This window comes from Phragmites australis, chromosome 15 (assembly GCF_958298935.1).
Source record: "Phragmites australis chromosome 15, lpPhrAust1.1, whole genome shotgun sequence".
Taxonomy (NCBI): Eukaryota; Viridiplantae; Streptophyta; class Magnoliopsida; order Poales; family Poaceae; genus Phragmites; species Phragmites australis.
This window is the reverse complement of record NC_084935.1, coordinates 24,193,753-24,265,227: the sequence shown is the minus strand read 5'-3', so window position 1 is coordinate 24,265,227 and position 71,475 is coordinate 24,193,753. Positions and strand designations below refer to the sequence as shown.

The following is a 71,475-nucleotide window of genomic DNA, read 5'->3' as shown; positions in this document are numbered from 1 at the left end:
TAGAGAGAGTGAGAGAGAGGAAAGGGGAAAGGTGGTTGGACGGAGCGAGAGGAAGGTGGTGTCGTGCTCAGTGCATGGGTTGAACACAAGTGAGACGTGTGAAATGGCAATGGGTACCCTACTAGATTGACAACACTGTCGTACCCCAATAGTGTGTCTTGGAGGGGGAAAAAAACCAAGGATATGTAGAGGTACCATGACACCATGCAATTAGGTTCTGAAAAAAGCCATCGTCAAATTGCAGTGTTACATTTTTCGTAACCGATATAACGATATGCTAAATTTTATAGAGTGGTTCTTGACATCAATCGTTAGACATTAGAATTTTTTACATACTGTTAACCTATATTGTGAAAAACTATATTCTATATAGTGGTTTGCGGTACTATTAATAGACACAAAAAGTTTTTAATTTTTTCTTAATCGTGTGGCGGACTAATTTTCATATTAATCCTCAACAACTATTTAGGTAGCAAATGTTTCGCCTTTTTTTAACCAATATAGCGTTGACTTAATTTTATTTGGTTGTTTGTAACACATTTAATCATAGTTGTTATAGCGGTGTGACGATCCACTAGCTTCATAACTTTACAATGTCTATAGCGCGCGACATGGCAATATTATACACACATCGCCATATCAAATGCACACATTTCAATACTTTTTTCTAATACACACATTATCTCTCAAAGTATATATAAAAGGAAAGAAAAAGAAAAGAAAAGAAGAATACACAAATAAAATGGGTTACCAACCTAGCCCAGCCCACTAATTCAACCCATGTAATAGCACATGCCCCATCTACTTACCCTAACCATCACTCTACTCCCTCCGTCCTCTCCACGCTTCCTTGCTCCATTCGCATCTGCCTCCTTCTGTCGCCTTCCACCCACCGGATATGCACCGAGCATGGGTGGCAGACGGGGGTGGTTCGCTCGGGAGATCCAAGCGAGAGAGGTCTAGGCAAACGCCGAATAGGGATCCAAACAAGAGAGGCCGAGGCAGACGAAGATCCAGACGGGGGTAGGTGGAGGGTGACTGTCCTGGCGACAACGACTCGGGCTATGGTTCCTTGCGCTTGCGTAAGGTATCTTGTCTTATAGCCTTTGTAGTGAAAATAATCATATTACATCATGATTATGATTTTGATGATTAATGATAATATAGTCGTTGTGATTAATATATTTGTCAAATATATACGTTATTAGGTCTCATGGATGCAATACATGAAAAAGCTACCGTAGCCAAGATAATGTTTGATTGAATTAGAGAAGTCCTAAGAAAAATGTACTCATCGGATGGTCCGGTGCTCAGGAATGTTCACGCCAGAGCAATTTTGACAGGAGATGAGGAATGCCTTCATCAGATGATCTGGTGTTCAATGGGCAGTTTACACCAAAGTATATTGCTTTTAGGCAGAAGAATGAAGATCAATGCACGAGAAGGTTCGGCAATCAATGAGGATGCACGTAGACTATTTCTTGCAGAGAAAAATCCAAACACAAAAGAACGATAATCAACACACCGGAAGGTCCGGTACTTGTGTTGTACATACCGGATGCTTCATATTGGAGTATTTCTTGCAAAAGCATTTCCAAGAGTTGAAGATCGAAGAATATCTCATCGGATGGTCAATGATAAGTGTTGTGTATATCGGAGGTTTACACTGAAACAATTTACATAGAGAGGCTGCAGAGGCTCGGATAACTCAAGTGTACTCACCTGATAGTCTGATAATGGAGATGAAGTATACACCGAAGTGTTCAGTGTTCACAGAGGTTTTGAGTGGGGGTTCCAATGTCTAGGTTCTGAGGTTGTACTCACGAATGATCCGGTATTAGTAATACTGTTCTCACCGAATCATTCGGTGTTAATAGCTTTTCTGAGCCATTGGAAAAACGACTAGTTTGCGAGTTTGAGGCTATAAATACTCCTTAACTCAGTTATTTGAATGGGGTGGAGTCTAGAGAAATACAGAGACACTTGAGAAGACATCCAAACCATCAAAGTGCTTAATGTGATCATCCAAGGCAATTAAGTACATGTTTAGTGAGTGATTAATGTTTATAAGCGTAGAGAGGGTGTTGCTAGGTGATTGTTGTCTAAAGAGTGGATCAATGAGTGATCCTAGCTTGTACCCGGTGGTACACTGATGTCTTGGAGTCTTGGTGACTCGCTAGTATCTTGAGTCGGAGTTGCTTAAGCTTATTGACCCTTCGACTTGGTGTGGAGCGGTGGCAAGACACGTGTACGGAGACGTGAAGACGCTTATCTTGGTAGCTTAAACTCCAAAGTGAAGATAGTGATAAATAACCAAAAGAGAGGCTAGTGGTGAGACCTTGCCTTTGTGGCTTATTTGGGTTGAGGCTATGTGTTTTGTGACTTAGTGACTCAAGAGCTGTGATCGAAAGAGTCTTGGCGAACGAGAGTATATCCTTGGTGGAGCTCTAATATGGATTAGGGGTGATATTCATGCCATCGATGCCACGAGATAAAAACTATTTTGTCGAGTTTGTTTTCTATATCGTCTTTATGTTTTCGTATTTATATTCTTGCAATATATCTTTGTGTATTTACTTTTCTAAGTAGTTTATTAGGATTGGCTATAGGTCATAAATTTTTTAAATGTATAATAGGTATAATAGATAAACCTATAATACATTTAGATAGAAATTGATATAAATTTATCTTGTGAAATTTTTAAAACCAATAAATTAGTTTTTAAATGTCCAAATTCACTCCCTCTTAAGACGTCACCAATCCTTTCAGTCTTGCAGGTTACAGTCAGGAGTCAGCCTCAATTATACAGGTATCCCTCCCCCTCTTCCTCTATTGTGCCCACCACAACACACAAAGTCGTGGCTTCTCCGTGGTGAGGCGCTGTTTTCCACCACACTGATATATTAGCGTTATAGCAACGAGATATCGACGCTATGAAAACTATGCATTTAACTATAATATTTTACATTTTAATAACTGATATAGAGAAGACTAAAATATACACGGTGGTTAGCAACACCATTAATTACACACCAAAATTTTTACATTTTCTTAACCAGTATAGCGATTTGCTAAGTTAATTTCTTACTGTGATTCTTGGAATCAATAATTAGACAGTAAACATTTTCACCTTTCCTTAATCAACGTAGCGACGACTAAATTTCATATGTCTTGCAAGTTGTAGCACGTGTGTCGCCAAGGACGTAAGAGGCATGATAACTTGGCCCCATCCTTTCCTTCTTCCAGCTTTACCATGGCTATCTGTTCAGTGTTCTAAATTCATAGTGACACCTAAACAAGAGGATTACACTTATTACGAGACTTAACACTTTACGGCATCAGCTGATGACACCCATGCACAACTTATGTCTGCATCCCGAGAGTACCCCTCTCTTTCAAGAGGATTAGTAGCATGTCAAGCCCTATTAAAATTCTTCACTTTGCATCTAATTGCTCGTGGGACTCTGAGCGATACCCTCTGAAACTCTCCTTTCGTGATCCTTTGCTTTACATCACCTGCCCTCTCGTTGTAGTCAAGGGAAGGAGAAGATTGGTGTGATAAGCCAGGCAAGACGTTGATATGAAATACCATAAGTAAAGAGGGTTTTAGGGTTTTCACAACACCATTAATTAAGCACCAAAAACTTTTACATTTTCTTAACCGATATAGGAACCTACTAAGTTTCATATCGTGACTCCTGGAGCCATTAATGAGACAGTGAAAGTTTCTACCTTTTCTTAACTGACTTAGCGACCCCTAAATTTCATACAGTTTTTTGCAGAACCACTAATTAAAATATTATTTACAAGCTAAAATTTTTAAATGGTTCACAGTGCCACTCATTAGACATTGAAAATTATTTTCAGCTACCTTTTCTTAGCTGACATAGGCTCCATTTAGATATGACGTGGGTTTAAAGTTTCTGGTTGGCTAAGAAAGTGAATACGGATATTAAATTTTGATTGTTAGTTTTTACAATAAATTTTTAGCTTCTCAGTATATCAAAAACCAAAAAAACTCATCTCAGTCTGTTTTTCAGCTTCTAGTTTATTTTAGCCATAGCCGTTTCCTTAGCAAGCCAAAGTGCATAAAAAATCGGTTTTCGGTTAAATTCAAATTCAAAAGAATTAAAAATTTGACGAAATCCGACCGATTTTTACCGAATTACTGTCGAAAACCACGAATATCGAAGAAATCGTCGGGACTCGGTATTCGGTCTTGAATCGAATTTTGAAACCTTGCTCACGACATTATATTGGAAATCGCATCCTCTCTTCCTCTCTCTCTGTGTGGTTCAGACACACTCGAGCAAACACACACGTGACGATTGGAAGAACCATTTCCCCTCTCTTTCTCGCTGTGTTCTTTGTGCTTCACACACGATCAAACGGAAACATGAACACATACGTGTGAGAAGGAGAAGAACCAAGAAGAAGAACAATGATGAATCTAGCATTTTAATAATAGATATACATAGTTAACAAATTAAATCACTAGAAATTAATTAGGCTTTAAGATGGTGTAGTGTGGTAGTGTGATTAGTGAGAAAAGGCTTAAGAGAAGATGAATTGTCTGTTGATTGAAATAAATACGTCATTTAATTATAAAATTTAACAACTCCTGCATATACAACTATTACCTATGATATGTAGTCAATTTTTTTATAAAAAAATAGATGTACATATATAAACTCTTGTACTAATGTAGGCCCGCCACTGAGAAGATCACAAGTACCAGCAACACATATGCATGGTCTTTGTTGCTCGGCCAACACTTGCCAAAGCCTTTTTCTTGTTTTTATAAACTTGAACGCAATTTGGACATGCATATATATTACACACCGTGATCGCTTGAGACATGCCATTGTCTCATTGGTGCCGCCTAGCCATTTGCCGTTGGAGACATGGTGAATTCCTAGGTCCTCGAGCCGAGTCAATCTTTGTGCTCTGTTCCTTTCCCAACTCTGATTCCATCCAAATAAAATAAAGTAGAGTAAAATTATCTTCAACAGCTATTTTAAAATTTTATCTAAAAATATTATTATAACATTCCTTATCACTATTACAGCATCTATTATTTTTTTATCTCCAATAATTATCTTATTTCTACCTTCCTCCGATTCCGCTGTCAGCCTCGATAAACAGTACATGTACAGTGTTGCTATAGTATTGATACAGTAACAGACGGTGTTTCCTTTCTCAGGCCAGTCTCTGTAAACAGTGTTACTACAAAACTGCTACAGCGTCACGGGTGCTACAGTAACTCCGCAGATTTGAGGTCCATTTTCTCTCTCTGCAGTGCTGTAGTAAAACTGTAGCGCACTGCTGGATACCGATTCTGCTAGAGATACTACAGTACATGAACAGTGATCCGTAAAACACTGTATCACCGAATCTGCGAATTTACTTCCTCTGCTCGAAATGGCCTAATAAACTACTCTAATCATCACTTACGGCTTGTCTTAATGGAGGGCCCTTTAATTTGCCATCAAATGGAAAGGGCTTCCCTTGTTAATTGCTAGCATGACGCTAAAAATGCGTGCCTTCTCTTCCTGCGGTTCTGTGATTAGCTCGGCTCCCTTTTCTAGACCAACCGAATCTATTCTGTTTGTGAGGAATTATATCATCCTGTAAAATGGCATCCCACTGACTATCATTGCTTACAATGATCTTCGCCGAGACAATCGGCCTTGGAGGATAAACATACGATTTGCCTCTTTTTATCTTGGCAAAAGGGAAGAGATTTTCTGCTTCTTCTGTAGAAGTTTGTGGCATTCATAATTAGAAACCGAAGGTTTTCATGGGTAATCGAGCGATATTGCACAAGCTAAAATTCATTCGGTACATGTGACACTAATAGTTAGACAAAAAAAATTTACTTGGCTCTTAAAGATATAGCACTGACGATACTACATACAAACGTTATGGTATCTGTCTAAACTTGGTATGGTATCTATTTAGCATCGTAATGCTTTGTTTCAAAGTAAGTATAAATAGTTCATATTAAAGAAAATAAATCACAACATTTTAGAGAGAATAAAATAATTAAATGACTCTTATTTTGAATTTTGTTTCTTTTGTATATAATGCGCACAACAAAGATCTAAAGTATATGGAAACCTTGCTTTGCCTCCTTGTTGCTACAACCGTGTTAACATGGGGTTGCTTGTTATTGTGGTAGATCGTTGTTTCACTAACAAATCCAATCAAGCATTTAGGCTTGTCCTGTTGCTTGTAAAGACTCAAACCTCATCCTCGCCCGCTTACTGCTGCAACTACGAGCTGTGCAGCCAAGACTAGCTCGCATGTTCTACTCTGTTGATCCACAGTGTTGTCATGTCATATGTTGATACCACATATCGTCATTCCGCCATCTTCATCGTTACGGGTTCCGTGTTGCCTCGTATCTATTTGACGTCGCGATAGTGAGTTGTGCGGCCCAACACTAGCATGACGGCAACCGTGTACTCTATGCACTGTAGTTGGTCATTTTTCCTAATGAATTCGATCGAGCATAATTGCTTAGGTTTTCAGTTGGTTGTATAGTGATTCAAGCCTTGCCCTTGCACGTCTGCCGCCGAGATTGCATGGTGCGTGGCCCAAACATGGCTCACTAGTCTTGCCCTGCTCATCCATGACTTTGCCGATGTCGCTTGTGGCTACCATAGGTAATTAGTCATGTCTATGACGAATTTACTCAAACATAGCCACATACATGTGATTTATTAGTCGTACAAAGACTCGAATTTAGCCCTCACAAGGAGCTTAATGGATCCGAGGAAAACATAACTCATGAATAAGAATGTGTGTCATAATCAACATCGGTTTTGGACTGGGTTTGACTTTCAACAGCTTGCTTCACAGCCTTGGCTTCCAATCGGTTTTAAGGTTGGAGATTACTTTCTGTTGCCGCACCTTCAAATATGACAATATTGATTTTATCTTCTTAAGAGCGAATGATATGGCTCCTTCTAATTTTGTTATACTAAGATAATAGATATATTATTATACAAAAAATCACCAGTACCACGAGCCAAATTTCATACAGTTGTTTGTCGCACACAGGGATCTGACGGGTCCATGCAGAACACAAGGTGAGTCTTGCCAAGACCAGGGAGGGTCAAGATCAAGATGGATCACCCTTATTTCAAGGAGAATTGCTTGGAAAGGCTGGGTGTAGTCCTGCTCTCTTCTGGTCAGGTACAGAGGAGGCGAAGTTACTTGAATGCAGAGAAGGGTTACACCTTGCTGTTAAATGGCTTTCCCAGCCGATATCGCAAGAGACTAATGTCTCATGGGCGCTCAACTCAACAGCAGAGAAGCGCGCTCCCGCATGGCACTGTTTGGTGAAGAAAGTGAAACTGCTCACCACCATGAGCTACAAGAGGTTAAGATTATCCATGGTCCTGGGGAATCAAAATATGATTGCTCACTTGTTAGCTAATAATGCTTGTAAGGAGACGTCATCGGCCGTTTGGCTCCAACGGGCTCCAGACTGATCTATTAAAGTCTTAACTTTTTTGGGAAAAATAATAATTAGACAGTGAAATTGTTTACATGTTCTTAACCATATGGCGACAAGCTAAATTTCATACAGTTTTGTGGCATTAATAACTAGGCACAAAACTGTATGAAATTTAGCTAATAATGCTTGTAAGGTTTTCACTAGTTTCTAATTAGAAATTGTTTACACGTTCTTAACCATATGGCGACAAGCTGAAATAGTTCACATGTTCTTAACCATATGGCGACAAGCTAAAACTGTATAAAGTTTAGCTAATAATGCTTGTAAGGTTTTCACTAGTTTCTAACCGATATAGAGACGAAGCTAAATTTCATATGGGTGATTGCGGCACTAATAGGTAGACAACAAAAGTTTTTACATATTCTTAACCGATATAGCGAAAGGCTATATTCATATGGCAATTTGTGGCACTGATATTAGACACCGGAAGTTTTCATCGGTACTTAACCGATATATGGACAAACTAACTTTCATATGCTTATTTGTGGCACTAATAATTAGACACTGTAAGTTTTACATGTTCGAAACTAATATAGAGATAGGCTAAATTTCATATGGTCATTCGCGACATTCATAATTAGTTACAGAAAGTTTTCACCGGTACTTAGGCGATATAGCGACATGCTAAATTTTATTCAGCAGCTTGTGGCAATAATAATTAGACACCGAAAAAATATACATGTTCTTAACCAATCTAGCAATTGGCTAAACTTCATAAGATCATTTGTGGCACTAACAATTAGACACCAAAAGGTTTTTCATGTTCTTAACCATATAGCAATAGGCTAAACTTCATACGATCCTTTGTGGCATTAATGGCGTTAATAATTTTGATATAATGGTAAGATAAATTTCATATGGTCGTTTGTGGCATTAGTACGTAGACACCCAAATTTTTACATGTCCTTAACCGATATAGCGATATGCTAAATTTCATGCTATGATATGCAACACCACTAATTAGGCACTGAGAGTTTTTACCTTTTCTTAATTGATATAACGATAGGATAAATTTCGTATGGTTGTTCAAAGCACCACATATTAGGTACCGAAAGTTTTTTACTTTTGCCAACAATGACAAACTAAATTCCTTGACATTGGTATTATACCACTCATACAGAGGAGTTTAAGGGTGCGTTTGGTTGGAAGGCGATGTGGGATGGGATGTAACTATCTCTGTTTTTAGGGATAGGATGATTTAATTTTCTGTTTGGTTGGATGGATGGAATGAACCAGTTTTCTGTTTGGTTCGTGGGATTAGAGTGGATAGAATGAACCAATTTTCTGTTTGGTTGGATGAATTGGATGAGCTGAGTTGGTTAGAAATATTTTTATAAATGTATATAAATAAAGTATTACAAATGAACTCACATTTTCACCAAATAATCTATGATTAAAAATATTTTTATAAATTAATACATCAAATGAGAAGAATATTAATGAATTTTTACTGATTTTTGGAATTTATTTGAGGCATTAAAAATTACTAAAATTTATAAAAGTATGCTTCTTTAGAGAATTTTAATTAAATATTAGCTCATAATTTTTGGATCAAACTAATTAAAATGGATTATTAGTGAGCTCTAGTTTGCTCATAAAAATATTTAGATTATTTAAACTATTTTTGTACTTCTAGATAAAATCTAGAGTTAAATAAAAATATGAACTCACGACGAGAGTAAATGTACGAGAAGGGATCGCTTGGTCCGGCTTTTTTTCAAGGATCACTACGTCCAGCATCCAAACTGAATATTCGTGCATGGTGGTCATCCCATCCACCTGATGGAGTGAACCAAACACCGAGAAAAAATGATGACCATCTCCCGGATGGCCATATCCATCGAACCAAACACACGGTAAAACAACAGAGTTATGTAGACTAGGATGTTGGAAACCATTTCCTCTTCATTTCTCTCTTAATGTGCTTCACACATGTGCAAGCAAACACACATATGAGAAGGCGAAGAATCAATATCTCTATCTTGTTATGCTTCACACATACTTAAGCAAACACTCATGCTACTTACACTAAATAAACCAACACGCCAACATAGACGAATACTCTTAAACCCTAACTAACACTACACACGAAATAGCACTTTTGACAAGATAAATCCCAACACCACAAGACAATACAAACATCATCTATATTTTCCCCAAAACCATCCTAAGACACTACACATCACCTTTTTAACCTCATTGCCTAGTGGACCTAGCTATTCCAATTTCCACCCCAAAAATCAAAGCCCCCATGGTGCGCCTAGCAATTCAGGGTTGGACATGGTGAATTCCTCGGCCCTTGAGCCAGCTGAATTCTTTGTGCTCTGTTCCTTTCCACGCTTCGTTTCGATCCGCACAAGTGCTTCGAATTAACAATTCCAATCAGGACGTACGGCTCGCCCCAGCCTCACTGACATAAGGGGCCCATTTGCAGCGCTAAAAGGCTTCCCTTGTTAATTTCTAGCGTGATGATGATGATGCTGATGCGATGATCATGCTCAGTTCCTTTCACTTTTCTGCGGCTTCTGTGATTGGCATCTGCGTCCTCGATCATAAGCCATAATTCGATTACCCCCTCTTTCGGCTCCCTTTTTCTAGATCATTGACTTCAACTGATTCTATTCTGTTTCTGAATAATTTGGCATCCACTTTGAGCATGCGATGATTCTCTCTTTTGATTTCAGAAAATGGCAAACAATTGCGTGCTTCTTTTTTAAAGTTAACCCACCCCCAATATAAAACTTGGCACGTTGACATGAAAATTTTATAAATAAATTCTAATGTGCTTTTAAATCACCCAAACTATGTATTCAAGTTAAAATGTGTTAAAAGAAAATTAAAAAAGGTATATTTTGAATAATAAATCTAAAAATACAAGGAAACAAGACACGTGTCATTGTTCAAGGAAAACGTACCCTTTTCATTGTTTTCTTAATACTTTTTATACTATATCATTTTTTAAACTTTTGCCTCACTTAATGCCATAAATAAAAAGCTGCCAAATCTGGCCATCGGACAGTGCAAAATATTGGCATATTCTCCAAGAAACTTTAAAAAATTGACTTAGCAGGGGACATTCCAAAACTGTGGCATATGTATGCAGGCCACATATGCCATCTCAAACTCGATATTTGCGTGTACACCACTTAAATTTTTGTATATGTCTCTCCGCAGTGGCACACACAGGCCAATGGGAGGCCAATTGAACACACATAAATTTCAATAGTATACACATAAATAGCAAGTTTAAGATGGCACACGAACAAATCGGCGGACTACCAATCGCATACGCACAAAATTTCCTTGTAATACTATCTTATCAATATGGAGACAGAATGCGAGCAAAATGTATGGCTTGCATTTGGCACAAAATTGCTAAAACTAAAAGAACAAATTGTAACATCCTGTGTTTTGACATTTTATAAAATTCACTAAAAATTTGAGCTTTTCCAGGTTTACAACAAATTCAAAACATGTGTGTTTCAACACGGGCAAAGTAACCAAAATCCACCTCTAATTTAAATTTCAAAACTGGAAACATGCACAAACAATATCCATGCTGTCATTTGGGATTTATTTGATTTTACTAATATTTTTTTGGTTGCTAATTAAATATGAATTCACTCTGCAATCAGAACTTTTTTCCTTTACATAAATCCTTCTCGGGACATTTCCTTTTTCGTTTGTCAATTAAAACCCAATAGCAACCCAAGTCCTTGTCTTTTTCCTCTCTATCCTTGCAGCCCAACTAGCCCGTTTAGCCCAGCAGCAGACAAGCACTTAGGGCTGTTAAAAAAGCTGTTGCTCGTGAGTTACTCGACTCGTTATAGGTTTGATTTGAACTCGGCTCGAGACACTAACAAGTTAAGCTCATGCCCAGCTATAAGCTCACGAGCCTATTGAGCTCGAATAGCTCGTCAAAAGCTCGGCTAACTCCAATTGTTGTCCGTCGAGGCAAAACTGATGTTTATTCACTTTAGCTAAGTTTATTTTTTAACCTCATCATCCAATTCAAAATCCAATTGTCCAACCTCAAGGTTACGTGACTATATACATATGTGACTCATAGATAGAACTATAAAAAAAGCTCGAGACTTGTGATCTATTCGAACTTGACTCGCTCTAGGTTCGATTTGAGTTCAGCTTGCGACCATAACAAGCCAAGATTAAGCCTGGTTGTAGGCTCGACCACATCTTTACCTTGGATCTAGCTCAGCTCAAGTTTCTATCAAACTCAAGCTTAAGATGACAGGCTCGCTCAAGCTCGGCTCGTTGATAGCCTTACAAGCACGCTAGCCCACAGTGCAACGTCTCCTCCCTCATTCCTTTCTGCTCATCGTCTTCCTCGCGTCGTCATCTCCCTATCCTATTCGCTATGTCCGGTTCTGAGATTTTGGTGGCCCATAGTAAAATTAAAAATAAGGCCTTATTAAATTAAAACATCAAAAAATAATTAATATATAAATTTTAAAGATAATATTTGATGTATTAAAAATTATTATGATAAACACTTAATACAACACTCACTCCAAACACTTTTTAGAGATTATCTTAAACAATATCAATCTCATCCGGTAATTTCTTCTCAATGCATAAAGCTATCAAACAATTTAATCTTTCTTGAGACATTATGGACCTCAAATAGCAATAATCTCAACTTTGAAAAACTTCTTTCAGCAGACACCACTGTCATATGCATAATAAATATGCCACAATCATATGCATAATAAGAAATTTTGTATGAAATGATGCCCCAGATCGTCGTAAATTTGCACATGAGTGATGATCCCCTACACAGCTAGTTGCACATTGCATCCCATCATTAGAAACCTAGTGCAAGACAGTAACCAACTGAGCTGACAGTTGACATCCCATAATCAGTCAGGTCGCTCCACCCCTTTCCTAGCAGCCTGTTAATCCACAGTTGACAGTTCTCAAGGAAAGCAAAAGGTGGACAAAGGTGGCAATTCAGTTATAAGCTTTCATCCCTCTCACTTGTGTCCATCACATCATATACTTTGCCCAAAATAGTAGTGTAATTTTGGTCTCATTGTTCACAAGAAAAGGCAAAATCAGTTATACTCCATTGCCATTCAACACTGAGACTGGGGTTTTGATTTTTTCTTTTAGTGAATGGTCTTTTGTTGTGGCCTAATAATACAGACATGTTAGCTTACGCCTTTTTCATAGAGAGATAGCTGGTGCTTTCAAATCTATTACCTACATTTTTTTTTCTAGACCTAGTTTAGCTAGGTTCTTAATCAGCTGTGTTCTATGGTTTTTACTCGGCTTTCTTTTAATTAACGAGCATGTTAGCCTGTCGAGCTTTTCATCTTATTAATATAATTGATAACTCTCCTATCAGTTCATTTAAAAAACATTTTTTTTGTTACTCAAAAAAATTGCAACACACATCATTGAGAAAAAAAGCCAAACCCTAAAGGACCATCCTCTGCTTTTTTTTATACCTTCGCACCACATAGTAGGCCCATACCTTTTTTTAAAAAAAATCAGGCCCATCCTCCGCTAGGGCCCAACTGACTCCACATCTCACTTCAGGCCCACAGCCCAGCCCAATCCCAGGTGGCCCACCTAGATTCATGCCCCAGCCCAGCCCAATCCCCCCTCAGCGAAAACCCTAATCCCCTCCACCAGTGCGCTATATAAATTGCCGCCGCCTCCCTTTCCATCTCCTCTATCCAAACCCTCGCCGCCGCCGCCGCAACTCCACTCTCTCGCCACCCCGGCGTAACCCTAGCCCCAATCCCCATCCACCATGGCAGAGCGCGGAGGCGAGCGCGGTGGGTTCGGCCGCGGCGGCGACCGCGGCGGGTTCGGCCGCGGCTTCGGTCGTGGCGGGCGAGGCGACCGCGGCGGGCGCCGTGGGGGCCGGCGCGGTGGGCGCCAGCAGGAGGAGGAGAAGTGGGTGCCCGTCACCAAGCTCGGGCGCCTCGTGAAGGAGGGCAAGTTCCGCAAGATCGAGGAGATTTACCTCCACTCGCTTCCCGTCAAGGAGCACCAGATCGTGGAGACCCTCGTGCCGGGGCTCAAGGACGAGGTGATGAAGATCACCCCCGTCCAGAAGCAGACCCGCGCCGGGCAGCGCACGCGGTTCAAGGCTTTCGTCGTCGTCGGCGACAACGACGGCCACGTCGGGCTCGGGGTCAAGTGCGCCAAGGAGGTTGCCACGGCCATCCGTGGCGCCATCATCCTCGCCAAGCTCTCGGTCGTGCCCGTCAGGAGGGGCTACTGGGGGAACAAGATCGGCCAGCCGCACACCGTGCCCTGCAAGGTCACGGGCAAGTGCGGGTCCGTCACCGTGCGCATGGTGCCGGCGCCCAGGGGGTCCGGGATCGTCGCTGCGCGCGTGCCCAAGAAGGTGCTCCAGTTCGCTGGCATCGAGGACGTGTTCACCTCGTCACGCGGCTCCACCAAGACCCTTGGCAACTTCGTCAAGGTATTGCAAATCTCGCTCTGCTACTACTGATAATTCTACGCTGATATCTAACATAACCATGAAATGCTCGTGGATATCGTGTGTTTATGATAGATTGGTTCAAAATTCGCTCGCATCACTGAGTCTGTATGGGGTCTTGGAATTCCACATGGCATTAGTTTAGGCTTCAGTTCTTACTGTAAAATGTGTGAATTGTTGCATGTGATTGTCCATTTCTGTAGTGGGTGGGTCACTGAATGCAGTCTTCCCTCCTTTTTTGGGGATTGCGTTGTTCCTGCTAGGTAGTTCCGTTTGCTATATTTCTGCATTGTATGGTTAACGCTTGAATAAAAAGGTGTCAGTTATTTTGTGTGTTTGGTTTGCTTTTGCTCAATATTTCCTACCACTGGATTAGTTATGGCCAATGTACCATGAGACCTGTCATTAACTGTGGCTGTTTCCAAATGCATGTGCTCATTGTGTCCTAATGTTATGTATGAGCTTGTATCCTCTCATTTGATTTGTCATTGCCTTTATGTTATTGAGTTATGAATTGTCACTTTCCAAGTAATTTGTACATAATGCACTTGTTCACTGATTCATATTCTAAGAACTCCCATCTTAGATTTTGGTCGTGTTTATTGTGTTGATTTTTCTTGTTACCATTTTTATTTGCTTGTACAGACCTGCATTCGCAGTTCTATCTGTGACGATCTGTGCAGTTAATTATTGTCTTTCTGTATGAGTTGAAAGTTGATTTTAAACTTCACGATAATTTGCATAGCACGTTTGCAGTAAACTAATTGTTGGTATAAGCCAATGAACTTTCAAGGTTTAGTTGTCTTTGTTCACTTGTGTTCATTTTCCATTGCCCATGGTTTCTTTATTTTTCATCATAGAGTTGGAAATAGGTAATAACATACCTTGTTTCAATATAACATTGTCAGTTGTACCTATGTAGACTGGTTTTGCATGTTTGCATCATAAAGGTACCCAGTTAGGCTCTCTAGGATATGGAAGATGGATATGATTAAACTTTAGAAATTAAGTCAGAATGGGAAATTGTTTACAATTTTACTCATCAATTTCGTAATGCCAAGAATACTAGATCAACTTGTATATGATCCTGAGTTTTATCTTTATTTGTCATTCCGCAGGCAACCTTTGATTGTCTTATGAAGACCTATGGCTTCCTTACTCCTGAGTTCTGGGCTGAGACCAGGTTTGTGAAGACCCCGTACCAGGAGTACACGGACTTGTTGGCTAAGCAGACTAAGGGGCTTATGATCGAGGCACCTACCGAGACGGTAGAAGCTTAAAACCTGTTGGAGTTCAGTGTTCCGAAAGAAGTTTGCATGCAGTAGAAAACTTGGTTTCTTATCTTCTTTGTGCAACTTATTTGTTAATGTGTCGCCTATCTCATTTTCGAATTATAGAACCTTAAGGTATGCTCCTAAGGATATTTGGATGTTCTGTTCTTGTGTTTTTGCCGCTTGAGTATAGCTTTTGAGCTTGCCTGCTATTGAGATCTCTCTCCGGTTGGTGTGTTATCCTTCATTAAAGTTTAGTCACTAGTAATGGATCATAGTTCTAACCCGGTACTAATCAGATTTGTCACTAAAGTTCAGTCACTAGTGACAAGTTATGGTTCTGATCTGTCACTGATCAGTCATAGGTGTTGTCACTGATCAGTTATAGGTGATAAGTTACGGTTATGAATCATCACCGATGATTTTTAACACAGAAAGTTAAAAGGATAAAATCTACAATGTTTATCAGAACTATGTGAGGTGTAAGTGAACTACGCATTTGAGGGGAGGTCGAGGGTTCAACGTCCACAGAACGCAAACTAAAGAATAGTTTGAAAAATAATGTGGCTTGTAGGTATATATGGTAGGCTCCTGAGTTGACATGGCTCGAGAGAATAAAAATATTTTTTGATTTTTTTCATGTTAAAAAATATGAAAACGTTTATCAGTCATAATTAACTAATCACTGTTATAATTCGTCACTTATATTCAGTTATTAGTGACGACTCATTGATACAACCCGTCACATGATCTCATAAGTGCTAGATTTTAACCCGTCACTAATAACGATTTATCAGTGATGCATTCGAGATAATAGGTGCAAAACCCATCACTAATACTGGTTATCACCTATCATTAAAGTCATTTTTTATATAGTGGTGATAGCCCTTTTTTATATAGTGGTTGCTGCCTTGCCGGACAGAATCCTGATTAGCACTCGCACGTTGCTCGACCTGACAGGCCTCATTTTTCATTTTTAGATTTTTTTTCAAAAACTTTTTCTAAAAACATTTTCTGAGTAAACTTTCTCGTTAACTTTTGCTCAAAACTTTTCCTTCAAATTTCTCGTGAACTTTTTCCGATAGCTTTTCTCGATAACGTTTTTGAGAAACTTTTAAAAAAGAAAAGTTGCGGAGATTTTTTTTAAAAAAAATAAAAGTTACCACCTTACCGGATGCCCCGGATCACTGATTGCTGTCTTACAGGATGCTCCAGATCACCAGTTCACCACCTCGCTAGGTCCTGCAGCACCTACGACTGCTTGTTTGGCTACGGCGACGGTGAGTACAGCCGCACGCAGCACCTCATTTAGCACCCACCACAATCTTGTTTAGCCTGCTGAGTGCTCCCTCGTCCAGGGTCTGTCACAGCTGGTTTTGTTTTCTCTCGGACGATGTGATCGGATCTCATCTCCTGGCGAGCAGCAGCGACAGTGGGTTCTACCACCAGCGGCGCCGCCGTCCCCCGTGTCGTTGCTGGTGGGCCTCCTCTATGATCTCCAGCGGAAAAGAGGCTGTGAGAATGTGAAATGGAGGAAATCGGGGACCATTGTTCTACTTCCACGGCCATGTGCTCTGAGAAATTGATAAAATAGAAGATGCGTACATATATAAAAAACAGAATTTTTTCGATAGATAAACAGAAAGGGATGTTTAGTTGTATATATAGAGATGAACAGAAAGAGAGATGCATCACACATTATTTAGAGAGGGAGGAAAGCAAATGTGAAATTGATTTAAGTAAGCAATGAGGTGTATTTATAATTTGTTGTAAGATGGACTGATCTAAATTCTTTACATGGAGTATTGCAATCCATCTTTAGACATCTATGTTGCATAGTGCTTATGTCACTTTTTAGGGCTAATGTAATCATGATCTACATCGACATCTCGTCAAGACTACACACAAGTAGCTCTCGACTAGGTTTAGATCTCATCTGGATTAGTCAAAACACTCCCGTAATCTGTCTCAAAGATCAATATAAGACCACAGGACGTAGGGCTATTATCCTTGGGGAAATCCGAACCTATATAAATTTCTGTGTTTTGGCGTACAATTTGGCTACAGGGATTATTCTCTACTTCATTCTCGTATTCGTAAGATCAGCGGTTTACAAATTGTCAACAATTGGTGCCGTTCATGGGGATTATGACCAAAGACGTCGAATCCTCGTCACGCAACATGTCGCCGACTCCACTTAAGACTTCACCAAGAGCTGGCTTCTCGGACAAGAGGTTCTACGACAAATTTACCCTCTCGACCAACAAGGATCTGATGGCCGATCGATTGGATCTAGGGGATGATCTTACTGGCGACGATTCCAGCGATGAGGTAAGTCGTTATATGGATCAATATGCCAGAGACTACGACATCAAGCTTGAATCGCTAGGTGACCAAGACGATTGAGCAAACGACGTTCGCTGTAAGTTAGGATCTTCCCTTGCAGCTTTCATCGACATGGATTGTGGAAGAACCTATCCGGAGGCATCCTCCGATGAAAGTCCATGATGGATCTGGACTCCTCCTCTTCTGGAGCGTACCCCCCCCCCCCCCCCCCCGAGAAGTCTTCGTCATTGGAGACAGAGGCGCTGGTCCATCCAATCATGATGATGATCCTGCAAATTCATGAGATCTCACTGATCGAGCTGCAGGGAACATCAATCAACCCCCACCAATGACAACGACTTCGAGCCAAAATCCTAATGGGAACCCAGATCTCACGTCTCCCGATCATCATCAAGGAACCCAATATTTCAGATCTGTACATCTAAGAGGCTCCTACTTCTACAGGATGCCCTCCGGTAGCTCCCCACTACATATCTAACTACCCCCGAAGGCAAGGGTTGGCTCAACTTGATGGAAGATATAGCTAAGGAAGCTCAGGCTCAGACCGAGAACACTCATCAAGTAGTGGCCACAAACAGCTCTAACCAAGGGAAGTCTCTCACTGATCCTTCTCATGATGATTCAGAAATGGAAAAATGTAATCCCTAGACAAGACAAGCCGGGAAGATAACCGAGCTCATCACTGCTGCGAGACCTCACTGATTAGAAACCACCCCATCATCAATCTACACGAAGTCATCAAAGAACAAGTATGATCAAGGACCCCCAAGGAATAGCCGACTTCTCCTTAGCGACCAAACCGAAGGTCACCCCAATGTCATTCTAGTAGAAGCCATGGTCGATCTTCGACCTCGGTGAGCAGATCTCCTGTGGCCACTAGGATCAACCAGAGTGCCATCAATGGGTGCCAATCTTTCCCTTCAAATCTATGAAGGGTTAACTGGTTGGCTCAGTTCTGACCCAAGTCAATCGAGAAGTATAATGGGGTCACCAATCCTGTTGAATTCCTCCAAATCTACATTACATCTATCCAAGCGGTTGCGGGGGGCAAAAATGTTATGGCCAACTACCTCCCCACTTCCTCAGAGGAGTTGGCTAGGACCTGGCTAACCAACCTACCGTCGGGTAAGGATGGCAACAGGCCAGGTCGGGTGCGGGTTTAGCCAAAAACCCGCCCACCACAAAACCCAAAAATAAAAACCCGACCCGCACCTGAATTAGTAATCGGGTTGAAATGCACACCTGCACCCGAGCCCAGTAGGAACTCGAAACCCGTCGGGTCTTACATCTTTAGAAATTGTAGAGTTAATATGATGAATCAAAGGTGTACAAATATAGTAGAAACTCGTAACTACTGCTAGTCCGTGGATTACTAATAACTTTACTCGATAGTGCAGATTCATGATGCTCGTCATCAATCAAGAACCTTTAGCCTTTTTCAGCCCAAAAGGATTACTTTTGCAATCGGGCACAACGAATAGTAGCATCAAACGAGCAATGCAAAATGTCCCATGAAATGACTGGAAAGTAAAAAAGATGATAACAAATTGACAGTGGGCAGCTATTACATCAACCAGGAATATATAAAGGCACTTTTTAAAGACATATGCTCTATCAAATCTCAAACCACTCAAAACTCGTAGCTTTATATCAAAATCTTGTGATTCCAGAAACAACAAAAGGGATTTGACCATCTTGGCACTACATTTGTAGCATAGATCGAGCAAGTTGCAACGAGAGAGAGAGAGAGAGAGAGAGAGAGAGAGAGAGAGAGAGAGAGAGAGAGAGAGAGAGAGAGAGAGAGATCACGATAAGAAAAGTAATGGAGTGCAGTAAATGCTAGACCTTTCAGCTCGGGGATGCGCGTGACGGCCTCGAGTATGTCGATCACCTCCTTTTGCCGGCCTCGACGGTGCGTGTGAAGAGTTCCTCCATCTCCTATAGCGCCGCAAGCAGCATGTGTCCCGGCTGCACCACGGCCACCTCCAGCCTGCCATTATTCCCCGCCATCTCGTGTAGGAGTACAGGCCGCCCATCTCCGGCGTCTGCGCGCCGCTATCCCATCTTCTGTGGACAGAAAGGCGAGGCTAAAGGGGTGAGCGGGCCACGGGAGACCATGAAAGAGCTGCGAGCGGTGACGATAGCGAATGTGAGAGGGAATTAGCGTTCTAGGGCGAGTAGCGACTTAGCATTCGGTGAGTGGGCTGACTGACCGAGTGACTGATGGGCTGAGAAATTTGAGAGAATTTTGGCTACTTGGCTCCTATCTTGGGTGCCCACGGATTACCCACGGGGAATACACAAAACCCACACCCGCACCCGCTATAGGTAGGGTACCCAACCCGCCAGACCCGTGGGTGGGATTTAGAACCCGCACTCGTCGGGTGCAAAACCCGTGGGGACCCGAACCAACAGGTCTGACTTTCATACCTACCGCCAGGGATAATCTACTTGTTAGAGAAGCTCTGCGACTTGTTCTGAGCAAACTTCCAAGGAACTTATGTTTGTCCCAGCAAGAAAAAAGATATTTTCGTCTTGTGCACACAAAGAAGGAAACCTTGTGTGAATTCATATGATACTTCAGCAACACCCGGAGCACCATCCTGAGGATAACCGACTATGATGTCATCCAAACATTTGTTCAAGGGGTCAAGAGCCATTGCTGTATTGAGGACGTCACCATGAAAGAGTCTGAGATTGTCAAAGAACTAATGAAGATTGTCAACAAGACAACCAATGCCGAGTAGGCTCTCCTGTTCATCATGGAAAGGATCTAGGGCATCAAGCACCCTAAACCTAGACTAGATGATGACTCGACAAAGGGCAAGTGCAAGAAGAATTCTAAGGGAGTTAAGGGTAACAAAACTAAAAATGATGAAGTTTTGGTAGATCTTCCCAATAATCATCCTGACAAGCGTCCTAGCTAATCTCTGGGCAAGGGCAATCAGCCGGTAACTAGGAATGCTCTGGCAAACCCTGGTGCGACTTCAACCAGACCAACAGCTACAACCTCCAATAATGCTGCATCTACCAAAGGCTGATCAAGGCTGAGGTCGACAAGGCTAAGGGGAAGAAGACCCAGGTCACAACCTAGAGTAGAGGATCGAGCTCCAGCGACGACTCGGACATGATGTCTTACCAGGAGGGGGACAGGACTATCGACCACATGTTCGGTAGCTCGGGTTCCTATGAGTCCAAGAGGCATTACAAGATGGTGACCTGAGAAGTGCTTACAACTATCCCCAAGAATCGCCAGGCGATCAAGTGGCCAAGATGGTGACCTGGAGAACTTCGTTTGGTCAAACTGCTCCCAATAGTGGTTGAGCCTATGATCAACAACTTCAAGGTTTTTCTGAGTGCTAATCAATGAAGGAAGTTCTTTAAACATCCTCTTCATGGGCGCACTCGATGTGATGCAGATTTCTTGATCTGCTATCAAGCCAATTACTCAGGCCTTCCATGGCATAGTACCTGGATCCTCAGCCGTGCCTATCGGCTAGATATCGCTTTTTGTTACCTTTGGGAAGCCTGACAACTTTCGAACGGAGAAAATTCTGTTCGACACGGTCGATTACGAGACAACGTATAATGCCATCTTAGGATGGCCAACCCTAGCCAAATTTATGGTTGTCGCACACTACACTTACCAGTGCCTGAAGATTCCGGGGCACGAGGGAGTCATCACCGTCCAGGGCTGTACCAAGGCAGATTTACACTGCGACAAGCGGAGTCTCAACATGACGACCTAGCACCAACCCGACAAGGAGACCAAGAACTCGAGGCCCAAGGTGGCAAGAGAAGTCTTCATCGCAACCATGACTAGAACATCCAAAAGCAAACCCGACAACTCGGGTATCTGGTTCTACAATTGGTTCAAAACCAATTGTCTTGGGTCGTATAGGTTAGCAATAGAAGATGGTCAGGTCCTGAATAATTCATGGAACGTCGATTAGCTCTGTAAGTTGTATATGTAAGTACTAAGTGTACGTTTATGTTAATAAAGGTCATATTGCCTAAAAAGTTGCATGAATACACTTTTCAGCGTTATCTATTGTCCCTTGCACCTTAATGCCTGGCAACAGGGTAAGCCACTATCCTAGTACTTCTACCCACGCGTGCATCCGAGATTATGAAAAGCTTTTCTACAACTAAAGGGCAGTATGAGCTTCTTTTACTTCATTGCATGTTTTGCTTCTTTACTTTTAGACTACCTATCTGGAAAATTATTCCCAGGTAGACAGTCAGGGGCTTAACGGGTACTCGGTACTGAAAACATATAAGGCCACGCCCAAGGGATTCCCTTCACGGGCAAAATTCTCGTCGTGAAAGGATTTTCATTCCCTTCATCACTCCAACGGTTTCCCTTCACGGTTCCCTTCACGACGAGATTCCCAAGGATATTCCCTTCAGGACGGGATTCTCTCTCCTTTCCCTTCGCGATTCCCCTCGAAGGGAAGCTGTTGGAGATGAGAGAAAATAAAGGGAATGGGAACGGGGAAGGGAATCGGGAAGAGAAAGAAATGAAGGGAATATGGTTGGGGATGGTCTACAACATATTATGCATGCACCAAAGTGGACTCCAATGAGAGGGGATGGTGTCCTAGGTCATGACCTTGGGGTTTCGAAAAGGTTCCTTATCGTATCCACGAATGCCCAAAGGCTATTATGCTTTACACTCAATTCGCACCTAAGGCTGACCATAATAAGCGCACATAATAGTGGCTGATGTCTCCTGAACTAATCGGGGGGGATAAGCGATTAAGGCTAAACACGATAAGCTATCGAACGCATTCGGTACCTAACACCCCTACAAAGCTCCCATTTCAAGTACAAGCATTTCAGATAAATATTTTAGTTTCTAACATAATACCAAGTTCACATCATAGACTGAAGGAAATAAAAAGTCCTAAGGCGACGATGTGAAGGTTACCATATCCACGTATCCCTTTGTCGGCCCATTCATCTCCCCCACCAATTGATTCACCTTATCGTCATTTTTCACAGGGAACTCCTCCTAGAGGACGTCGGTGTTGATATCTTTGTAGTGCACCTTCAAGATTGCCAATACCCGGGCAACCGCCTTCTTCGCGCCTTGTCAGTCTTGGCTTAAGATGTGGTCAGCCACTGTTGGCTGGAAACCTCTAAAAGCTTCGACAAGCCTTGTTGCCCGGTTGGCTAACCCGACGACATTGGCGTCCTCCGTAGGCTCCACCTGGATCCCGCCTCCATTGAGAGCATCCTGGAACATATCCAAGGCCATGGTGAGCTAATATTGGGCGGGGACTATTTGGGCCCCCTCCTGGGCTAGGGTATCACGGGTCTCAGCTAGCTCTACATGAAAAAAAAAACATTTGTTTCAAAAAAGGCAAGCATAGTATGACCACGACATTGGGAAGCTTACCTTGAGACTTGTTTTCTAATTCGGAGCACATACCCTCCTTCTCTGAAGACTCCTTGGAGAGCTGGAGCCCATCTCATCTAGCCAAACGGTTCTTCTTGGCAAGCTATTGTTCCTTCTCAGCCTCGTGCCTGGCTAGCTGAGCCCTTAGATCCCGAACATTCCTGTAGAGGATGTGCATCCATGCCATGGCCAATTGCAAAGCCCCAAGGTAGCACAAATAATTATATTAACTAAATGGTTGTTTTGCATGGTAGTATTTACTACAAGAAAGGAGCCCAGGATGTCCTCCGAGTCGCGACCGCCCTAAACTTGGGTCCCCTTAATGACATCCCTCCAGGGCATTTCACCAGGCAACCTATGGATAGTCACCTCGGGCTCCTCAAGTGCCACAACTTCCACCTCCCCGCTTACTCCAATAGGAGCCGGGGGCTTGGCGGTCTCATCGCCCCATCCTTTGCTCGGATTCCCTTCACCAGGCTTGGAGAAGTTGTCCTCCTAAGCTCGGCATTCTGGGAGCTCGAGAGTGAGTGCTGACGCTCCATGCGGTGTACTTCCCTCTGACAATCTATGAGAAAGAAGCTAAAGGCCGTGTTCCTAAAACATAAGAATGGTGTCAAGGAGAATGTCTGTACTTGGGCTTCTTCAAGTCTCAAGACATCCTTAACTTGGCTAGGTAGAGAACTACTCTCTTGGATGTCTTTCGAGGGGCGTCTACCTCGACCACAACTTCCGGCACGGATGAGGCCATGTCGGCCGAAGTACCATGCCGACGATTGCCTTTCTGCGATCCTAGTCTGGCATCTACTCGTGTTTCAGATTAATCTTTACCACATCCACAGGGGTTCGATGAGAAGCATGTACTTACATGAGGTACGGATTGCGGAGATGGAAGTGCGGGGCTGGAGTCAAAGTTGGGAGTGATGCCACAAGGTCACTTGCCGACTAGCCACTGCTTGTTGGGCCCTCAGCCTCCTTCGGCACGCCATCACCGACAATAGACGAGGCTGGTGACGTGTCCGTGGCACCTTTGCTTCCAGTTGGTCTCGTGGCCCCCACGACTTTAATGATGTTCGGATCCTCATCCTGTACGCCTGTGTTCTCGGCTTCTGGGTCAGGCCTCCCACGTCCCAAGCACTTCATTATCCATGTAGACCACTACCCTGGATCAGGAATATTTGGAAAGAAGAAAAGAATGAAGTTCATGAGACTTACCGACAAGATCTCAACCCTATCCTTGACTTCCATCTCTACGTTGGGGATTGGGATGTTTACGCGGCTTCCCTCGAGATCTGCTTCGAAGAAGAATTTGGTCATCTACTCCACTTTCGTCATGGAGAGATCTACAATAATAACTCATAACGAATAAAGTGATTCATATCCCCGATAACTACTCGGGATAGGCGGTTACATGTCTCACCTTCCTGGCCCAGGTCCTCTTTGGTTGTAAGCTGCCAAGCGCCCAAAATCCTTGATCAAAGAGGATCTAGGCGGCGCCTTATGAAGTCTCTAGCAATGTCTCATGCCGTCAGCCCCTACTCCTTTAGATCTATGATCTCGGGTGATGAGGGTCCGAGTCACGATGGTGGTGTGTGGTGAATCCATCCACACCGTTGTCGCGAGTGATGCGAGCCCCTGATATGTAACTCTGGGTAGGGGAGGCTGGCGATAAAACCACCTCTTGTGCCACCCCAACTAGGATCTCTTGGTGGAGAAGCCGATGTACTCCAGCAACTTCCCCTCGTGGAGGCGGAATTCAGCACCACCGGCTACCCTACCTGAGAACTTCTTCAAAACATAGAAGTACTGAAAGAGGTTAAGAGAGGGACACACGCCCAGAAATGTTGAACATGACAATGGAGTTTGGATTGAGGTGGATGAGCTCAATGCCATAAAAGCTGAGCACGTAAAGGAGAAAGCTGGAAGGAGGGAAATGGAAGCCGCAATGATAGAAATTGATGAACACCACAGCCCAGGCTGTATCTAGGCTGGGGATCTCTTGACCCCCCCCCCCATTGGCATGCTGGCATTCAGAGCGCGCGAAGGGATAATCTCATCGCACTCTAGCCAGACCAACACCTCCTCCATGATGTTCGACGTTGCCCATGATAGGATCGCGGACTTGGTGGCGGTGGAAGTGGAGATCTCTAGATTCTCTACCTTCTTGCGACACATGATGCCCGGAAGGTGAGGGAGAAAGCTTAGGGTTTTGGCAGCGGTTGCAAGCACAAGACCAGAGATGAGAAAGGCAAGGGCCCAAGGAAGATGATGGTGGAGGATGAAAATGTCGCACAAGCCGCCTCAGTTCCCTTTTATACAAGGATGGAGATGCGCTTGACGATTCTCCGACTAGAGTGATAACGGTTCCAGTTCAAACTTGGGGCCATGATCTTCTACACCGGTATCTCATCGCATTTAATGCTCGAAATCTCTTTCAACACATGCGGGGGTAGTTGGAACATAACTCCAGGGAAATCGGCGCACTACCCTGCCAGACGTGCACAGTTCTCAAATGTCATCATAATCCTTTGCGAGGGAAAGATTCTTTTCACCACTACGCAAAATTCCCGTTGTGACAGTTCAAATTTCAAACCCAGTCATCGAAGAGTCTTTTCTCCCTGTCCTTTCAAAAGGTTGGGATGATATTTCTCGGATGACTCGGCATTCCTACTTAGATAGAATACCTACTCAGGGGCTCACGTGAGTACCCGAAGGTTTTCAAAATCTCGACTAGGTAACTTGAGGATTCCCAGATACCTGGTTAGACATACAATCCTATTCAGGGACACGAGTTACCACTTGAAGAAACATCTATCAAAATGTTTCTCTTTGCTGGACTAAGTTTTTAATCCGTCAAAGCCTCATTTCACGTACTGATTAAGGGTTTTATGATGGTAGTATAAAACTATCATATATGAGTATCTTATATGTATCTAAATTCCCTACGGTATCCTATATTCTTGGAGCATATGTATGTGCCTAGGAAAGAAATTCGTAGACATATGAAAACTTCCGGTAGATACTAAGGTATCTCATAAACATGAAAGTTTATCTCTAAGAATAACAAAATCCTACTTGAAAAGGAGTCTGAAGACTACACGACAACCCCTATATATATTCAAAGCCAGGGGACACTGCGAAGGACAAGACACAAGCACATTGCACAAGTATACACAAGCCTCAAGTGCACCATGAGCCCGAACCTTCTATACTTGCGATCTACATCAACATCTCGCTGAGACTACACGCAAGGAGCCTTCGACTAGGTTTAGATCCTATCTAGGCTAACCAAGATCTCTCTTGCAATCTGTCTCAAAGATCAATATAAGACCACAAGACGTAGGACTATTATACTTTGGGAGGCCTTAACCTGTATAAATCATTGTGTTTTAACGTATGATTCGGCTACAAGAAGTATCCCTTACTTCATTCATGTATTTGTAAGATCGAAGGTTTACAAATCGTTGACAATAGTTGAATCTGGTTATCTTGTATTTTCAAACATAAACATATGTATCGTAATATCTAGACACTTGATTCTACAGGCTATTCAAGTGGTTCTTGAAAATAGGAATCTGTGTTCAATGTCGATGGTAAACTTCTTTCTCAACCGACACTTCACAGGAGCTCCCCATGTTCATAGAGAGAAAAGAAATAGGACGGTTGGGGAGATTATATGTTGTTCTTCGAAAGCAGCAGAATGCCAAATTTTTCACGTACTTACTCGGGAACCATTGTCTGAAACTACATAAGGCAGCTAAAGTATATCAAGCATGGACCTGGCATAATTGTGGTACATAAATAACAAGAAATTTGGATTTTTGCCACTCTAAAGATTGGTTTCGTAGAATTGCCACTCAAAACATGGCCTCTTTAATTTGATTTCCTTGCCATTATACAGTTTAAAACTATATTTTAAGTGATTATACATAATATGAATTGACATAATAGCAGAAAAATCAAAGAAACAATATTTTGAATAGCAATTCTGTGAAGTTAATCTTTAAAATGGCAAGAGTTACAAAAATCCAAATTTCTCAATAAATAACACCCTAGGTGCCCTGAGAATGCAGTGGAAACAAAAATCAAAGTTCTCATTCTCAGCAAGGACAACCCGTCCAAGAACAAGTGAGCAACATGTAGGTAAGCTGCCGATGTGATGCGGGCTAGATAAAGCTTGTGAAGGGTACAACATAGCTAGGGATGGCAATGGTACCTATTACTCGCTACCTGACGGGTAATTACTCTATTAGAGGTCGGATATATTGCATTTTTCTTACCCACTGGTATGTTAATGGGAAAAAACCTCACCCATCAGGTGGAGAGGGTTTGGGTCCGTTCTAATAGTACTCGAACCTGTTTACCCATGGATCACCTACCTAGTTTTGTTGCAGATCCGACCCATGTAGCTAGTAGCCCAAACAACCCACACAATGATGCAAATAAAACCTACAACACCCTAGTCAACTCAAGTACCCAACTCGAGCAGTTCACATCCTTACACGCTTCCGCTCCCCTAATCCCCTCTGGCCATTGTCACAACCAGTAGCCCAATATGCAAGATCTTGGCCACCGCCGCCAGATCCTCTCGGATCCAGCCTCCTATCGCCTTGACATTAACAGCCTCCAGCCCCCCTCCTGCCCTCCCTTGTCTCCTGTGCCAGCCGTCGCTGCTCGTCGCACCAGAAACCACCACCATCGCACCGGTGCTCACATTTGAAGCCGTTGCAGCCACGCAGGTGCTCACGCTGGAAGCCGCACACTACGCTAGTGCTTGCGTTCGCTGATAAGGCTTCTCTCCGAGCAGGCACCATGGAGGTGCCAAGGTTGAGCAGCTTGGTAGTGCGCGCTACCAATGCGGTTCACATCCCCCACACGACTTGGTAGCGGTCATCAAGGCGCTCTCTCATGTCATCACACGGCGAACAACACTATGAGGATCCAAGGCATCCTCGTGTTGGAGGCAACAGCCACTCAACAAGGGGCTATCGGGTGTGCGTAACCCGTCAGGTACCCATTACCCATACAGGTGTAGGTACAGGGCAAAATTGTACCCTGCATGCAGGTACGGGGATTTTAGCGGAAGGTTTTGTGCAGCACGGGTGCAGATATGGGATGACACTAACCATGGAGTGCAGCCCCGTTGAGCAAACGTGAACCAAATTAAGAGTGAGCTCAGCATGCACGCCAGCCATTGTTCATAAATCATACTACAGCCAGTTAAAAATAATTCTCAAAAACAACACACATAGAAGAGGAGAAAGCGATACATCCCTCGCTAGTGTTAGAAGCAGAATAAGAACAATGGTTCCAAACGATATTGACGAGGCTGCAACAGGTTTCCATGGCCTGTTTGAGGCGGAGTTAGATGTGCAATCAGTCCCTACTTTTGGGGCACACGAATGGAAAGCTACCTGCTAAGGCTGGCAAGCTACATGTCTACACCACAGAACACAATGCAATGGACGGTTCTCCTGGAAGTACTAAGTGGTAGCTAAGGTCGTCGCATTTTAACATTCAAGGGTATCTCTTTGTAAGAGACCACCTTTTCAGCAGCCCGCCTCAGAGACCGCCTCCCTGCTACCTGCCCTTCGGTAGATTTCATCGAGGAACAACTGTCAGACTGCTGATTTGTCCTCTGCTCCATCAAGGCATTTGAACTGGAAGAGGGCAAAGGAGCAATAACATCTTCGTGCAGAGTCTCAAAAGTGCTCTTCGTGTCCTCAGAGGATACTGAATTCAATCTTAATGATCTTCTCCTTTGGGATTTTCTGCAAATGTTTAGGTCGATTAAGGTTGTCCTGTTCCAATTGGAGAAAATTTGCATTGGTGGAAGGCAGGCAAGACTAACCTCTTCTCTTCATGATGCAATGGATCACTGGTACTTGAGTCACATTTGGCAGTTATGTCCTCTATGGTTGAGTCTTTCCCACTTTCACATAATTCCCACTTTTGTTTATTGGCCCCTCTGCACACAAACTTTCTGATTCAACAGCATATTGCTTGGGTGAATTGTGAGAAATACTACTGATACAATCAGGGTTCTGGAAGTCTTCTAGGCCTAATTTGAATGGACGAAAATCAATAGAAAGGATGAACTTTACCTCTTGCTAACTGTGTCTTCTGGTGGCTTGGGGGCTTCGATGATATTAAATGGCAGATATGCTGTAAAGGAATTGACATTGAAGGAAGATTATATTTTCTTCAAAAACTGTGTTCAGAAAAATATGCAGAAATTAACATGTAGTTTGGAGACTATCCTTGGGGTTTAATATTAAATTACAAGCATACAATTTGTACTTATGAGCACTAAAAGACCAAAATGTGTTTTTATTCAAACCTTCTGGCATATTGGAATCGTTTCACCTGAACTAACTGGAAAATTTTGGGTAAGTGTTATATAAGAAATCTTGAAAAAATGAAAAAGATGAGGGCCTTTACATTGAGTTTCTGCCAAATGGCTCTGTTTTGTGTTGTTGGCCTTATCACCAAATTGATGAGCCTCAACTCCAGGAATCCTGGAACATGCTTCTTGTATCTCCTGAATAACATTGTAGGGAACAAGTAGTCTCGTCACATTTATTAAGATTCCTCATGGATAAATGGATAAATCTGTGAGAGGGTTCATCATTAACTGAATAAATGCACTGCCTACCTTCAAACTTGCTTCCTTTCGTGGTTGCTCATTTATCTCAATTTTCTGATCCAATCAGATGCAGAGGTCAAAAGATAGCATATTAACATCAATAACTAGAAGCTGAATCAAATTGCAACATTATAATACCTTGAATTCTGAAGCCACTACTACTTCATGCACTATTGCACTGCACTCATTTTGCAGTGACTCCTGCACAGTATATCCACAAATATTGCACCAGGTCAGAACCACCCAGTTGTAAAAAAAAATTTTTGGGACAAAAAAAAAAGAAATCAAATGGTATCTTACTGTATCTTTTCCAGTGGTTGGTCCATGCTGTTTTTGAAAGATCCTGAGTTCAGTCTCGAAGGCTACAGCATCCTCATGTGATGTCTTGCGAGATACTTCTGTAACTTCACAAGATTCTGAGTTCAGTCTCGAAGACCTTCTTCGTAGAGGCTTTCTGATCACATAGTTAGCCAACAGTTATAACAAGTTTCAATCAGATAGTGTGCAGTGAATGAAAGTATGACACATTGCATAAGCAAGAACTACCTTGCATCTTCATGATCCAACGACATAATAGGTTGCAAATGAGGTTTGTAGTGGTCCCGCGTTATATTAGTGTCCTTTACACATTCACTTGATTCTGATTTCCGTTTATTTCTACCTCTATCCAGAGAAATTCTGAATCAATAGATATTCACTTGGGCAAATCATGCTATCTAGTACTCGGTTGTAGTTGCATCTTGAACATTAGTAAACAAATAAAATATACCTCTTTTTTGTTGTATCTTGCGGTGCCTCTTGGCAGTCAGTATTTGATGGCACAGCAGCTAAGAAGAAATTGACATCAAGCGAATATTAAAAACTTAACTAGTGGCTGATCAAAGAAAAATAAAAGATGTAGAACATGCAACTCGTGTTGAATAAAGCAGTACGAAATGACTGATGAGTACAGTACGAAAATCCACAACAACACAAAAGAAAGAAGTGTCAGCTTTACATTGAGCTTCAACCAAATGGTGTTCAACGGTACTAGTGACTGAACCATCAATTTGATGAGCCTCAACAGCTGCAACTTTGGAAGGTATGGCTTTCATGACCTCCTAATTTCATTATAGAAATCAAACAATCTCAGAATTATAATAGTTGGAGATTACCATGGTGAATCATTTTACTTACAAATTTGCTACCTACCTGTGAATTTACTTTCTTCCGCCGTTGATGAGCAGTCTTATTCTTACACTGCAAAACATAACATGAGTAAAAAAAAAAAATCATACCATCTATAATAAAAAGAAGCTGAGTTAAGCCATGCTCTTGCTTACCTCGAGTTCTGAATCCTTTACTTTAAGCACTGCTGCCGTACATGACAGCTCATGTTGCAATACCTTGAGCTGCACGTTATATCCGCAAATAGTTCCCGAATTAACAACCCCATGCTGAGTACTGACAATCAAAGAAACTCAAACACAAAAGAAACAGGACAGCTTACTCTATCTTTCCCCAGATTTAGTTCCTGCAATAAAGTGCAAAACAGAAAGATGGTTTAGACAGAGTTCTATGCTGTAGCACAAAATAAATCAACTGCACGTGATGCTTTGGTTTCTTTCCTATGTACAAAATTACTCAATGTTTCACATCCAACGTAACTGAGTTCAATTCAATATATGATTTGGGAAAACTGAATCTGAACCCCACCCTACCCCACCCCCCCCCCCCCCTCAAAAAAAATGTAGCATCTCCTTTTATATTGTGGTGCACAGGTATAACTCACACAGTAAGCATTCAATCCAACTGAAATACTTAATCATCAACCAAGGAACAGCATCACAAGAGCAAAGGATTAAAATTAGTGCAGCTATGGTGAGACGGACTGGATGGAGACGTAGACGAACCGCGAGCATCTGAGAATTGGTCTGTGCGAGCTGCAGGTTCTGCTGGCGCGATGCTTGCAGCGCGAGGCGGAGCTTCTGCATCTCAACCCTACTGACCTCGATGATCTTTCTGCAAAAAAGAAATCAAAGCAACGCTACATTTCTTAAGATTCAGAAAGAAACAGCAATCCTTGCCTCCCCTTTCACAGGAACAAGGACAAAATGGAGAGGCAGGCAATGTACGTCCTCTCGCTGAGCAGATGATGCAACTTGGCGTTCTCCTGCGACCAAGCAAGCAAGGATTGGGCACCGAGATAGCTTTCACAGAGAAAAAAGTAATCGGACGGAAATGGCATGGTTAACCTAGATCGGGCTGTTGGTTTGTTCGAGCTAAAGCGACAAAACTCACCTTGACGACGTCGGCGACGCTGATGGATCTGGTGGGGTTGGGCCGCCCGGTGTTGGTGATGTCGGCCAGCGGGACGGGCTTCCCTTTCCCCTCCAGCGACTGGAGCCTGGGGCCGTCGCCTTTAGGGTTCGGGTGCGGGCCACCGAGCGCCGCTCCTCCTGGTTAATGCGGGAAAGCTCAAAGCTGAGATAGCGCGCCGTGGATGGGGGAAACGCTGAAATGGAGGGCGACCCGAGCTGGGGAAGAGGACTTACCGGAGGCGCCGGCCATGGAGGGCGGCGGGGGCGGAGATCGTGCGCGCCCCCGCCGGCGAAGGGCTTAGGTGGCGGCCAAGCGAGGAGGGAAATAGCGGTCCGGCGAGGTGAAGAGGTGGCGTCACAGCGGGCGGAGCGAGGGCGGCGGCGGCGATGGCGGCGGCGGCGATGGCGACGGCGTCGCGGAGCAAGGAGGGGAATGAATTCGATTTCGGCGCGCGGGAGGATGAATTTTGGAGCGGAGGGGGCGCTGATGAAGGTGGGGCTGGGCTGTCAGGCCAGCCGGAGCCCAATAGTATATTTTTTTAAAGAGACATTTTATAATATACTCGTATCACCTATACATACACTCATACAACACCTATAAAAAATAAAAATATATAATTTAAAGATTAAAAAATTCATCACATATACTCACTGTTAATGAGTACATCATCTAATGCTGAAAGAATATTTCAGTCGATAAAATATACAATAAGTAAATATGAAGTTTTACCTCCACTGATCACTCAAATCAAGGCTTGATTCTCAGCCCAATAGTAAAATTCAACAACCGAAACCAGTACAAAACTAAATCGACTCCACTCTCATAAAAAATCGAAATGAAATTGATTCCTATATATATAGTCATAGCCGGTATGTTTCACTTTCGGTTTAAATCACCTTGTCATCCGGGTACCAGAAATAACGAGTAAAGATCTGCTGCCATAGCCTAATTTTGCCCTGATTTAGATCTTGATTCTCCGTGAAACCGATCCCTTAGTGAATCAGAATTAGTTTTTGAAACAGTTTGACTAGCTATCTAGATCTCAATTCTTGAAAGGGATTATTGATGACCTACGCCGGACACCGTCGGTTGGTAGAGTTATTTTCAGTGTCATGTGGGTCATTGTTGGATCAGTTTTGATTCAAGATTATCTAGTTGTTTGGGTTTCTCGTCAATTTTTCCTCTAATAAATCATACAATTATGATATTTTCGAGCCCGATTTCCACTAATAAACTAGATTAATCATCTTCTTTTTTAATAAAATCGGCAGAACTCGTGCCATTTTTTCGGAGAAAAAAATTGTCCATAGTACCCCTGTATGTTGGACACTTGTAATCACTTTGCCTACTTTCATTTTCAGAGAACAATTTGACGTAACTAGATTAAGAACATATTTTGGTTATGTCATTTGCACAAGAACATGTTGTAAAAGTTGCTTGACATATTGGCATACACCGCACGTACACAGACACTAGACATTTGCTGATTGCTCGTACAACTGACACATCAAACCAGGCACCGAACCGAACTAAACTTGCCTAACCGAACAATTTGCTACAGATCAACTACTGAACAATTCCCTTAATTGAACTGAGCTGAAACCCCAAGTGTAGCTACCAGAATTGACCCGAATGAACATTTAAAGCTATTTCCTTAGCTTATAAGAAAATTAAAACGATGAACATATTCATGCAATGTTAAGCATTCATTTTACAGAACAAGAGAACAGAATATCCGTGTATTGCTTGTGCTCATATGAGCTGCTCGTTCTAAAAAATCAGATCTGGGCAGGAAGATCAAGCAAAAATGTGCCACATGCACAGACCGGCTGTTTTGCACCTGTTTGGTAGCGAGTACGTGGTTTCTTTCGCGAATTGGTAGCCCTACCAATAACCCCTAAATATCGTGTATGTGTTTCTCTGTGGTTTTCTGAATATTCTGGTATTTTCGGCGAATTTTTGGGATTTTGAAACCATTTTTCAATCTTCAGCAGCACAAAAAAAATTGAAATACTTATTTAGACTCGGAGTCATCCACATTATGTTTAAAGAAAGGGTAATTATAACGAATTGATGTGTAATTCACAAGATTTGTTAATGCAATTCATGATCAAGTGTTGAGATGTGTTGTTCTTTTTTTGTGTGACTGCAGTATGTTCATCTTTCATGCATCATGGATTTAAAGTAGTGTCTGGACCCTCGAACCCTAGATTCCTTTCCACCTAAACTCGTGCTTACGAACCAAACAAAGCACTTACCCTTGGCACCAAATTTCTCGTTCGATCTGACCAAACAGACCATCAGTAAATTTATGTTTGTATTCACTCCATTTGTAAATTTACGATGTTTTAAACATTGATGCGGTCTAAAATAGAAACTTTGACTACAAAAATGATAATAAAAACTGTAGGATTGAACTATTATGATAGCATTTGTTAGGACAAATCCAAACATCATTTTCATACGGCCAATCCAAATTGTGACTTTTAAATTATTGGTCAAAGTTAGAAACGTTTAGCAGCACGGCTTCTTCTAGGATGTCATGGATTTACAAATGGAGCGAGTAATCCTAAAATGAAGCAGAAAACACGTTCACGTCGTTTAGTCATCCCAAATACAAATCAATGGTCTATCTCCTCCTACATTGGGCGCCAACTCCGACCACAGACAGATTTCAATAACCAACCCTTTTGACCGGAAACTTGCATTGATCCATAATGGAATTGCGCATGGCTGCACTGTTGCATGTAACTCGATAACATGAACGAATATGCATCTGCTATCAGTCAAAAAAAACCAAGCTCTGCATCTGCTGCCGTGGAATCAACTCAGAATCCCAGATCCATCACTACTTCACCAGTCTGCTCCTCAGAATCAGACATCTGCTAAAGCTGCTCTCCGGTCTCCAGCACAGCAACCTGAAGATTTCCCAGGGATTGAAATCCTCCAAAATTCCTATGAAAATCATAGAACACATGGGGGATAAATGCCCCCCTAGGCTCAAACATTTCCTCGCGCCGCCATTGCGTAGAATGATTGAGCTGTGCACCATGGAGAAAAGATTTGCACTAGCCAACCCCTTTTGACCAAAAAAATCAACTCGCACTTACCGGTAATGCAATTGCATTAATCCACTAACCAATCCTTTTGACCAGAAGGTTGCACCGATCCTTAATGGAATGGCGCACGCGACCAATTAAAAATTCCCCAAAAGAAAAAGAGGTAAAACTGCCGGAGCTGAGGCACTGCATGCTTGCCTGTATATATGTACGTCTGAAAATCTGAACTTCATGAACGCATAGTGCTATCAGGCAAGGAAACCAATCTCTGCACTAACTCGACCATCAGCAGCCATGCTGCTCTTCAGAATCAGATGCCTCCTCCAGCTGCTGCTGCTGCTCTCCGCCACAGCAACCAACCGTGCAACCGCGGAAATGTCTTCGACAGGCCATGGCGGCGACGAGAGAGCTCTTGTGGCTTTCAAGGCGAAGATCTCCGGCCACTTCGGCGTGCTGGACTCCTGGAACCAGAGTACCAGCTACTGCAGCTGGGAGGGCGTCACCTGCAGCCGGAGACACTGGCAGAGGGTGGTCGCCCTGGACCTCAGCTCCCAGGGGCTTGATGGCACCATCTCCCCCGCCATCAGCAACCTCACCTTCCTGCGATCGCTCAACCTAAGCTTCAACGACCTGCAGGGTGAGATCCCTCCCAGCATCGGCTCCCTCAGCCGCCTCCAGAGCCTTGACCTGAGACAAAACATGCTCGCCGGCAGCATCCCGAGCAACATTAGCCGCTGCACCAGCCTCAGTGTTATGGTGATCGGTAGCAACAGCGGGTTGCAAGGAAGCATACCTGCTGAGATCGGCGACATGTTGTCGCTTGCTGTTCTTGAGCTGCCCAACAACAGCATCACTGGAACCATTCCGTCGTCTCTTGGGAACCTTTCCCGGCTGACCATCTTGTCCATAGGAGGCAACTATCTCAAGGGATCAATCCCGGCGGGCATTGGGAACAATCCGTATCTCAGTGTTCTTCAGCTTTCCAGCAATAATCTCTCAGGTTCGCTTCCTCCTTAGCTGTACAACCTATCATCTCTGAATGCATTCTATGTGTCGGACAACAAGCTGCATGGCCGCCTACCAGCTGACTTGGGGAGAAGCCTTCCAAGCATCCAACAATTTGGGTTTGATGAAAACCAATTTACTGGAGACATTCCACTGTCACTAACTAATCTCACCATGCTCAAGATTTTGTACCTATCAGATAACAAATTTACTGGTGTTGTTCCTTCCGAATTGGGAAGACTGCAAAATCTTGAATTGTTTGTTCTAGATGGCAACAAGTTTGAGGCAAACGATGAACAAGAATGGGGATTCATTGCTTCTCTGACGAATTGCAGCAGATTACAGATACTGTCCATCGGGTGGAATAGGTTTGCGGGTAATCTACCAATTTTGTTGGCTAATTTGTCCACCAACCTCCAATGGCTACGGATTCCCAACAACAACATATCCGGTGCCATCCCACCGGAGATCGGAAATTTGGTAAGTCTTGAGGAGCTTGACTTTAGAGAAAACTTACTCACTGGGGTCATTCCTGAAAGTATATGGAAGCTTACACAATTGAACCAGCTCTATCTGTATTCGAACAACTTCTCAGGACATATACCATCCTCCATCGGGAACCTCACTAGTCTATCCATACTTGTTGCACGTGGCAACAGCTTGGAGGGGCCAATTCCACCAAGCATTGGAAATTTGAGGAAACTTTCAGCCTTAGATCTATCAAGTAACAAGCTTACTGGCTTTATTCCAAACGAAATTATGCACCTATCATCAATCTCAATAACTTTTGATTTGTCTTATAACTTGCTCGAGGGACCGCTTCCTTTAGAAGTCGGTGATTTGGTAAATCTCGAACAGCTCATACTGTCAGGAAACAAATTGTCAGGTGCGATACCTGATACCATTGGCAACTGCAAAGTCCTGGAAATCATCTTAATGGATGACAATTCATTCCAAGGAAGCATACCTGCCACTTTGAAGAATATAGAAGGCCTCACTCTACTGAATTTGACGGCCAACAAACTGAACGGCAGCATCCCTGGCAACTTAGCCAGCATTACCAACTTGCAGGAGTTGTACCTTGCCCACAATAATTTATCAGGAACAATCCCAGAACTTCTAGGTAATTCAACATCACTGCTCCGCCTCGATCTATCCTTCAATAATTTGCAAGGCAAAGTACCAACAGAAGGGGTCTTCAGAAATCTAACTGGACTATCAATTGTCGGGAACAATGCGTTATGCAGTGGAATACCACAGCTTCATCTGCCAAAATGCCCAAACTCCACTGCAAGAAAGAATAAGAAAGGTATGCCACAGTCTCTTAGAATAGCAATCCCTACAACAGGAGCTCTGCTACTCTTACTTTCAGGGCTTGTTTGGGTGGGGTTTCTTTACAGAAAGTTCAAGACAGCACTGAAGAAAGAAATGTCACCTCAATTCACAGAGATAGAGCTTCCAATAGTTCCATACAACGATATACTGAGAGGAACAGATGGATTTTCAGAAGCGAATTTTCTTGGGAAGGGAAGATATGGTACTGTATACAGATGCATTCTAGAAAATCAAGCCGGTACCGTTGCTATTAAGGTGTTTAATCTCCAGCAAACAGGATCATTCAAAAGCTTCCAAGCTGAATGCAAGGCACTGAAAAGAGTGAGGCACCGATGTCTTGTAAAGATCATCACATGTTGTTCAAGCATCAACCACCAAGGTCAAGACTTCAGAGCACTAGTCTTCGAGTTCATGCCTAATGGCAGCTTAGATAGCTGGATCCACACAAAAAGAGCACTCAGCTTGTCACAGAGGTTAGATATCGCTGTAGACATTGTGGATGCTTTAGATTATCTCCACAATGGTTGTCAACCACCAGTTATCCATTGCGATATCAAGCCAAGCAACATTCTTCTCAATCAGGATATGAGGGCTCGTGTTGGGGATTTTGGCATTGCTAGAGTTCTAGATGAAGTAATAAGCAAACATCCTGTCAATTCCAACAGCTCCATAGGAATAAGAGGCTCCATCGGATATGTCGCCCCAGGTAACTCAAATATGCTTGCCATGTGCTTCACATGATAGCATCTAATTAGCTTCAAACGTATGAAATAACTTTAACTTACCTATGTATGCCCCAAATTATTTTGATCCTTTGCAGAATATGGAGAAGGTCTTCCGGTATTACCTTATGGTGATGTGTACAGTCTCGGCATCACTTTGCTAGAGTTGTTTACAGGAAAAAGCCCAACAGATGATATGTTCAGAGATGGGTTAAACCTGCATTATTTCACCGAGGCAGCTCTTCCTGACAAGGTTATGGAGATAGCAGATTCCAACATCTGGCTGCATGATGGAGCAAATAAAAGCAATGATACAAGACATATAACAAGAATCAAGGAATGCTTGTCTGCCGTCATCCAGCTTGGTGTCCTATGCTCAAAGCAATTGCCCATAGAGCGGCTATCAGTTAGCGATGCTGCTGCAGAGATGCATGCTATCAGAGATAATGTACATTAGTACTAAATAATGAAGTGATGTCGGGTCATATTAATAACCACTGCCTTGTACTGACTAGCATGTTTCTCTAAATTTATTCTTGAAGTCCATAATAACTTGCTTCTTATGTGGGTGTGTTGGGCTTTATCGACTGGTACTGTATTGTCCTATTATATGTGTCATCATTTGTACAACATTTTTTGTGTTTCCTAAGTTATAAATAAGAACTGCAACATATGTTGTCATTAGTTTCTTCCACTCAACACATCCTTCAATGAAGAATAATCCAACTATGAGAGATGAATCTCAGCTCCCCTGGGGTTTAATTTTATTCATGGATGCCTTTGTTCTAGGCTGTTAGCATGCTTCGGAGACGATTTGTTTCCACATCTCATTCTTATTCAGCCTGTAATTCATATAGAAGGACATAATGAGTTGAACGGCTTCTTTAATAGCTTGATGGTTTGCTCTTTTGTTGATTCATACAACATAAAATGTATTCTTGAGTGTACAGAAGATGATTGCTATGCTGCGAGATAAAAATCACTGCACACAATTTATAAATGAGGAATAACTGGACTATTAAACATAAGAATGACAAAATAATGAAGGATGAACTATGTTAGACATATCATTAATCAGTGTCTGGCTAATTTTCCTACCGGTGAATAAATTATAGTAAAAAACCACATATACCCAAAAAACGGAACTTGATGAAGAATTACTTATGTCATTGCTCACTCATATAGCAGCGCAGAATAAGTGAGTTATCAAGATCTACATAATTGGACCAGTAGGGGTTATACTTCAAAAATGGCAAGGTCCATGCAGGGCCTATAATGTCTGAACCCTCAAACCCCAGACATTGTCCACCTTAACTTGTGCCCACGAACCAAACACAGCACTTGCCATTGCCAGCACCTAATTTCCCATTCCATCTGAACAAATAGACCATAAGTAAATTTATCTTCCCGCCATTTGTAAAGTTATGATGTTTTAAACATTGATATGGTCTAAGATATAAACTTTGACTACTATATTTTATACAAAAATTATAATAAAACTGTATAATTGCATTATAACGATAGCATTTTTAATTACAAATCCAAATACCATTTTCATACAGCCAATCCAAATAGTGACTTTTAAATTATTGGTCAAAGTTAGAAACGTTTACTAGCCTACCCAACTTGCTTGGGACAAAGGCTTTGTTGTTGTTGTTGTTGTTGTTAGAAACGTTTAGCAGCACGGCTTCTTCTAGGATGTCATGGATTTACAAATGGATCGAGTAATCCTAAAATGAAGCAGAAAACACGTTCACGTCATTTAGTCATCCTATATGCAAATCAATGGTCTATTTCCTTCTACATTGGGCGCCAACTCCCACCACAGACAGAAGACTAGAAGAGGCAGCACACAGAAACCATGGAGAAAGATTTCAATGACCAACCCTTTTGACCAGAAACTTGTCGACTATGTTGCCCGGATATGGCGACACGGATACAGACACACGATACGACGATACTTCAATACGCCATTTTTCCAAAAGCACCGATACAGGGATACGTCGATATATATATAGATTCACACATTCACAAGGGCAGTACACATGCCAAAATACGTAGCAGAATTTAACAGACCATAAATATTTCATAACAAGATTCCAATACATTGCAGAAATACCTGGGCTGCCATAGCAGGGTTGTTCGCCACAGGAAATGCTTCACCGCCATCAGAATCAGCCCTAGCAGCAGACGCACTCGAATCCTCCCTACTCTGTGTTACAAGGACACGCGTGTCCACAAATTTTTTGCCGCGTCGACGCGTATCGCCGTGTCGACTTGCGTCGGACGCGGTGCGACACGCATCCGACGCGGTGTGGCCGTGTCCAAGGCAGGGAGAGGCGGCGGCAGCAGGTGGAGGACAGGCGGCGGCAGCAGGCGGGGGAGAGGCGGCGGCGGCAGCGGGGGAGAGGCGACGACGACGGCCGGGGAGAGGCGGCGGCGACGGGGGAGAGGCGGCGGCGGCAGGTGGAGGAGAGGCGGCTGTGGCAGCGGGGGAGAGGCGACGACGGCGACCGAGGAGAGGCAGCGGCAGCGGGGGAGAGGCGACAACGGCGGGCAGGGAGAGACGGCGGCGGCGGGGGAGAGGCGGCGGCAGCAAGCGGCGGCGGGGGAGAGGCGACAACGGCGGGCAGGGAGAGACGGCGGCGGCGGGGGAGAGGCGGCGGCAGCAAGCGGCGGCGGGGGAGAGGCGGCAGCAGCAGTCGGGGGAGAGGCGGTGGCAGCAAGCGGCGGCGTTGAGGACTTTGGAGGAGTGAGGAGTGAGGAGCGTGCGGCTGGAGGTTAGGGCGTGCGGCTTAGATGGGCCAGTTGCTGGATGGGCCAAATGGCCAACAAATGATGAATTGAGCCCATTCCATTTTTATTCTTTTCTATTTCTTTAACAACTCCAGTGAATTTGATTCTAAATTAGAACTATGATTTTATTTCCCCTTCTAATGTATTAAAGAAGAGGTAGATATCTATGTTATACATATATTTTATGTATATACTTAGGTTTAAAACATAAAAAATAAAACTAATAATATATATATGACGAATCCTTGATGAATCCTCGACGAATCCTCTTTATAGTTTGCCGAATCGGACACCCGCACCCGAGTCGGACTCCGACACCCGTGTCCGTGTCCGTGTAACACAGTCCCTACTACTCTCCATCAGATCTGACAACAATCAAAACATACACAGAGGCTTTAAGCATGATGCTCAAGACTGATGTCTAAAACAACATTACATGTGTTTGTGCTACAACTAAACAGCAGCATGTATCAGACAGAATTGGTTCTTCATGCAGGTTTGTGCTAAACTAAACAGCAGCATGAATGCATTAGAGATTTTCATGATTACACGCGTGTCAATGAGCAGCATAAAATTCTATTACATGCATATCAATCAGCGCCACAAGCAATCTTCAAATACTTATTGAGAATCAATGAAATAGCTCACCAAGCAGGCGACGACGGGCGGAGGTGGGGGCATGGGCGGAGGTGGGGGCGGGCGCCGGGCAGAGGTGGGGGCGGCGATAGGCGGAGCTGGCAGCGACGGGCGGATCTGGGGGTGGCGGCGGGAGGAGCTGGCGGAGGAGGTGGGGGTGGCAGGGGGTGGAGCTGGCAGCGGAGGTGGGGGCGGTGGCAGAGGGGCGATCTAGGATCCGGAGTCTTAGATGGTTAAGAATAGACAGATATTTGGGCCTTCGATACTTCATATTCTCATTTCCATCAGAAAATGAAAATGGATTATGTGTTCTAAAATAATATTGTTTGAGCTGAGATGGCTCAAGTTGCCGTAGAACCGAGCAGATTGACACCACTTAAAAAATTGTCAACGTTCTCCACATGGACAGTAGCGGACCAGGAGGATGACTGATAAACCACATCGCCATAGCTGCAAATTAAGTCTGTTGGTGAGACGGTGACGAAATGGAACTTTGGTTCTGTGGCTCCATGGCATGTGTCACAGTTGATCTGACAACTACCAAGGCTGCAAGGACATTGTCTGAAAATAAATATTGCATAGTGGTAGAATGACCTATCCTCATGCATTGCTCTATCTTCTTCTTCCTTCAAAGCAGCACCACGAAAGTACTCCTCAATCACACGATCACGAAAATAATAACCAGTTGTCAGCTGCATATGCAGGAAGTGAAAGCGCATGGGAACCGTGTTCGTAGCATGCTGCAACAGTAATGTGTTCTGCTTCTTAACTGCACCGATATATTGTTCTGTTTCTGTAGACAGCAGCATAACTCTCAATCGTCTCATCGCTTCACCAGAGTTGTACAAAACACCTCTAGCTGAAGACAGAACATGGCACATTGCTTTTGCTCTCTATAAAGCACTGAATAAGAAATGAGGATGACAACTACCTTATCCTTTAATGCCAAAGTGAAGAAGGAACAGAATCGGTAAGATTTCACATGTGTAAAGTAAAGTACCTCGAATCGTGTTCGCTGTCCATGTGTGCATCCCCCATAGCTGCTCCCCCTTTAACAGACTTCATGAGCGATGCACACAGGTAAGGTTCCTCCTGATAATGTACAATGGTGTCATGCATCTTGGCCATTATTACTATCTGATTCGAATCCGTATTACTGTATCAATTAGAATGGTGAAACTCCACACCCTACCCAGTCAAACAGAATGCATATTTGGTGATTTGAGAAGAAACATGATTCGAGTTCCTGACCTCAGGAGTCAGATGACCTGTACATTGCGGCATCCAGGGAAGCTCCCGGGACCCCGCGCTCACCGGAAATCCAAGGCCCCAAAGGTAAAGAGCAATAGGGGATGGCCACCGCCGATCTGATGGAGGGGGTATGGATCACGAGGTGCGGCGGGATGGATGGAACCGGGTTCGGATGTGGTAACGAAGGAACCCTAAGGTTCGTGCGGCGATGGAACTAACATTGGGCCATTACGGCGACGAAGCGATGGGGTGCGCACCTGCAAGAAGACGAAGAGGAGGAGAGCGAGGAAGCCGGAGCGGCGGCGAATGGTACACGCCGCCGCCGACGAGGAGGAAGACGACGATATGGAGGGGATAGAGTACCGGATGGATTTTCAACTACTAAATTGGATTTGAGAACTTTCGAGCTTCAATTAATATTTAAAGACTTTAAAATCGGACCTGGAAATCTTGAATAAAAACTATCAATTCAAATTGAAAACTTTCATGCGGTCGTAAATCAATTTTGAATCTTTTAAAAAATTATTTGCAATATCAACCTTCAATTTGGATTTAAAACTATTCTCAATTTTTATCTGTAGACATCGCATTTCTATGTGCATTCTTTTGAGCATCTAGAGCATTTTTATTAGCAACTGAAACCCTAAAGCCATAACCCAAACCTGTATAGTAAAAAATACATAGCAAGGTTATATGCCATTGCAGCTAAGAAAAGATAAGCAGGGTTATTGGTATTGATACAATGACATAATTGTCTATTTGACCTTTTGTTTCCAGTGTTCTATGTTTATTTCATATTTTTCATCTTTGAGTATATATTGCTCAGAGTAAGCTGTGTTCTTGCTGACCAATAGCTACTGCACGCATTTAGACAGGGCATACCTATTAAACTTTTATTTACAAAGAACCTGGTGCCTCAGTTTAGTGGAGACACTTTTTTGTGCAAAGAGAAAATTCTGACAAGAGTGGAAAGATGAATTTTTGCTGTTGTGATTCAAATATGTATGTGAATTTCTGTTAGTCTTTGAATTATTGGAACATATTTGACAAACAATAATTGCTAATATTGTGTACATTTTATTTTGAATCATGCATGTGTACCGGAGGCGCTCGTGCAGCTCCTATGCAGCCGTGTGAGTGTGGACCTCCTCTTTGAAAAAAAAGAGATACCAATTTGGAGTAATACTGTGATTCAAATCTTTATGTGTATCTAGTCAGATAATGGCAAAACTAACCTGAGAAATTTTCAGATGTTCAAATTTTATCTTTGAAAATGAAATATTGTGATCGTGAGAGTTTACCTATCATCAACTTTTCTGTTGGTTCCACATTCAAATCAATATCACCAATTGGTCTTCGACCCTCCAAAACTTGGTGGCACATTCAAATCAATATCTCCTAAGTACTCTTTGAGCTTCACAAATTGTATTAGCAAGAACTACATATCAATTTGAAAGCAATATTTATCACATAATCAGTCAACCTGAGAGTATGAAGGTACAACCAGCAAACTTGACAAGTCAAATCTTACCTTAGCCAAGATCATAAGAGGTCATTGTTCTTGCCACCACTTGAGACCTCATAGAAGGAGACTTCACCACTAGAGATAGATGCATCCTCGGTGACAGCAACATCCTGCTCAATGGGGATCTAAAAATTGGCATGTTCGCACAAAGGGTCTTTCTTTTCGCTGCTGGGGGTTTTAATACATTTGCACCGAGGACTTCCGTTTCAGCAATGATGACTTCATCACGGACGAGCTAGTTGACTGGAGCCAGCGCGCGACGCGCCCCACGTGCCGCGTGGCGGTGGTGGATGGAGAGGAGCGTGACGGGGAGGAGCGACGAATAGAGAAAGGGGAGGGGCTAGCCCACTTGATGCATAGAGAAAGAAGGATGGGCCGGCTAGGCTGATGAACACATTACGGAAATGGAGAGGGTGTGGCAGAAGAGAGAAGAGTCGCGCACGTGGTGAAACCTTCACGGAAATGGAGGGCAAAAGAGTCAATTCACACATTCCTTAATTTTGTCAAACCTGTCTGAAACGTCATATAAAAAACGGAGGGAGTACTAAATTGAATTTGATAACTTTCGAGCTTCAATTAAGATTTAAAAACTTTAAAATCGGACCTGGAAATCTTGAATAAAAACTATCAATTCAAATTAAAAACTTTCATGCGGTCAAAAATCAAATTTGAATCTTTTAAAAAAATTATTTGCAATATCAGCCTTCAATTTGGATTTAAAACTATCCTCATATGCATTGCTTTTTCTCTCTTTTCCCCTTAGCCCCCGGACCGAAATCCACTGACTTCAGACGGTGAAGTCACATAGGAACAGTATTTTGTGATGATATGAACAGTACCATAAACAGTATTGCACTCGATCTGGTCCATCCCTTTCCGATCCTATGGCTCACAGCGGGGTGAAGTCACTGACTTCACCTAGAGGATCCCGATTCCTTAGCCCCCAGCAGCAATCACGGTGTCGTACATGTTAAGAAAAAAATATTAAGTATATATATCATTTTCTAAGAGTGATAGGAGCCTCACTAAATTATTTGATGATCTTTCTCAATTTTCACCCAAGTAGTTCTTTTCTATCTGACCAAGATCTACTCACAAGTCACTACGGAGCTAGTGATCTTAGGAATGAAATTAGAAAAGCATCAAAGCAATGCGAAAGCAACACAAAAAAAAAAGAGTAAAATAACATAACTACTGAAGAAAGATTGCGAGTTATTGAGAAAAAAGATCAGAGAAATACAGAGTCAAAAGTTCAAACATACTGAATAGAAGGTTCAGACATAATCAAAGAGATTCGGTAACTCGGAGTAGATTAAAGAAGAGAACTATTGAACAATTTTAGGCAGACTACTGAATAAAGTATGAAACTTAAAAATCAACCCCCAAACTTTTCGTAAAAATATCTAAATTGATTCAAATGACATTTATGTCAGGCTCATATAACCCAAACTCCTCGTAAATATGAGAGTACCATCATTGTAACCGTTATGACGATATACTGACAGGCTCGCAAGGGTGCCGATTGTTTGGTCGGGATCCCAGGTAACCGATGTTGCAATTGTGGGGGGAGCGCTCATAGCCATGCCTCGGAGATATAGACTTTGGCTGAATCTCGTTAAAAAACATTGTGTCTCTAGTGTTGTTTGTGATCTCGCGTGCATCGTCTCGGTAGATCACACTACTACAGAAACCATTCTCATAGTTGGCTTGTAACCGTTTTTATAGTCGGGGTTCGAACCGATAGTAAGAAGGGGACTGTAAAATAAGCAACTACTCCAGTCGGCTATAAGAACCGATTGCTATATTCTTTATTATAGTCGGTTACTACCACAAACCGACCGAGCTAACCAAAGTATTACAATCGGTTCATAACATAAACCGTGTGCACTATGTTGAGTAGTACAATCAGTTCCTTACTGAAACCAACTGAGATATGGTTCTTAGTGTAGTCGGTTTGTTACCAGAACCGGCTGTAATATTTTCCGTATTGTAGTTAGTTATTCATATCAACCGATTGTACTATGCAGAGTAGTACAAATGGTTCCTTAACGAAACGACTGAGATATGGTCCGTAGTGCAGTTGGTTCGTTACAGGAACCGACTATAATAATTCTTGTATTATAGTCGGTTGTTCATATCAATCGACTGTACTATGTGGAGTAGTAAAGTCAATTTTTTATTGGAACTGACTGTAATATTGTTTGTATTGCAGTCGGTTGTTCATATCAACATATTATACTATGCTGAGTAGTATAGTCTGTTCATTACTGAAACTATTTTTGCAGTCGACTTGTAACCGTTTTTCTAGTCAAGGTTTGAACCGGCTGTGATATTTTGAGGAGTTAGTTAGATCACCCCCATTCTCGGTGAACATGAAGAAAAGGAGGAGGAGGAGAAGGAGGAGGACATGCTCAACCTCGAGGGCACCGAGGAGGAGGAGGAGAAGGCCACCGTTACTTTTGGTCCCGACGATCCCATCATCGTTAACAATGACGATGATGACGAGCTGGAGAAGTCATCATCGTTTTCGTTGGTTGATTACAGCTAACTGCCGCTAAAGAAGTGGTCGTCATCTTTGTCGAACGATGACGGCCTGCCGACGAAGAAACCTAAGATAGCATAGGAGGAGTAGGCTAGCTATAGCATAGACTTAGTCAATCTTTTGCAATTCAAATGTTGGTTTTTCTATAATCCGAACATCTTTTGTAATGACGAGGACCTTAATTATCTAGAAGTATTTTGTAATTGATTGATCAAGACCATAATTATTAATGTAATAGTATATTTCTTAGTATGTAATCATATTTATTAGTTCAATCAGTAACTTATTTTGCAATTACCTTCTTAGCCTAAATATAAATAATTTTAAACAAGCATACCTCAAAAGTAAACAGAAGATTTGATCCTTTGGTTATCAAAATGACATAAGAGTAGATTAAAAAAAAGAACACAAACATAAAATAGAGAACTATATATATGAAGATAACTTAAGAAAAGATGTACAATGCAACCATCTAAGGAAGAATGAATTAAGCACTAGATATTTAAAAAGAAAACCTCATTTCTTCACATACCTCTCGTGATCTATACTCTCAATTGCAACGGAGAGAAAATGACAGAGCCATAAGGATTAAATAGAACGAATAGGAGGGCGTGCAACATGTGAGCGCAATAAACATTTAAATGATTTAAACCAATCAATTAACCCCCCCCCCCCGCCCTCCATTACACCATAAATTAAGGAAACAACAGCAGCAACTCCCACCGACAATATATTTCAATAGGTTCTCGTTCGAAACCCACTGTATCAGTCCAATTATTGGAGTCACTTTTATGACATGAACTGATTGCTTCTCGTCGCCTTCAACAATCTGAACAACTTCTGAACGAAAAAATATTATGTTCCATGTGGTCGGTTTCGAGATACAATGTCATCTTAGGACGGCCAACTCTAGCCAAGTTCATGGCTGCCGTGCACTATGCATACCAGTGCGTGAAGATTCTAGGAACGGAGGGAGTCATTACTATTCAGGCCTGCACCAAGATAGGCCTACGCTGTGACAAGTGGAGCCTAGACATGACAATACAACATCAATTTGACAAGGAGACCAAGAACTCGAGGCCCAAAGTAGCCGTGAAATCTCACAGTGAAATAAAGAATATTCATCTGGACCCAGCAGAGCCATCCAAGACCATTCAGATCGGCTCCACTCTGAACCAGAAATAGGAACTCAAGCTCATCACCTTCCTCTGGATGAACACTGACTCGCATGATAACCATTAGGCATAACTAGTATCCCCAGGGAGGTGATTGAGCACAGGTTGACTATCCATCCCGACATCAAGCCTGTCAAACAAAAGGTCTAGTGGTTTGTTCCCGACCGAAAAGAAGCACCCTAAGTAGCTAGGTAACCAATCATGGTTAAAAAGTCAAACGGCAAGTAGCGCATGCGCATGAATTTCATAGATCTCAACAAATCCTGCCCAAAAGACATCATCCCTCTACCTAGAGTAGACCAGATAGTTGACTCTACCTCTGGGTGCGACTATCTAAACCTTCTTGATACTTACTCTGGCTATCACCAGATTAACATGCACCCTGAGGATGAGGAGAATACCTCCTTTATAGCCTCGTTCGAGGTATTTTGTAATGTAAAGATGCCTTTTGGGTTAAAAAGCATTGGCACTACGTATCAGCAAGGCATGCAAATAACTCTCTATGACCAGATTGGCCAAAATATTGAGGCCTATGTCGATGACCTTGTCGTCAATTGAAAAGGAAGGAAGACCTTATCTCCGACCTACAAGAAACCTTCAATAATCTACGCAAACATCGGGTCATGCTGAATCAGGAGAAGTGCACGTTTGGAGTTGACACGAGAAAGCTACTCGGGTTCTTCGTGTCACACCAGGCAATTGAGGTCAATTCCGAGAAGATCAAGGCCATTGAGGAAATACGTCCCCCCAAGTTAGTACAAGAAGTTCAGAAGCTAACCGGATGCATGACGTCACTCAATTGTTTTATCTCCTAACTCAGACTAAGGGCTTCCCTTTTTTAAGCTATTGCACCAACACAACAAGTTCGAGTGGTCAGAAGAGACATAAAAGCATTCCAGAATCTCAAAAGGTATCTTCCCTCATCCCACTACTACAAAAAACCCTATCACTGCCGACTCTAAAGTGGCATTCACTACCGGTTTTAGAGTCGGCAAAGGGCAACAGGCAGTGATAGTCAGAGACTATCACTGCCAGTGCAGACACCAGCAGTAAAGGGGTTATCATTGCCGGCTGAAGGCTTCAGCCAGCCGGCAGTGATACAGTCTACCCCTGATTGAATTTTTGGGCCAGAAAAACTAAAAAAGTAAATAAATTTTGCACCCGAGGAACCCCACGCCTGCGCCATCGCAAGTCACAAGTCACGTGATTTTTCGCGTGAAATACGTGCGCGTGCAGTTCGTGGCACTCGAACCTGAGATATCTCAGCTCGTGCGATATGTCCTTACCATCCCACCACATAAGTACTTGTGTAACAATAGCATATGCAATCCTTTTGATCTCTTCTGTCTGAAAATTCAAACGATTATTTGGACATCTAAATAACTTCAAATGAAAAAGTTTTCAACTACAAAGTTGTAGATCTCGTCGAGGGCTACAATATTCATATAAATTTTGTCCATATTCAACTTTGTATGGAAATGTTATGAAATTTTTAAGATAAGCTGTCATCCATTATCACTGCCGACTCGTGTTACGAACCGGCAGTGATACCCGACCAGGCACTATTCACCCGATCAGTCACTGCTCACCCGTTATCATTGTCCGTGCTTCTTATGAGCCTGCAATGATACCCATTATTATTGTCGGCTCATAATACGAGCCGATAGTGATACTTGACAAACTATCACTGCCGGTTCATGGCTAGAGCCGGCAGTGATAGTTCAGGTATCATTGTCGGCTGGTGCCTTCACGCGGCAGTGAAGCATCACTACCAGCTCAAGTCATCAGCTGACAGTGATGCCCTTCGCCACTGCCGGTTCATAAGCCACATTCGCTGATTTTTCTCACGCGGCTTTTGAGCCGGTAGTGATGCCTCATCACTATCAGTCCATTAGCAACCGGCAGTGATGGGCCGACATATAAGCCTAGTTTTGTAGTAGTGCCCCCTATACTAGTTGCTCCCAACTCAGAGGAGGAACTCCTACTCTACATAGCAGCCAAACCACAGGCCGTGAGTAGAGTACTAGTTGTAGAAACAAGTGCCCGACAAGCGGGAGAAGAACCAGAGACCGGTATACTACGTCAGTGATGTACTTCATGATCCTAAAGAACACTATCCACAAGTGCAGAAGTTGCTATATACAGTGCTGATAGTCTCTCACAATTTAAGGCACTATTTTCAAGCTCACAAGATCACCATACCATCAACTTTCCCACTCGGAGAGATCCTCCACAACAGAGATACCATAGGATGGATTGCAAAATGGGCCATCGAGCTTGGGAAGTTTGACGTTCGTTCCATCCCGCACACAATAATCAAGTCGCAAGTGCTCGCCGACTTCATCGCAAAATGGATAGAGGTCGAGCAACCCCAGAACGCCCACGATGACATGACCGATGTATTGACTCTCTACTTTGATGGGTCACTAATGCTCAAAGGCTCAGGAGTTGTGATAATACTCATCTCTCCGATAGGAGAAAAACTACAATACTCTTTGCAGCTCGACTTCCCGACCACAAATAACATGGCTGAGTATGAAGGTTTGCTTACTGGTCTTCGAGTAGCTTCTGCGCTTGGTCTCCATTTTCTTCTTGTGAAAGGGGATTCACAGTTGATGGTGAAACAAGTTAGCAAGGAGTATCAAACCTCAGACAAGACCATGACAGCTTACCTTTCATAGGTGAGGAAGCTACAGAAGAAATTCATCGGACTCGAGGTAAGGTATATCTTGAGAAAGGATAATTGCCTCGCCGGTAGTCTTGCCCGACTAGCATCCTCATGATCTCTAGGACAACCCAAGATCTTTATACAAAGACTCTCAAAGTCATCCGTGACATCGAAAGATGACGTGGCTGAAGGAGTGGTGGTCCAAGAGACTTATAACCATCTTGGTAGCTCGCCAGGAATCGACACTCCATAAGGACTCACGGGGGAACTCATAGCTCCTCTCTAATACAAAGATATGTGGATGGATCCAATCTGTAAGTTTTTCAGGATCGAGTTATGCCCAAGGACGAGGCACTATCCAAGCAGATTTTCCATTGAACCAGGATGTATACCCTGCAGGTAGATGGCATCCTCTATTACAGAGGTGCCCACAGAGTGCCCATGAAGTGCATCTCTCGGAAGCAAGGTAGAAAACTACTCAAAGAAATCCATAGAGGGGTGTCCGGAGCTCATGCTTCCTTCTGAACCCTAATCGAAAAGGCCTTCAGACAAGATTTCTACTGGCCTATGGCTCTCCATGATACGAGCGAGATGGTTAAGAAACACGCCAAGTGCTAGTTTCACTGTAGACGCATTCACCAACCTGCTCAAGCCTTGCAGATGACCCCCTTGTCGTGACCTTTCATGACATGGAGGATGGATATTCTGGGGCTCTTCCCGATAGCGTCCGAGGGCTTCAAATTCCTTTTCGTTGCCATCAATACTTTCACCAAGTGGATCAAAGTTGAGCCAGTCAGAAGGATCACATTGAAAGCTACCGGACAGTACATCATGAAGAACGTTATGACAAGGTTTGGCATCCCGAGTAGGATCATCACTGACAACGACACTTAGTTCACGAGCATGGCGTTCACTGAGTATTGCGAGGAGCTAGGTACCAAAGTTTGCTTCACGTAGGTCGCCCATCCACAGAGTAACAAACAAGTGGAGCGGGCTAACAGTCTCGTGCTACAAGGGATCAAGAACCACGTCTTCAACTGCTTCTTTGCCTACTCTAAAACTTGGGCGTCTGAGTTGCCTAACATACTTTGGGCACTCTGAACAATATCAAGAAGGGCGATGGGTGAAACATCTTTCTTTCTAGTCTACGAGGCTGAAGCCATGCCCCCCTATGAACTAAAGATAAAATCACCCACGTCAAGTTATTCGTTAACAAGGATGAAACCCTCAAAAGAGAGGACGACCTCAACAACATGTCAAGATCGAAGAAAAGAGGACTCAATTCCTGATGTGATCAGCAAAATATCAACAATCCCTCCAGCTCTACTACAACTAGCATGTCCAAAAGAGAACCCTTCAACCTGGGGACCTAGTTCTACGGCTTGTTCAGAATGAAAGTAACCCCAACAAGCTATCCCTAAAGTGGGAGGGTCCATATACGGTGGTCGAGTCTACTTGTCCTGGGTCATTTAGGTTAGTAATGGAGGATGACCGAGTCCTTAATAATTCTTGGAACATCGATCAGCTCCGAAAGTTCTATGTGTAAGCACTAAGAGTATGTTCACATTAATAAAACTCATATCGCCCGTAGGTTGCATGAATCTTTATTTCTTTCTGTCTCTTTCACAACTCAATGTTTGGCACTCCTAAGATGGGAACACCGGTGGTAAGCCACTATTCGGGTACCACTACCCAGCACGCACAACTGGGTACACTTGGGCAAAAGTTACACAGGATCTACTAAGGTAACAAAAGTTCTATGACCAAAGGGGCAATATGAACATTATATTATTTTCTCTTTGATTGCCTATCCGAGATTTCCTCCCATATAGCCAGTCGGGGACTAGACAAGTACGACATACTAAGAGCTAATCATAAGATATTACACATGTGCAAAAGCTACTTCCTTCACAAAGGGATGGTTTTCTAAGTTACGACTTCGCGAGATGTGACAAGGTCCGTTATCACGTCTACAAGTGCCCAGAGATCATAGCGCCTCCCACTTATGTCAAACCTAAGGCTGTCTGATTAAGCCCTCCGAGTAGTGACAAGGTTTTCCTACCCTAGCTGAAGGGAAAGGAGAGTAGTACTAATAGTAATGGCTTGTTAGGGGTCACTCGGTATCAAATCCCTGAAAAGTCCTAACACTTCACATACAGGTATTTCAGATAATACTTGTTAACTAATAAAAGGTTAAGTTCGACCATAACTGCAGGTGATACAAAGAAATCCTAAGGGGATGCTGAGAAGGTCATCCCGTCTACATACTCCTTGGTCATGCCTTCCATCGCCTCCACCAGCTGGACAACTTCTTCATCAATGTCCACCAAGAACTCATCCTGGAGGACATTAGCGTCCACCTTCGGGAAGCGGGCCTTAAGGATCACCAACACCTGGGTGACCACCTCCTGTGCATTGTTCCAAACTTAGCGGGTGGTGTTCTCGGCGATCACTGGCTGCAAGCCGTCGAAGACCCCGGCCAGCTTTGCCACCCGGCTGGTGGTGCCGGCAATGCTGTCATCCTCCCAGGGCTGGACCTGCATTCCTAGCCCGCTCAAAGCGGCATGGAACAGGTCTAGGGAGGAGTTGAGGGTCTGCTTACAAAGGTCATGTTGAACCCCGCCTGGGCCAGGGCGTCCCGAGCCTCGAATAACTCTGCAACCAAGCTAGAAACTTGTCAGAAAGATACATAAAGCGAAAGTAAGTGGTGCCAGAGAAGGAAACCTCACCCTGGGACTTCGTGTTTAAGCTGGATTGCATCTAGATCTACTCGGCCTCCCGCTGGACCGGACACTCTTTCGGATGCGTAACCATAGGGCCCCACAAGAGGGAAACCTATGAGGTTGTCACCATCTTGGGAGCCCCTCCTTTTGCCATTGTTGGACTTGAGGCATATGTGAAGACTCCCCATGGTCTCCGCACACACAACTCTGTTTGGGCTCAGCACCTTAGTGGACTAAGGATAAGGTTCCACAAGGACTAGTGCGAGAGCTAGAAGAAGGTTTTCACCAAGTACGCTCCCAAGTATGACAATGATGCAGGCAAGAATCAAAGCAGCATGGAACATATCCAGGGTAGAGGAAACCAACGCGCACGAAGGGATCACCTCGTCGCGCTTTAACCAAGACAACATCTCCTCTGATACCTCCAACGACGCCCATATCAGGATCACGAAGGAGGCAGCGGAGGAGACAGTCTTCCCTAGCTTCTTGCGACCCATGGAGATTCAAGGAATGAAAGGGAAATGGAGAGCTCAGAAGGACAATTGCAGGCGCAAGGAGGAAGAAGAAAAGTCAAATGAAGTGGATGACTGGGAAGCCAAAGTGTTGTCTGAGTCGTCCCAGATCCCTTTTATAAAGGCGCTAAAAAATCTCCAACTAGCCCTGCGACGATTTCGAGGTTTTCTCGAGGCCACAATTTTTTGTGCAAATATCCCATCGCATTTAATGCTTGGAATCCTTGATATTTTTGAATGACCCAAAATTCCTACTCGGATGAGAGACCTTCTCCTAGAGCTACTCGGAGTAGGCCTAATATCCCGACTAGATGTCTCGAGGACAACCAGAAACCTAGTTATATGTAAATCCTACCCGGAACTTTGAGTTATCACTCAGAGATGCAGTCTGCCAAGATGCCTTCCTTGGCTTGGCTAAGTTTTTTGATCTGTCATAGCCTCATTTCATGTGCTGATGTGGGGCTTAGCGATAAGTAGTATAAGACTAACATGTACAATACGTATACGAACCCCTAGGGTACCCTAGATACTTGGAACATACTATCATATTTAGGAAGGAAAACTCCGGACGTATGAAAACCTTCTGCAAGCATCTAAATATCCCCAAAACAAGGAAGTCTATCCCTAAGTTTAAGGATGATAGAATCCTACTCGAAAAAGTATCCGGATGCTACATGGCATCCCCCATATATATAGAGTCAGACCCTACGGAGGGCACATCTGCAATGACTACCACAATCGTGATCTACATCGATAACTCACCAGACAATGCGCAAGGAGCATTTGACTAGTTTTAGATCTCATCTAGGCTAGTCACGACCTCTTGTACTTTGTCTTGAAGATTAGTATAAGAACACATGACGCAGGATTATTATACTTTGAGAGGTCTAAACATGTATAAAATCTCTATCTTTAGTATTTGATTCAGCAAGAGAGAGTATCTCCTATTTTTATCATGTATTTTATAAGATCGTCGGTTTTCTAATCGTCAACACTTTCCTTAGTTAATCAACTCAGGCGAAGATCTTTTGCATTCTTTAGTACGGTTTTCCCTGAACATTTATTGCATGAGATCAATGATGGGATTCACCACCACCAGCATTTGTTGCGTGAGATCGAGAAATGCAGTTAACCCCTCGCACACATTTCCTTCCAGCCTTGTAAAGGCATTCAGAAACTAACTTAAGAAAGCAAAGCCTGTGTATTATTGTGTGACACATGGCCTCTCATTGAACTATATATATATATCCTTCTTGAATATTGATGGCAAACATATATCAGCTAGGGCGATGGGATAAGAAATGGCGTTCCTTTTTTTTGTATGTGTGTCAAAAAGATAGATTCGCTATGTAGACAGAGAGTTAAATGACAATGAGACTTCGGAGGGAACCAACTAAGTTCACCACTGTTGATTATCGGAGCCAAATGCACGTTATGGATTCATGCTAGAAAAGAAGCAGAGACACAGTCGCGACACTCGAGAAGAAGGTTTGGGCTGCAGTTCTGTGCTCACCATGATCTGTCAACCTGCTTACCTCCATGGTGAAGAGCTACTCTTCAAGAAGATTAAATTGTAGGGACATGATCATATTAGAAGTCAAGAGTGTATATGCGGCTCCACCAAATAGGCCAAATTGAAGCAAGCAGGGCATGGCTCGTCGGATCAGGTTCAGCAAGTTTAGCAAAAGATTTGGTTCAGGAACTAATGCAGAATCAACTAGCATCTTCCATGCAAGGCTCCAACAGAATTCGAGATTTTAGAAAGAGGAAGGATATGGTGTGCAGGGGAGCCAACGAAAGTGACTAAGAACAATACTACATTTGCAAATCGAAAGATTCGTGAAAATTGTAAAGAAATTTTAACTAATATACAAACTTATTATCTGTCTGCTGCAGATGTAAATAACCCAAACTGTTATAACTGAAGCGAAACGGTTAGCAGTTACAAAACTCTTGTGCGGTTGTGCCACAGCTGATGGTATTTCCATTTGTCTCTCAAATTACCGTATGATTGGTTGTTGATGGTCTAGGAAGTACCACTATAATGTAATTACAGCCCTTTCTTCTAATCTACAACCCTACTAGGTTCGACTGGTGTAACTTTCTGAAGAAATTATAAAATCCCATACCAATATACATTTCACTGTATCGAACATTGCAAACATATGACGTGGTGCTCGCTCGATCAGCAAAAACAAAGGAATAATGTTGCATCAAATGCTTGGTTTTGTGGGTAAGAAACCTACATGCCAGCCGCAGCCTCACTTAGGTCTCACGACTCGGCCCTTCCCTTAGGGTTCTTGCACTGCAATATCTCGGGACCCCTCCTTCTTCCCTCCGGCGATCTTGCTAGCGGCGAGAAGGAGCGGGCAGCCCCCTCTCTCTAGATTTAGTATTAGTTGGTAGATTAGTTGCCAATAAAGCACCCAGTTTGGCCATGGTGATGTGGTCGCCTGGAGTAGTCTATCTCCTCTGGTTCGTCTCCGAGCACGGTGCGATGGGTGGTGCTATCTGCGATGATGGTATTGCAGGTGGTGCTCCAATCGGTGAGGATCTGGTAAAGATTTTGCTATCCAATAAGGCTGGAGTTGTCTCGTTCCCTTTTTTGGGTTTGTGGATCTGAGGCATCGGCAGCCTCGTCAGGGTCACCGGTTGCTTTTCTGGGTCATGGTTTTGATAGTTCGGAATAGAGACGTCAGTTCTCGTTCCTCCCAACAAGGTGGATAGGGATGTCAACGGGAAAATTCCCCGCGGGGAATGGGTAACCATCCCCGCCCCGATTGGGGGAAATTTTCCCCGTCCCCGTCCCCGTCCCCGCTCGCGGGGGAGAAAATTCTCCCATCCCCGTCCCCGCGCGGGGAAATATACCCGACGGGTTCCCCGTCCTCGCTACGCTAGCACGATAAAGGGCCTGCTGGCTGACGGGTTTTGGTGGGTGAGCTTTAGTTGGACCGTTTCTTGCATATATGGGCTATGGAGAGTTTAAATATTTCGGGGAAACGGGGACGGAGGACAGGAAACCGTCCCCGCCCCCACCATACCTGACGGGGGAGAATTTTCCCCCATTAAACCCCCGCGGGGGAAAATTGGCCCCATCCCCATCCTCTAATAGGGGAATTCCCCGTCGGGGAACGGGGATCGGGGTCCCGTTGACATCCCTAAAGGTGGAGGTAGTCGTCAATGCACTTTCATCGGAATTTGTGTGGGCCGGAGTAGTCGCACGTGTGACAGCACTCATCTGCCTGCATCTCGTACGGCAATCCATGTGTGGGACTACCTTGCCAAGCTAGGGAGTCCTGACATCTTGTTTTTGACAGCTTCTTCATCCAACCAACTCCGGAGGCTTGGATCTGGTAGTGCAACGTGAAGACGAGGATGAGGAAGAAGACTCATGTGTATTTTTTTCATAATTTTATCTTTTCTTAGGGACTTGTTTGCAAAGTGGGGATGTACTATTTCTATATCAATATAATATAGGGTTCCAGCCCTCCTGCAAAAAAGGAAAAAGAAAACTTGCATGCCTTTTTGTTCGGAATGCCCTCTGACGAGGATATATAATTAGTATTATATATTCTATATATTTCGTATATCTATAAAAGGTATATGAAGATCGAATACATCTTACTCGATATGGACTAGCTGTCCGCCACGGAGTAAGGTATGAAAACAATATATTTGAAGGCCACTCGTCCCGGATATGGAAGTTATCCCCTATCTGAGAAGGATTCCTAGATTTTCAGAAGTCTAACAATCCAAGTAGGATACGTCCGAGATATCCGAATATGATCATGCCCTGGGGCTGAGTTTTCCTGATTATATAAAGCGGGGAGAGGGGTACGTCCAAGGTAGCACAACCCATAATTGCAAATCTCAATCGAATCACAAGCAAGCAACGCTTTCAAATCTCCAAAGTTGCAAAATCCTCAAGACTAGTCGAGTAGAAGACCAATCCACGGTAGAAGCAATCCCTAGTTGACTAGATCTTAAGCCTTAGAGACACCAAATCTACCTAGTTCTTAGGATTATACCTATCCACATCCACATTGTACTTTGTGATTAAAGATAATTAAGATAAGATAGGACATAGGGCTATTACCTGACTCAGAGGCCTGAACATGTATAACTTTGTATCTCTATTCATGGCATACTTCATCGATTTCGTAGGTACCCTTATTTTTCATATCGTAACACAATAGGCAACTCATGTACAAATCCTCGACACCATCGCTGCGCACATCTTCTAAGGAAAGCCAAAACAAACACGCTATTTTTGCTATAAAAAAAACCAGAGTTGTGTACATTCCCAAAGCTGTTTGCTTCCACAATTTTGTTGGTCCTTTCAGTGGAGGTGAACCGTTTTTGCATCCGAAACCACACAGACAAGACATCACATATCAACTGTGTGATGCCTCAAAAAGAAGAATTATATATTGCTGACCTACCTATTCATCAGTTCATGAACTTTGAAACTGTGTTATGCAATATCATTAGTTATCACCAGAAATTTGTGACCAATAAGCTCATGGTAGATGATACATGCCCATACGTACACCACGCTGCGAACTCTTCATTACTCTTCTCCAAACACTTTTTGCATGAGTACAACTCTGTTTCTATACATATTTACCAATATTTGTTGCATGAGATCAAGAAATGCAGCAACCCTGGAAAAGTTTTTCTCACCATGTGATACTCATTCAGAAACTAACTTCACAAAGAAAACTGCATGCCATGTATAATGTGCCATCTCAACCTATGGATAATATATATAGTTCCTTCTGGTGTTGGGAAAACAAGAAGTGTCTTGTTTGGTGTTGGAGAGATTATTCACTCACTATGCAGATAGAGGAGTGACGAGTGGCAATGAGACTTTGGAGGAAACCTACTATGTTTGCTGTTGTCAATAGCAAGAACACTTTTAGCACATATACATGTCCATTTTGGGTGACGGAGGTCAAGGATAAGCTGTTGGGAGATGGAAATATTCCGCCTTGTTGATAGAGAATAACAGCCTAACAGCTGGAACTCCATTGAAGATTAGAGGTGGAGAAGAATGAGAAAAGAGAGGAAAAAGAGGAAGAGGAGCTGGAGGAGGAAGAAGAGTGCCCCCTACCCATCAGGTCTGTGTCTGCCACTGGGGGAACCCAAACACATTTGGGCAGCTTTACTAAATTATGAGTCAAATTAATTTTTTGACTATTTTAAAGTTAAAACCCTCTCTGTCTTCCGGAGGAGCAGAGTCCATAACCTGTGGAAAACTGTGTGCCACATATTTTGTGACATGGCCTCTCATGGTCTGTATAACTGCATTATATATACAGCTCTTCCAATGCTAATAGCGAGCACATAGCAGCTAGTGATAGGAAAATAAGAACATTTCTGGTGCTAAGAGAGATAGATTCGTTACGCAGATAGAGAGTTAAGTGACAGAGAGACTTTGGAGGGAACCAAATACATTCATCGTTGTTGATTTTTGGAGTCAAATATACTCTCCTAACTCATGCTAGAAAAGAAGGAATGCCATGACAACGTTCCAGAAGGTGTTGATAAGTTGATTGCAGTTCACTGCTCACCTTGATCTGCCACCCTGCTTCCCTCCAAGGAGAAGAGCTACTCTTTGAGGATACTACCTCCTCGGGACAATATCACAATACAGGTAGAGAGTGCATATGTGACTCCACCAAATTGCCCAAACTAAAGCGAGCAGAGCATGACTTGTTGGGTCAGGTTCAGCAAGTTTACCAATAGATTTGGTTCTAGAACTTAACCAGAATAGATAAGCATCTTCAAAATCTTATGTCCGTTCGTCCTTGAATAACTATAAACTGGTATGCTGTCTATACTAGATGTATATAAGACACTGTGATAATCCTACTGCGTTGCAAATGCTGTTACACAAGTGATCATGCAAATGATTTGCTTTGTGGATCAGAAACCTGCAATTTTTCCTGCCATAAAAGTGATCATACAAACATATAAATATGGACAGCCAATCGATCAGGTAAAGACAGAAATTAGTATTGAATGCTTTGTATTTGTTCTGACTGCCAGCGTTGAGCACAATGCCACTAAAATAAAGACTTGTGTACACTCCCAAAGCTGTGTGCTCACACATATTCCTTCTGTTTAGATAAATAAAAGCCTTTATCATCCTTGTGACGTAGAGACTACATCCGTACCAAAAGGTACCGTTAAATTATAACTTAGGAGGTACAAATTTAGTACTTTGGTATCACATAAGGATCACATTGACTGGAAAAGTGGCATACATGATTAGTCGTTGTAGAGGAGGTGATACGATTGTGCTTCTGTAACCACACATGAAGTCATTGGATGAACATTGTTATGCTTCAAAACGAAGAAGCTGATTGTTCACATACTTACTCATCAGACATCAACCGAAATTTATGAGCAATATAAACCACTTTCTGTGAACTCTTCACTCATAACATTTTGTTATTGAGTACTACTTAGCCACTCCTAATGTTTTGTTTCTTAGCTGATATCTTAGAGAAAAGACAGCCAGAAATTAGTGTTACAAAATAAGTTTCCAATGATGATCAAAACTATCATTTTGGCCATGTGACCAACTATATTACCTTACGAGGAGATGAGGGGTGAACAGTGCTTGTGTCATAGAGGGTGCAGGGGATCAAATGTGTGGTGGTGGGGGAGGGGGGAAGCATAAGGTAGAAACTGCAATACCTCAATGTGGTGTTTTACGTCTTGGATGGCTCAACCAGCTACTTTTTTCATAAGAAACAAGCTCCATCTCTCTCCTCTTTAAATAGCTTGTCACATCAACCTTTTGCTTACGTGGACATTTAATTAATGTCTAAGAAATATTAGAGTATTAGGAGAGGCCTTAGGTCACTCTTAATGCTTTGTTTCTTAGGTAATATCTTAGAGGAGAGAGAGAGTAAGAACTTGGTATTAAGAAATAAGATTCCAATGCATATATGTGTTGTGCTTATTTTTGAGGTCTCTCAAAACAATTTATTATCTTACAATCTTCTAGCATTCCTCAAAGAGCTGGTTTCTTTTATAAGAAACAAGCTTCATCTCTCTCCTCTTTAAATAGTTTATTACATCAGATTTTTGCTTATGTGGACACCTAATTACCAGCCATGTTAGAGTATTGGGAGAGACCTTAGTTGCTACATGTACTTCCCAGTTCCCAATACTTGTTCCACGAAATCAAGAATTGCAACTACTTTGAAATGTGTTTTTATTCTTTCACAGCGTTGTGAAACCCGTTTAAAAAATGGCCGGCTTGAATAAACACAAACTGCATGCCAGACCTTAACAGCCAGTACCTGCATGCCATATATCATGCGCCATCTCAACATGTGTACAATATATATAGTTCCCTCCCGGTGATGGCAAACATATTAGCAGATGTTGTGGAAATAGAAGAACTGACAACTTACTAGTATGGGTAGTAATCTTGCTTGTGGGTTTGGGTACCACGGGTACCGTGTCCGATAGGAACGGATGTGAGTCTATATTTTCGCCCATGGGCATAATGGGTCGGATACCCACTAGAGAGTAGGGTTCAAAAAACCAAAGGTAACCGAGAAAAAATCACGATAACCGACCATCTTTGTCCGGCTCGGTTTCAGAAACCGAACGGTAACCAAATTTGAATTCAAAAAATTTGAAAAAATAAAAAACTTTAAAAAAATTCAAAACAAAATCTTAAAAAAAACTAGACACAATTCTAAGACCTTTTGTGAAATTTTTTTTTTGAAAAACAATGTCGTTTGCATTAGGGAGTAAGTTTAAAAAATGAAAAAAAATTGAAGCATGCGGCTCAGTTATTAACTCATGTTAAGGAAAATTTTAAAATACAAAAACATATTTTTTTTGTGTAGAACGTATCTTAAGAGGATTTTTAAAATTGATTTCACTTTATTTAGAGTTTTATTAATTTCTCTATAATTTTTACAAAGTTCACAAGCATAAAGTGAATATGTTAAGAAACAGCACTGTAATTAACTTTTTCATTTCTACTATTATTTTTCCTACGTAAATAATAGTACAAATAAACTAATAAAAGTGGTTTCACTAATTTTTGAGGTGTGATGGGTTAGTTATGAATTAATCTAGTCGCAACACATTTACACAATCCTGCATGTTACAATAACTAATTCATGAGTTCATGTATTTTTAAAAGACATAGGATCATATAAGAAGACTAACAAAATTATTTTCATGATTTTTGGATTAGCAAAGAGTAAACTATGCATTTAACTTGGTTTAACAAATACATTTTCTCACAGAAAATTTTGAACTTTTTTTATGAGTATAAATACTTTTATCATGTAGATCATGTTACAAGGAAACTAACAAAATTTGTTTCACTTCATTTGAAGCTCAAATGAATTAGTTATTGGTTTTACAAGATTGAGATGATTTTTGGGTTTTTTGTTGAACTTCACTGAAAATCGAGAAAACCGCTCGATAAATTGACAAAATCGAGCAGTTAACAACAATGTGGAAAATTCGAGAAAACCGCTCGATAAATCGCAAAAAACCGCTTGGTAAGCGGTCCAATTCGACCGGTTACCGAACGACTAAAATCGCGATTTTTTCCCCAAATTTTAAATTCTCTCAAATGAATTTTGTACGAATTTTTTTGAAATTTTGACCGGTTACCACGGTAATCGTGACTTTTCGATTACGGTCGGAGCTCGGTAACCAAGCTCTAGTCGGTAAGTTGAACCTTGCTAGAGAGTGGGTAGGGTATGGGTTTGTACATTGCCCATAGATCGACTATTAGCCTACATTCTAAGGCCAAATACCACATCTCATATCCCAACAATCAATCTATCCAACTACCATACATACATTCTTTAACAAACTAATCCTAATTTCCTCCACTCGTCAGTCGTCACCCCACCCAGATCCCTTGACCGCTTAATGTTTCATACTTTTCATACATGAACTTGAACTAGTATTGTAATAATCCATTGTTGGAGTCTGGAGACTTGAGTAGTTGAGTTGTATTGTTTCTTGTGTTTTGGTTGTTAGTTTTTACTACTTGTCGACGATATGGCTGAGATTAGATCATTCAAATGATTTGTAGGATGGTATTTTTGCTGCTCAGAAAAAACCCACAAGCAAACCCATGGGTATCGGGTGCCCGATGTGTATGGACACGAGCACAAAAATTTAGCTCGCTAGTCACTTCAGACATGGATAGGGTAACAAGGTTCGGGTGGTGGGTAGGGCGTAGGTTTGCTCCGCCCGCACCCTACCCACCCATTGCCATCCCTACTTGCTAGGTGTTAGACAGATTATCCACTATTCTGTTCGTCCGTCTGTGTTGTCATTGCATTTATATGGTCTATGTTGTTCAGACAACTATTATGTCGAAACAAGGCTAGAATTCTAAGCTTTGAGGGTGCAAAAGACTACCGACAAAGGCGCAGGACTAGATATACTAGAGTGATAAATATTGCTGCTATTTCTTGCTGTTTTCATTTGCATTATCTTTAAAGGTTGTTCATTGTTTTGATTTCCCGGACAAGCAAAGTTTCCTTTGTACATTTCAAAAGTTCAATCATTTGGTGTTGGTATTCGTGACACATAAGGCTCTTATCTGAGGAAAGAAAAATATGAATCTGCTTCTTCCAGTTAGTGTCTCATTACTGCGCAATACACTGCTGTCCTTTGAACTTTTCAGCAGCCCATTAGTATACACAGCAACAATTATTACTCAAGTCAATTCAATCAATTTGGTGAAGCTTGAGCACCAGATTGATTATATAAATAAAGAACCATCAATCTAAAATTCTCTAACATACATTCAGCCAAGAAACAAGAAAAGTTGACGAAATTTGAAAGAATGCAAACTAACTTATTATTATTATTTTTTGTCCTTCACGACATACAAAACTTGTCTTTGTCATCCACTCTCCACAAAGTAGTATAACTTATCAACAAAAGAATGCATATCAACAAAAGTAACCTTCTGATAAACAATATCCACTGGTCTGTACGTAGCTGTAAATAAAACCACCTCTTACAACTTAACAGACATTTGGTGGCAATGGCACTTTTGTATTCTCAAAAACACAATTCTTGGTATCTCTCTGTTTCTACAATCTCCCACTTTCCTAGCAGTTGATGCCACATGTTTGGGTATTTGGGCCAGTGACGCGGGTGGTGAACGGGTCGATGCGAACCCACAGCAAGGAAAAGATCGAAGCCAGGAGGATTGCCCAGACGACAACAATGGTTGGGGTCCGGTTTTGCCGACCCATGAGACCCTTGAGGAATGGGTACAAGTGAACAATCACCCAGAAGGCAAAGAAGAGCTTGCCAAAGAGCGGGCCCCATGATTGGTAACCACTGTTGATCGCATATGAGATACCAGCAACAACACCGACCAGGTTAATGATCAAAATGGTTGTTGGCGGGATGAGAAGCGTCGTCCACTTGAACATGTAGAGCTCCGCAAAGTCACCATCTTCATCAGAGGCCTTTGAGGTGACAGTGAAGTTGGTGTCGATACCGGCAAGCACCTTGAGAAGACCCTGGACGACAGCGAAAAGATGGGCAGAGATACCTCCAATAACCCAGAATTGTTCATTCCTCCACCACTCGTCAATGCCGACACCACTCCACCTCATCTCAAGGATACCAGTGGCGAAAATTGAAATAAAGAGAGAGATGAACCAAATACTAGCTAAGTTGCTAATCTGCATTCCAAAATAGATTCAGTCAGCATTGCTGTTTCATGCTCTTTGTAATTTAGAACATTAAAATGCAACCCGTGCATACCTTTGGGATGATGAACTTCCCGGTGAGCAGACAGATGGCAGGTAGAACACAATATATGAGAAGCGGGATCGAAGTGAGTGGGTAAATGGTGGTGTTGATGTAAGCAAATCTCTCCAGGAACTTAAGTCGTCCTCCATAGCCGTACCATAATGGGCAATGCCGGCTGAAAAGAATTTCCACAGAACCAAGAGCCCACCGGAGGACTTGGTTCAGACGATCTGAAAGATTGATGGGAGCAGATCCCTTGAAAGCTGGCCGCTTAGGCATGCAGTAAATTGACCGCCAGCCTCGTGCATGCATCTTGAATCCAGTAAGAATATCTTCTGTCACAGAACCATAGATCCACCCAATCTGCGATTCAGAACAACTTCGTTACAGTTAACCAAGAACTGGCCTTACTCATGTCAACTTTTAAAAAAAAGATAATGGAATAAAAGCTATCCCAGCCTCTACATGCCAACTTTAACATATGGTTAGCAAATCTCAAACAGTGTTGATGTGAGAATTGTTATGTTACCTCAGATCCCCATTCACTCTTGTCCTCGTAGCCGCAACTTATGACATGGATAGCTTCTTTCAAAAGAGATTCTGGAGTTGCAGACTGAGGAACACCGCCATACTCCATCAGAGTGGAGGCAACAAAAGCTGCCGATTGGCCAAATCTCTTCTCCAAGCTCATTTGAGACATAAGAAGTGATTTTTCATCATCAAATCCAGCACCTGCCATATTAAAAACATGTCAACATTCATGTTGGTCACAACCCCAAAAAAATATACAATAACAACTGCATACGACAAAAGAAAAGGTACACCTCTAAGCACTTAAACCCTAGTGCTATTCATGAAGATGCGAGAACATAGAGATGGTACCTTCAACACCCTCTTCTATATCTTCAAGATTGAATACTGGCACAGAACTGTCCACGTGCTTCTGTGACTTTTTCTTTTCTGAGCTCTTCTTTGATTTGCTTGTCTTCTTCCTGCCACCACATAGAGATGACAAGAAACCACCCTTCTTCTTTTGCTTAATTGGAGGTTCATAACCATATAGAGCTGTCCTGTTGAAAACACAACCAGTTCCCACATAAACTGGTCCTTGAATGCCATCAAGGCCCCTCAAGTTAATCTGCAGCAAACAGTAATACCCCCAAAAAATATTTACTTAGGAATTTTACAACTAGTGCATCCAGTAGTCTTAATATTGTTTGTTAAGCTATAATTACTTAACACAAGATAATTCAGATAATGGAGAATCTTATAATAGGATTGGCTTACATCGAAAAAGACAGTGTTCCTGTTTGCATATCGATCATTCCTATCAATACCATCGAACCTTTGTGGGAACTGAACATAGCAGACACTCCTTCCAAGGTTAGGATCCATAAGGAAGCACATAGCTTCCCTGAGAGCCTTACTGTTGTTGATGTAGTGATCACAATCAAGATTCAGCATGTATTGTCCATTAGTAAGAACAGCTGAGACACGAACCTGTGGAGAACAGAAAGCTGCCATTAAAACCAGCATGTGGAAGTAAACTTGGTAACTTCAGCATGTGGAAGTAAACTTGGTAACTTTGACTTGTTATTAATGTTTAACTACTCACAAGAGCATTCATGGCACCAGCTTTCTTGTGGTGTTGGAATCCAGGACGCTTCTCACGAGAAACATAGACCAAACGGGGGAGCTCATTGCCCTCGGTATCAAGGCCACCACTGTGACCAAGGAAAACCTGAGTATGTTCATAAAGAGGAGTTAGCAAACAAATGACCTTTAAAGAGCAAAAATGTGAAAACAGCTACTATCGAAACATGTCCAGCTGTCAACTAAGTGATAGCAATTTCAGTCTGTATTGGAAATATGCTAACCTGAATCATTCCAGGATGGTCCCTGGTGTTGTTTCCTGGCCATGGTGTGCCATCTTGCATAATCCATCCTTCCTCAGGGACTTTCTGTGCCTTAGCAACAAGGCCATTTACCCTAACTTTAAATTCTTCATATTCTCTCTGCAACGAATTTTTGGTAAGATGCATTGGATCACAAGACAGAAAAATCGATATTTAGATGTGTGAAAGCAGACAAACCTTCATGGCTCGGCGGTCTTTAACAAATGAAGGTTGGACCTTGTCTTTCAAGTAATCAATTTTCTGGGAAAAGTACCACTCGGGGGCTCTGGGTTCAATGTTATACTTCTTAACAAACGGTACCCATTTTCTAGCAAACTCTGATGTCTCAGCCAGTGCATCAAAAGTTAGCATTGCAGCTCCATCATCAGATACATAACAAGAGACTTTATCCACAGGGTAATCCACAGCAAGAATAGATAGAACAGTATTGGCAGTGACAAGAGGAGGTTCCTTCATGGGGTCGACTGTACTGACAAAAATGTCAACAGCAGCCAACTGAGATGGCTCACCTTCCCGGTCATACCTGTTAGTGGAAATGGAATCCTAACAACATCAGTAATATGTATAAATTACATTTGTGTTTGCACTAAGTATTACAGAACTGAGAAAGAGGTCACCTTAAAGCCAACCTATCAAGGTAGGTCTCACGATTGATTGGAAACCATTTCGGGAACTGATCCAATATCCAGGAAATAGCAAACCAAATCTCACATATAACAGATAAAAGCCACAATGGGAATGCATTACGCACAGGATTTGTGATACGGTAGTGCAGGAAGATGCTTAGAACAATCAATCGCAGCACAATGACCATTCTGTAGGGATTTATTCTCGATGAAGGAAGCGGAACTTTTCTAGAAAGAGGCTGGCGAGTTTCATCGTTCCTGTAATTCAGATGGCATAAAATTAATGTTGCAAGAGATGCCACAATAACGCATGGTAAGAAATGGTTGGATAATTTATTCTCTAGACATTTTACTGAGAAGACGAGCACTAAAATAAATGCCCATTTTTATGCTGCTTCCTAGCATAACAGATTTGTAATTTTAATTAAAAGTATGTACATTCACAGTTTTAAGATAGATTATTCCCCTTTTTAGGGTAACCCTCAATTCAATGGGGTGTACGATCTTGATAACAGAACAAAATGTGTGATCTTCCAAAAACAGTTAAGTATGTCATTAATTTTTTAACATGAAGGCAACTCTAACTCCTAAACTCATCTACATGGTGCAACTATCTCAAATTGAACATAAAACCCATTTACTGACAAACAGCATATGATCCTGTAAAAGATGAGTGTGTTAAAGGAGGTTGTTGGAACTCACAGTAAGGCATCTTCCATGTTGTAATCAGTAGAGGCATCAATGTCACCAACTCCCCGACCTTCAGAGGGAGCAATGCTTGTGCCATTAGTCATGGGAATTGTGCCCTTATCCTGCTTCATTTTCCAGCCATCAACTCTCTCTTTCCAGGCAACATTCCCAATACTACCTGAGAACTCCCTTGACGGATTTGCTGGCAAGGAGCAAGAAAAAAATCATTAGATATTCACATCAAACAGGTGCTACAAACTGAAACATGAGAGATCATGTCGAAAAATAAACATACGTGAATTGTTCACATAGGGAAACGGAGCACGCTTGCCAATGTTCCCAGTAGGGGACATCATATGATGGTCAGGGGAAGCTCCAGGAATTTCTCCCGAGATCTGCAAAATCCAATTCAAGAAAGTAAGCATTATCGCATATCCGAAGTATTTTTAGCACAATGTATTTATAACTCGTGGCACCAACCTGGCTGTTAGTGACCGAAGGGATGTATCCCCGAGGGATCTCACCACTGTCATACTTGGAGAGCCCGATCTCGCCACTGTCATACTTGGGGCGGCCAACATCCCCGCTGCCCCCAGCGTTCATGCGCCAGCTGCGCATCCTATCAGCAATCTTTTGCTTCTGGTCCTCATTACCAGGTGCAGGGTAGTTGAAGTCACTGGCATCATCAGCATCAGTGTCATCGCCTTCTTCCCCGCGGATAGGTGGGCTCCCTGAAGGATTCATAGACAGTTCAGCAAAGGCATAACAAAACATTTCAATCGTCTAGAATGTGACATCATGTAACAACTCCAGTTACTATTTTTCTCAACTCTCCGTAACTACAATTCAACAGAATTCAGATAAAAAGATCCAACAATAACAATAGAGCCAATATGCCCTTATTGACAAAAGTGCTATGAGATCCACCAGAAATAGAAAGAATCCCCATTTTGGTTGTTCTTGATCAAAGATCCAAACTTTCCTTGCCGTTCCGAAATTGGGATCAGAGGCAGCTAGATCAAATAAATGGGAACGGAGAAGAGGCTGCAATTACCCTTGTGGCGCTTGTACTTGGTCTTGCACTGCGGGCACGCCTGCGTGCCGTCCTTGCGCTCGTACTCGTAGCAGGGCCGGCACACCGGGAACCCGCAGACGTCGCAGGCCGCGAAGATGTCCCCCTCCGCCGTGGTGCCCACGCCGTCGCCGCAGATCTGGCACACCTGCCCGCCCCCGCGCCTCCCCGACTTCTGCACACACAGCACATCACCTCATAAAATCCAGTCTTTTCCTCCCAAGATCCACCCCACCACGAAATGCAGCTGAGATCCGGGAGGAGGCGCCTCGTCTCCCCCGAACTCACCACGGCATCCGCGTCGCCCTCCATGGCGCACGCAACGCAGTTCCGCCAAGAACCGGACGGGCCGTGGGCAGCAGCCGGCACTACTCCCAAGATCCGAGCAGGGCACGGATCAGCACCGCATCCCGCGCTGCAAGAGAGTGCGTGCTGCCGCTACTAGTAGTCGTGGTGTCAGGGGCAGTGCTTAACTATGTGAAGGGGAGGGGGTTGAAAAGGACAGGGCACCGCACCAATGGAGTGGAGACTGCAACGTGAGTTGGTTCCGCTGTCGCTTTCGACGCAAGCGATTAAGAATTGACAAAAGATTATTATAACTGCGGATCGATTTTGATTTGAGTTAATTGCGTACGTTTGGTGACTGGGATCGGGTTAGTTTTAAGAGAGAATCTACGATTTGCCATCGAATAACTACTGATTCTATAATCCACCATCGAATAACTTATGTTTACTTTTATACCATCGAATAAATGTTTCAGTTCCTTATATGCCATCGGCTTCCGATACTACCCTCCGTTACTGTTCATGAACAGTATGAACAGTACCCGAGAATAAAAAAAGTCACAAAAAATATGTCGATTTTTGTGCACGCTTTATAATTCATAATCAACCCGTTTTAACTGTATTCACCTAAAAATACTGTATAAAATTTAAATTAAAATTTCTCAAAATGAGCTACTTTTGTAATACTGTGCATTACAAAGAACTAATTTTTTCATCGCGGGAGATAATTTTAGAAATTATTACATCATATTAGAGGAATATTAGTAAATTTTCTCAGATTTTTTGTAAATTTTTATGAGGCTTAAAAATTGCAAGAAGTTACAAAAGTAGTACATTTTGAAGAATTTTAGTTTGAATTCTATACAGTATTTTTAGGTGAATACAGTTAAAACGGGTTGATTATGAATTATAAAGCGTGCACAAAAATCGACATATTTTTTGTGATTTTTTTTATTCTCGGGTACTGTTCATACTGTTCATGAACAGTAACGGAGGGTAGTATCGGAAGCCGATGGCATATAAGGAACTGAAACATTTATTCGATGGTATAAAAGTAAACATAAGTTATTCGATGGTGGATTGTAGAATCAGTAGTTATTCGATGGCAAATCGTAGTTTTAATGCCGAGTGAGGCGGGAGGTGGAAGAAGGGTGAGCTGGCTCGGGTAGGTCCCGCGTGGCAGTGAGAGCTGGGTGTCGGCACTGGGCACCGACGGAAAATATGACCGGGACTTGGGCACGGTAGGAAGTGAAGTGGGCGCTGGCGTTGGACTAATTGGTAGGTGCACAAGTGTGAAATGTGGCATGTGTGCTCCCATAAAATAAGCCCAACAACTCCAAATTATCGAGCTGCATATCATACATCGATGATGAATCTAGAATAGTTTCTCGCTCTATAGCTATGATTTGCAGTCAAGCTATAAAAAACTTCTCTGTTATCAATTAAAAATGTAACTAAAATGATTTTGTATTATATGTGATATTAACCAACACCGTGGCTTATGTCGAAACATTTGATTTTGAGATGTAAGATAAGGGTTTCATTAATATGTGTTTAGTATGTGCCCTGGCAAATTTTGAGGTTTGTTTTTGTATTCTTTTTCTTCAAGTGTAAAAGATATTAAGAGCAAATTTATGCCTTCAACTCGTTTATATAATTTTTAAGGTCTGTTTGGATGGGAGAGTTTCATCTGAAAAAGTTCATGCATTAAAAAAAAACTATTTATATGTGATGTTACTCGTAATAGCTATTACTATAGAACTGGTGAAACCAGATAAAGTATCATAAATGATTTTCTAGTATCTATCACTGACAAAGTATCAAAGACGGTCGCTAAAACAAACATTTCTATAACATGACTTACCGTCTTGATGTGCCAGAAATCATAGATGGTTTTTGATAGAAACCATCTACGATAAGACACAGACAAATATTAAAAAAAAACTATCTATAATGTGTCATAACACATAGATGAACATTAAAAAAAACTGTCGGCAATGTTTAAGACACAAACTCATATTAACAAAAATCGTATGTGATGCGTCTAAGATAAAAAAAAAACATATGTGATATGTCATAAAATATATACAGATATTAAAAATCCGTTTACGATGTGTTATAAGAATATTAAGAAAAAATATATGTAGTGTGTCATAAGTCATAAAGAACTATAAGAAAAACTATATGTATTTGTAGGGT

At 42.4% G+C, this 71,475-nt stretch overlaps 5 protein-coding genes and 1 long non-coding RNA gene across 9 annotated transcripts in view; 2 read left to right on the top strand and 4 right to left on the bottom strand.

Moving 5' to 3' along the window:
• Positions 1-74, bottom strand: part of LOC133893640 (leucine-rich repeat receptor-like tyrosine-protein kinase PXC3) — a 3,878-nt gene extending 3,804 nt beyond the window's left edge. The window contains exon 1 of the mRNA XM_062334721.1: positions 1-74. This exon is cut by the window's left edge and continues 2,547 nt beyond it. The gene's annotated coding sequence lies outside the window, so the exon portion shown is untranslated.
• Positions 75-13,214: 13,140 nt separating this feature from the next.
• LOC133892858 (small ribosomal subunit protein uS5x-like) lies at positions 13,215-15,483 on the top strand. Its single transcript, XM_062333836.1, has 2 exons — positions 13,215-13,982; positions 15,119-15,483. The coding sequence occupies exons 1-2, from the start codon at positions 13,302-13,304 to the stop codon at positions 15,278-15,280; spliced, it is 843 nt and encodes a 280-aa protein (XP_062189820.1). The 5' UTR covers positions 13,215-13,301; the 3' UTR covers positions 15,281-15,483.
• A 12,713-nt stretch (positions 15,484-28,196) lies between these two features.
• LOC133892568 (shugoshin-1-like) lies at positions 28,197-32,561 on the bottom strand. Of its 2 annotated transcripts, none has more exons than XM_062333422.1 (17): positions 32,196-32,561; positions 31,942-32,099; positions 31,776-31,813; positions 31,554-31,662; positions 31,151-31,174; positions 30,984-31,052; positions 30,853-30,900; positions 30,659-30,761; positions 30,431-30,488; positions 30,208-30,324; positions 29,962-30,115; positions 29,800-29,862; positions 29,671-29,715; positions 29,457-29,556; positions 29,120-29,180; positions 28,867-28,998; positions 28,197-28,786 (listed from the first exon to the last, which is right to left on the bottom strand). In XM_062333422.1, exons 1-17 carry the CDS (start codon positions 32,209-32,211, stop codon positions 28,510-28,512), a joined length of 1,572 nt encoding a protein of 523 aa, XP_062189406.1. In that variant the 5' UTR covers positions 32,212-32,561; the 3' UTR covers positions 28,197-28,509. The 2 variants fall into 2 exon arrangements, with proteins under 2 accessions (XP_062189406.1, XP_062189407.1); XM_062333423.1 differs by having other exon boundaries at positions 28,867-28,983; positions 32,196-32,559.
• A 5,080-nt stretch (positions 32,562-37,641) lies between these two features.
• Positions 37,642-38,559, top strand: LOC133892569 (probable LRR receptor-like serine/threonine-protein kinase At3g47570). The gene is made up of 2 exons (XM_062333424.1): positions 37,642-38,067; positions 38,182-38,559. The coding sequence occupies exons 1-2, from the start codon at positions 37,773-37,775 to the stop codon at positions 38,538-38,540; spliced, it is 654 nt and encodes a 217-aa protein (XP_062189408.1). The 5' UTR covers positions 37,642-37,772; the 3' UTR covers positions 38,541-38,559.
• A 2,532-nt stretch (positions 38,560-41,091) lies between these two features.
• LOC133892570 (uncharacterized) lies at positions 41,092-43,139 on the bottom strand. 3 transcript variants are annotated; one of them, XR_009904388.1, is made up of 3 exons: positions 42,516-43,139; positions 41,528-42,418; positions 41,092-41,244 (listed from the first exon to the last, which is right to left on the bottom strand). It is a non-coding gene; the product is annotated as an uncharacterized LOC133892570 (long non-coding RNA). The 3 variants fall into 3 exon arrangements; XR_009904389.1 differs by having other exon boundaries at positions 41,528-42,408; XR_009904387.1 differs by having other exon boundaries at positions 41,528-43,139.
• Positions 43,140-63,759: 20,620 nt separating this feature from the next.
• Positions 63,760-69,602, bottom strand: LOC133892368 (probable cellulose synthase A catalytic subunit 8 [UDP-forming]). The gene is made up of 14 exons (XM_062333089.1): positions 69,280-69,602; positions 68,974-69,166; positions 68,400-68,650; positions 68,215-68,314; positions 67,932-68,121; positions 67,221-67,487; positions 66,781-67,126; positions 66,565-66,702; positions 66,303-66,428; positions 65,975-66,187; positions 65,570-65,825; positions 65,217-65,419; positions 64,700-65,050; positions 63,760-64,617 (listed from the first exon to the last, which is right to left on the bottom strand). Exons 1-14 carry the CDS (start codon positions 69,301-69,303, stop codon positions 64,033-64,035), a joined length of 3,243 nt encoding a protein of 1,080 aa, XP_062189073.1. The 5' UTR covers positions 69,304-69,602; the 3' UTR covers positions 63,760-64,032.
• Between the last annotated feature and the right edge of the window lie 1,873 nt (positions 69,603-71,475).

What these genes read in the sequence shown, in the direction of transcription:
- LOC133892368 (XM_062333089.1), bottom strand. Translation starts at nt 69,303, where the DNA reads ATGGAGGGCGACGCGGATGCCGTG. An exon ending in TCCCTATGTGAACAATTCAC is followed by an intron (nt 68,122 to 68,214) that starts GTATGTTTATTT and finishes GCTCCTTGCCAG; the next exon opens with CAAATCCGTCAAGGGAGTTC. An exon ending in GGAACACTGTCTTTTTCGAT is followed by an intron (nt 65,826 to 65,974) that starts GTAAGCCAATCC and finishes TGTTTGCTGCAG; the next exon opens with ATTAACTTGAGGGGCCTTGA.
- LOC133892568 (XM_062333422.1), bottom strand. An exon ending in CCAATTCTCAGATGCTCGCG is followed by an intron (nt 31,175 to 31,553) that starts GTTCGTCTACGT and finishes ACTTTATTGCAG; the next exon opens with GAACTAAATCTGGGGAAAGA. An exon ending in CCATTTGGCAGAAACTCAAT is followed by an intron (nt 29,181 to 29,456) that starts GTAAAGGCCCTC and finishes ATTCCTTTACAG; the next exon opens with CATATCTGCCATTTAATATC.
- LOC133892858 (XM_062333836.1), top strand. Translation starts at nt 13,302, where the DNA reads ATGGCAGAGCGCGGAGGCGAGCGCGGTGGGTTCGGCCGCGGCGGCGAC. An exon ending in CCCTTGGCAACTTCGTCAAG is followed by an intron (nt 13,983 to 15,118) that starts GTATTGCAAATC and finishes GTCATTCCGCAG; the next exon opens with GCAACCTTTGATTGTCTTAT.
- LOC133892569 (XM_062333424.1), top strand. Translation starts at nt 37,773, where the DNA reads ATGCCTAATGGCAGCTTAGATAGCTGGATCCACACAAAAAGAGCACTC. An exon ending in CATCGGATATGTCGCCCCAG is followed by an intron (nt 38,068 to 38,181) that starts GTAACTCAAATA and finishes GATCCTTTGCAG; the next exon opens with AATATGGAGAAGGTCTTCCG.